The 72,089-nt window shown below is 35.1% G+C and overlaps 2 protein-coding genes and 1 long non-coding RNA gene across 15 annotated transcripts; 2 read left to right on the top strand and 1 right to left on the bottom strand.

Annotated features, from left to right (window-relative positions):
• The first annotated feature begins 14,626 nt into the window (after positions 1 to 14,626).
• LOC114409509 (protein LNK2-like) lies at positions 14,627 to 39,180 on the top strand. 13 transcript variants are annotated; one of them, XR_003666101.1, is made up of 9 exons: positions 14,627 to 14,927; positions 24,783 to 25,128; positions 25,314 to 25,443; positions 25,994 to 26,300; positions 30,496 to 31,179; positions 31,289 to 31,434; positions 37,735 to 38,094; positions 38,656 to 38,746; positions 38,907 to 39,180. XR_003666101.1 is itself a non-coding variant. In XM_028372993.1 (8 exons), the coding sequence occupies exons 1-7, from the start codon at positions 14,904 to 14,906 to the stop codon at positions 38,069 to 38,071; spliced, it is 1,974 nt and encodes a 657-aa protein (XP_028228794.1). In that variant the 5' UTR covers positions 14,627 to 14,903; the 3' UTR covers positions 38,072 to 38,094; positions 38,907 to 39,180. The 13 variants fall into 13 exon arrangements, 11 of the variants coding, with proteins under 11 accessions (XP_028228794.1, XP_028228791.1, XP_028228795.1 ...); XR_003666102.1 differs by having other exon boundaries at positions 37,735 to 38,098; XM_028372993.1 differs by lacking the exon at positions 38,656 to 38,746.
• LOC114409512 lies at positions 15,993 to 16,681 on the bottom strand. The gene is made up of 2 exons (XR_003666103.1): positions 16,601 to 16,681; positions 15,993 to 16,464 (listed from the first exon to the last, which is right to left on the bottom strand). It is a non-coding gene; the product is annotated as an uncharacterized LOC114409512 (long non-coding RNA).
• A 6,436-nt stretch (positions 39,181 to 45,616) lies between the features above and the next one.
• On the top strand, positions 45,617 to 47,030 carry LOC114410667. The gene is made up of 3 exons (XM_028374617.1): positions 45,617 to 45,871; positions 46,000 to 46,377; positions 46,761 to 47,030. The coding sequence occupies exons 1-3, from the start codon at positions 45,617 to 45,619 to the stop codon at positions 47,028 to 47,030; spliced, it is 903 nt and encodes a 300-aa protein (XP_028230418.1).
• Positions 47,031 to 72,089: the final 25,059 nt, after the last annotated feature.

The raw sequence follows: 72,089 nt of genomic DNA, 5'->3' as shown, positions 1-72,089 counted from the left end.
TTAAATTCAAAACCCTTTTCAACAGCTCTTTTTCATTCTTTCCTTCTAGTAATCAATTACACTTCCTAGTAATCGATTACCAGAGCCTTGCATGACTTTGAAACCCTTTGTTCTGAGGCAAAGCTTGATCTTTAGTGAATATTGAAACAAGGATTTGTTTGTTGAAGCAATATTGAATTAATCTTGAAGCAAATGCTTATCCTTTTAAGCGGCCTTGTTTGATTCTTCTTTGGCATCATCAAAATTCATGTATTCATACATTCACATTCTCCCCCTTTTTGATGATAACAATCAAGTGATTTCTTTTTGACATCTTCAAGATATGCATGATTCACATTCTCCCCCCTTTGTCAAGCAAATTCCTTTTTGACATCATCAAAATCTTCATGATTTACATTCTCTCCCTTTTTGATGATGACAACCACCTGTAGGTTAGGAGCAACAACAAAACAAAAAAAATATTTATTTGCATATAATTTACTCCCCTTTGGTTTTGCAATGATTGCTTATATGAGACAATTGAAGATTTCATATTTTTCATATATAAAAAGTTGTCTCATAAAGAATAGATAATTTTTCCTTATTATTTTAACTTTTATCTTTCTCTCCCCCTTTGTCAACATCAAAAACAAATCATGAATAGAGAGGAAAAAAAATGTTACCACTTGTTGCAATGTATGAGAATCAAGTGATATCAAAAGATATTAAAACAATCATTCAATATTAATCAAGCAAAACACAAGAACAATAACACATCAATTTCAAATTAATTTCAAATTCCAACTTCCAACTTCCAGTAACTTCCACTTCCAACTTCCATTTTCAACTTTCAACTTCCAATAACTTCTACTTCCAACTTCCAAATTTTAATTTCAAATTTCAAATTTCAATTTTCAAATTTAATTTTTCAAATTTCAATTTTCAAATTCAAATTTCAAATTTCAATTTCAAAATTTCCTTTTCTAAATTTGAAATAGTTTTCTTAAAATGTGAAACTAATTTGAAAAGTTTAATAGATTCTTTAAAGACAATCAAAAACTCAATTAGGAACAAACATCAAAGACAATCATCAAATACAATCAAACACACAATCAAAAGCAATCATCAAAACACAATCAAAAACAATTATCAAAGACAATCAAAACTCAATCAAAAACAATCATCAAACACAATTAATCAAATATAAAATATAATCAATCAATCAAACTAACAAACATTGAATATCAATCAAGCAAAAACAAACACATCAATCAAAAAACACAATCAATCAATCATCAAACACAGTCAATCAAATTCAATCACAATCATCAAGGACAATCTAAACTCAAGTAGAAAACAAGCATCAAAAGTAATCAATCAAAGACAAGTGACATGTTGGTATCATTTGATATCACTTGTTGGGCTTGTTGATCAAGTGGCCTTTGTTGTCTCCATAAATCATATATTCACTTTTCTTGAGATTCACTTTTCTTGGGGAGAAATGTGGTCTTTGTTTGTTGTCTTCATAAATCACATATCCACTTATCTTGGGGAGAAATATGAATAAACTTTGATGCATGCCATGTGTTTGGAGAAATTGCTATCAATGTATCGACTTTGCTCTTCTCTGTTTTCATAGTCTTTCATCATGATACCCAGACTTATGATTTTATTCTTTGAATCACTTGAAGAATTTATGACATTATCTTCCCAAGTGATGTAACCTTTCTTTTCTTTCTTCTCTTTGAAATTCCTCTTGTCAGATTTTTCATTCTTCTTTTGAAGACAAGACAATTGAATCTCATGTGCCCAGATTGCTCGCATTCCGCATTTTGGGACTAAGGAGGAATCTTCTTCTTTCTTCTTTCATCATCATATTCTTCTTCTCTAATTTTTTTTTATATAGTTGCATTTCTCTCTACCATTGTAGGAATAAATGAATCAAATTCAATGACTTCCCATATCTTTAAATCTATGACTTCTATAAAGATATGCATTTGGATTTTTCAATAATGATAACCCTCATCATTGAACATAAGAGGCCTATTAATAGAATTTCCCTCAGGAAATGGATAGTTAGATGAGGCCATATCCATTCTTGAAGTTTTTAAACTTTATATAAGAATCCTGCTCTGATACCACTTATTGGACCAGCGACCTCAATAACTTAAGAGGGATAGACTTAGAGTGCAGAAAAAGCAGCAATCAATTTAATAATGTTCTTTAAACATGCAAGACAAAATTGATTGCAACAAAATAAATGAGATAAGGGAAGAGAGAATGCAAACACAATTTTTATACTGGTTCAGTAAAGTCTGTGCCTACGTCCAGTACTCAAGCAACCCACTTGAGATTTTTCACTCCCTTTGTAAAAATCCGTTTACAAAGTCTGAACCACACAGGGACAACCCATCCCTTGTGTTCATAAATCTTTACAACTTAAGAGACCCTCAGTCTATTAATCAATCTCTTTGAATGAGAAGAAAGAAAGAAAAATTCTCTCTTGAAGAAAGAATATTACAATTGAAGTCCATGGAAAAACTCGTAATAGATTTGCAAGTGTTTGGCCAAGAGTTTCTTTTGAGAGAGCATTTGGTAATGAAGTTCTCTTGGAATCTCTCTCATTTCCTTTTGAGAGGATAAGACATTTTGAACAAAAAAAATCTCTCTACAAAATTTGTGCCCAAGTCACCTATTTATAGGCCTTTTGTGGCCATTCACAAATCCAATCAAAAAATGTGATTGTTGACAGATTTTCTGAAAACTCTCCACTGGTAATCGATTACAATGTTTATGTAATCGATTACATAGTTATAATTTGAAGGGTCATGACTTTTGAATTTGAATTTCCAGAGTTTCGTTGCTGGTAATCGATTAAAAACATATGGTAATCGATTGCATGTTCAAAATTCAAATTCAAAACCCTTTTCAACAGCTCTTTTTCATTCTTCCCTTCTAGTAATCAATTACACTTCCTAGTAATCGATTACCAGAGCCTTGCATGACTTTAAAACCCTTTGTTCTGAGGCAAGGCTTGATCTTTAGTGAATCTTGAAACAAGGATTTGTTTGTTGAAGCAATCTTGAATTAATCTTGAAGCAAATGCTTATCCTTTTAAGCGGCCTTGTTTGATTCTTCTTTGGCATCATCAAAATTCATGTATTCATACATTCATAATGGATGTAAAGATTATGTTTCTAAATGGAAACATTGATGAAACAATTTATACGACGCAACCAGAAAACCTTGTTTAAGATGATCTAAAGTTTATGGTATGCAAACTAAAGAAATCTATTTATGCTTTTAAACAAGTCTCTCATCTATGGTATTACAAAATTCATTAAGATTACAAATTTGGTCGATGATTGCGTGTGCTAAAAGTTCAGTGGGAGTAAATTTATTATTTTGGTATTATATGTTGATGACATCCTACTATCATCATACAGTTTATTGTTGCAAAACAATTATATTGTAATTTATCATGCATGCTTAAGTTTATTTTTTTATTGTCCTAAAATAATTTTTTGTGAGAGTCCTAAGGTGATATAAGAGTAATCTTGGTATGAAACACTAGAAAGTAGTAAAACGCATTATGCTGATGCAATCCTACCCCCCAAGGGCATTGGATAAAAGACTCCAGGAAGATTGGGCCAGAAATGCAAGAGAAGGCCCTAGGATTCTCATGAGCCTTAGGGTAGATTTCGGGTCCATGGACTAAGTATGAGCCCACTTATCTTTGTACATATTAGATTAAGGTTTCATTATTTTTGAGCCTTGTATTTAGGGCACCATAATGTAGGTAGGGTACCCTAGAAATGTATTATGAGAATTTCTTTTTAAAACAAGATGCCTTCAATTGCATTTGAATCGCTTGTAAAGCTTTTGGAAAATTTTCAAAATCAAAGAAAGGAAAAGCACATCCAGTGCGTGTGCTTATATTATATTGAAAGCGGAGAAAGAAAGAAAGCTAAAGCCGACATGTTCATATGTCGAAAGGAATTTTTTAGAATTTCTATTCCAACCCACTTTTTTCTATTCTCAATCCCACGTGCTCATTTTTTTCCAAATATTATTGTTGAATGTCATTAAAGGATGTAGAAGCAAACTTCATTGCTTCATGATGATGAATCAATATTGATTCAAGGTGTTTTGATGATAACAAAGAATGATGACAAAAAGCCCCAGAGAATTATTTCAAGATTGAGTCCAGAACAATGCAAGAATCAAGAGAAAGTTTCATCAAGAAGATTCAAGAATAATCAAGATCAAGATTCAAGACTCAAAGATTCAAGAATCAAGAGAAGACTCAATCAAGATAAGTATTAAAAAGTTTTTCAAAACATTGAGTAGCACAAGAAGTTTTTTACAAAATCATTACCAAAGAGTTTTACTCTCTGGTAATCGATTACCAGTGACTATTTTTGAAAAATTCATTTCCAAAAGTCACATTTCTTCAAGTGACTTGTTTCTGAAGATTCTTTCAAAAGTCATAACTTTTTAAGTGATTAGTTTTAAAGGAATTGCCAAGAGTTACAAGTTTTGACTTGAGTCATCAAGAAACTATAAATATGTGACCTTGGCATGAAACATTAAATTGATCTCCATCATCTCTTTCAATCATTCTATCTTTCAACATCTTCTTTCATTTCTTTCAGAACTTTCTGATTTCATCTTCTCTTCATCTTTCTAAAAGTTTTTGTTCAAAACTTTCTCTTCCAAGAAAAGTTCTTTGTTCAAAAACTTGTGTTATTCATCTTTTTAATTCCCTTCTCCCTTTTCCAAAAAGAATTCACTAAGGACTAACCGCCTGAATTCTTTTTGTGTCTCTCTTCTCCCTTTTCCAAAAGAACAAAAGACTAACCGTCTGAATTCTTTTGTGTCTCCCTTCTCCCTTTTCAAAGAATTCAAAACGACACAGTCTGAGAATTCTTTTAATTCTTCCCTTTCCCATAAACAAAAGATTTCAAAGGACTAACCACCTGAGAATTCTTTTGTTTCCCCATTCACAAAGTTTCGAAGGACTAACCATCTGAGAACTTTGTCTTAACACATTGGAGGATACATCCTTTGTGGTACAAGTAGAGGGTACATCTACTTGGGTTGTTGTGACTGAGAACAAGAGAGGGTACATCTCTTGTGGTTCAGTTCTAGTGGAGGGTACATCCACTAGGTTGTTCAAAGAGAACAAGGGAGGGTACATCCCTTGTGGATCTTTGCTTGTAACGGATTTTTACAAGGTTGAAAAGAAATCTCAAGGACCGCAGGTCGCTTGGGGACTGGATGTAGGCACGGGTTGTTGCCGAACCAGTATAAATCTCTTGTGTTTGTCTTCTTCTTCCCTACTCTTTTAATTTCCGCTGTGCACTTTAATTATTGTTTTTATTTTTGGTAATATTAAGAAGGATATATTTTTAATTAGTAAAGATTAGTTAATAATTAATTCAACCTCCCTTCTTAATTATTCCAAGGCCACTTGATCCAACAAAGGATTTTAAGTTTATGTACTACAATTAAATTAACGTGAATGCTTTAAAATTATCGGTAATAGTAAATGTGTATATGCTATACATTTGCTACAATGTGATTGAATTTCTATTATTTTATTGGTTATAATGTGAATGTATGGTATTTATTTGACCTGAAATATAATTAATAAAATAGTTATGAATTTTTAATAGCAATAAGTATGTGTAGGTCATGTATTTGATTGAAATTAAATGTATGATGGATTTGTTAGTCACTAGAGTGGTCAAATTTATAAGGTTATTTAATTCCAAATTAATGATTATTTCAATTACTCATAGAATAATGGATGCTAAATTATATGATTATTGGTTTATGGGTACATTGAAATTCATTGTTATAAGACATTTATGGATCACCCAAAGGTTGATTAGTTGTTCTTATAATTAATGAATATAATTGTAGGTGATTTGTGTGTATCATTAGTTTTATTTATATACCCAAAGGTAATAGGTACTACTAATTGGTGCATATTTAATTTTCAAATAATGTTAAGAGTTTTATTAGCATTATCATGTTTGTATGTTGTGTGTTGGTGTATCACCCAAATGAGAGCATCAACATACATTGACTGTTATCTGAATGAATCATATGTATGACATGTGTTTTATGTCTCAAAACATATGTGAATTTTATTATGAAGAGAAATTCCATTATGAAGCTTGGGAAAGATCTAACAAACTCAGTCTAATGTTCATGAGAATGATTGTTGCAGACAGTATTAAGACAGCTCTCCCTAAGACCGATAATGCTGAAGAGTTTATGGTGTTAGTGGGAGAGCGCTCTCAAACGACTGATAAGTCTGTTACTGGGACATTAATGAGTACATTAATCACCATGAAGTTTGATGGTTCGCGTACTATGCGCATGTCATTGAGATGACAAACATTACAACAAGACTTAAGACATTGGGAATGATTGTGAATGAGAACTTCCTTGTTCAATTTATTTTGAACTCATTACTGTCTGAGTATGGATCGTTCCAAATGAGTTATAATACCATGAAAAATAAATGGAATGTGCATGAATTGCACAGTATGTTAGTTCAGGATGAAATGAGACTTAAGAATTAAGGAAATCACTCAGTCCATTATGTAAGCCACCAAAGGAATCAAGGAGCTGAAAAGAAATTTATGAAGAAGCATGATAAAGGCAAAGGGTCATTAAAGATCAATGATGACTCTTTGCAAATCCAAAAGAAGGTATTAAAGGGCAATAATTGCCAATTTTGTGGGAAATTTGGACACTTCCAGAAGGATTGCCTAAAGTGTAAGCCTTGGTTTTAGAAAAAATGTGAGCTTAATGCTCTTGTATGTTTTGAATCAAACTTAACTGAAGTTCTCCATAATACATGGTGGATTGATTCTGGATGTACGACTCATGTTTCTAAAACTATGCAGGGATTCCCTACAATCCAAACCATAAGCCCAGATGAGAAGTTCGCTTTAATGGAGAATAAAGTGAAAGGTCCAATGGAAGCAGCCAAGACTTATCGTTTCAAACTTGACACTAACATCATTTAGATTTACTGGAAACTTTTTATGTATCTAGTTTATCTAGGGATTTAGTTTCATTATCTAAACTTGATATTACTGGATACTCTTTTAATTTAGGTAATGGATGTTTCAGTTTATTTAAGCATAATCATCTCATCGGTACTGGTGTTCTTTGTGATGGTTTATGTAAATTGAAATTTGATGGTTTGTATGCTAAAACCATTTTAACTCTGCATCATAATGTTGACACTAAACATAGTTTAGTGAATGAACAATTTGGTTTCTTGTGACATAAACGTTTAGGTCACATTTCTAGAGAAAAGATGGAAAGATTAATAAAGAATGAAATTCTTCCTGATCTAGATTTTACGAATCTAAATATTTGTGTGGATTGTATTAAGGGAAAACAAACAAAACATACAAAGAAAGGAGCTACAAGAAGCACTCAACTTCTTGAAATTGTGCATACTAAAATTTGTGGACCTTTTGATGTTAATTCTTTTGAAAAGGAAATATAATTTATCACCTTTATTGGTGACTATTCACGTTACGGTTATGTCTACTTACTGCATGAGAAATCTCAAGTAGTGGATGCCTTAGAAATTTACTTGAATGAAGTAAAAAGGAAATTAGACAAAAAACTAAAAGTTGTTAGGTCTGATAGAGGTGGTGAGTATTACGGAAGATAAGATGAAACTGGGCAACACCCTAGTCCATTTGCTATACTCCTTCAGAAATGTGACATTTGTGTTCAATACACAATACTTGATACACCACAACAAAATGGTGTATTGAAAAGGTGTAATAGAACTTTAATGGATATGGTTAGGAGTATGTTAAGTAATTCAACTTTACTTGTATCTTTATGGATATATGCCTTGAAAACTGTCATGTATTTGTTGAATAGGATTTCTAGTAAGACAGTTCCAAAGACACCTTTTGAACTGTAGATGAATAGGACACCTAATATAAGGTCCCTGCATGTTTGGGGTTGCCAAGCAGAAATAAGGATTTATAATCCACAAGAAAGAAAATTGGATGCAAGAACAATTAGTGGACATTTCATTGGTTATCCAAAAAAGTTAAAGGGGTATATGTTTTAATGTTTTATTGTCCTAATCATAGTATGAGAATTTCCAAAATTGGAAATGTAAGGTTCATTGAAAATGATGAAATCAGTGGGAATACAGTTCCACAAGAAATGAAAATTAAAGAAGTTAGAATGGAAGTCCCTTTATCTTGTGCCTCTAGCAGTAAGGTGATTGCTCCTTTAGTTGTTGTTACAAACAATAATGAAGAACCACAACACAATAATGAGCCCATGATACATAATGAACCTATTATGGAAGAATTGCAAGAAGTAGCATTAAGGATGTCTCAAAGAGAAAGGAGACCAGCTATTTCAAATGACTATGTGATATACCTACATGAAACAGAAACATACATAAGCATTAATGATAATGATCTAGTTTCATTTTCACAAGCTGTAAGTTGTGATAATTCTGAGAAGTGGTTAAATGCTATGAAAGAAGAGATAAATTCCATGAAACATAATTGTGTTTAGGACCTTGTAGAATTGCCAAATGGTTGTAAGAGAGTTGGTTGTAAGTGGGTCTTTAAGACTAAACGCGACTCTCATGACAACATTGAATGTTACGAGGCTAAACTTGTTGCTAAGGGATTTACTCAGAAAGATGACATTGATTATAAAGAGACTTTTTCACCGGTCTCATGAAAGGATTCTTTCAGGATTATCATGACATTAGTAGCCCATTATGACTTGGAGCTACATCAGATGAATGTGAAAATTGTCTTTCTTAATGGAGATTTAGAGGAGAGTGTTTATATGGACCAACCAATGGGGTTTTCAGTTGAAGGAAAGGAATACATAGTGTGCAAATTAAAGAAATCAATATACAGTCTCAAGCAAACTTCCTGCCAATGGTATTTGAGGTTTAATGATACCACTGCTTCCTTTAGATTTAAGAAAAATACTGTTGATCAGTGTATATATCTGAAGGTTAGTAGGAGTAATGTTATTTTTCTAATTCTGTATGTTGATGATATCTTGCTTGCAACAAATGATCTTGGTCTTCTTCATGATACTAAGAAGTTTCTCTCTATTAACTTTGAAATGAAAGATATGAGGGAGACAAGCTATGTGATATGGATAGAATCCATAATAGATCACAAGGATTGTTAGGCTTATCTCAGAAAGCATATATCAATAAAGTACTAGAGAGATTTAGGATAGAAACGTGTTTAGCATCACCTGTTCCAATTTAGAAAGGAGACAAATTTAGTCTCGCACAATGTCCTAAAAATGATATGGAACGAAAACAAATGGAAGCAATTTCGTATGCATCAGTTGTTGTTGCATCTATCATGGAAGTTGAATTTGTAGCATGTTTTGAGGCTACAATTCAGGCTAATTGGTTGCGAAACTTTATTTAAGGGCTTGAAATTGTCGACGGTATTGCTAGGCCGCTGAAAATATATTGTGATAACTCTGCAACAATATTTTTTCTAAAAACGACAAGTACTCTAAGGGTGCTAAGCATATGGAATTGAAGTACTTTGTCGTGAAGAAAGAAGTTCAGAAACAAAGAGTGTCAATAAAACATATTAGCACAAACCTTATGATGGTTGGTCCTTTGATAAAGGGATTACTGCCCAAAACATTTATAAAACATGTTGAAAGTATGTGCATTATTGTTATTGATGATCATTAAGTGTAATTTACCTTATGCATTTTAGTGATACCCTGAGCTCATTTATGATACGTTTCCGATTACCTATTCTCTATGTTTGCATGCATATTTGTATTAGAGTAATGTTAGCAGGTTTTGCCTTGAATAAAGACATTATGTTGGACATGTTGAAAGCATGGGCATTATTGTTATTGATGATCATTAAGTATAATTTACCTTATACATTTTAGTGATACTCTAAGCTCATTTATGATATGTTTCTGATTACTTGTTCTCTATGTTTGCATGCATATTTGTATTAGAGTAATGTTAGCAGGTTTTGTCTTGAATAAAGACACTATGTTGGACCAATTATGTACTCCTAACTAATGATCATATTAAGGAGAAGACTAATTTGTAGTACATGGAAGGGACTATGTTGATTAAGTGATGTACAACCGCCATGACTCAAATTGGTTCCTATTCTTAATTATGAAATTATGATGTATCCAATGTATACAACGGTTTAGTCATTTTAATACGCGTATGTTAGTTTAATCTATTTATTTATTTAGTCCATAATGTTTATTAATGTCACATGTGTTAAGTGAGAGAATGTTAGAATTAATATCTCATGTGAGAGACATGTGACTTATATAAGGACTAATAAATAATTAATAATTAAGAACTAAATTGTAATTGGATTAAATATGAGAAATTTCTAAAGGTAACTGCTACTTGATTGGAGTAGTGGTTATAAAAGGGGTTAATATCCACTAATGTGAAACAAGGTCCTTTTCATGGCAGAAAAATGTTCTCTCTAATATCTAACCATCACAAACGTAGAGAGACAGAAAAAATAGTTAAGGGAATGAAATCTTATTTTTTTTCCTCTTCCAAGAAATCAAAGTGCACTAGAGAGAATCCTCATTATGGAGAAAAATACGCATTGTTTATCTATTATTTGTGAGAATCATAGGTTTCAAGATCCTGTTGATTTTCTATAATTGTTAATCTAGGAAACCCTTAATTTTTTTTACACTTGTATGCTTTTAGTGGGAATATTATTAAAAATGGACCACATGGGTTGGTTGGAATTATTATCTCGTGCTCATTTTATATTTTCTCCCTAATTGATGCTATTAGGTTCAATTCAAATAATCTATGTAGCTTCAACATCTCTTGGTCAACCCAATTTAAACAAAAAGAATAGCTTATTCCTCGGTATCTCATATGGATTTCTTAATCTTAGGCATTGGTTCGATACGCAATATAGGTCTCAATGGGGTTATTTTACAAATAATCTAGATGTAGTGGCATGGCCGTGATAAAAGAGTGGAAAAGTGAAAAAATACCACGATGTAACAAAATACTAACTTCAGTCCTTACAATACTTGTAACAAGGAATCATATGCAGTATGTGATTTGTTTACTTTTTTAAATTATTTTTATTGTATTTAATTAAAATAATAAAAGTGTGATATATATTTCTTAATCTTAGGAATTGGTTCTATAGGCAATACAAGTCTAAATGAGACTATTTTACAAATAATCTAGATGTAGTGACACCACCTTTAGTGAAGGGTGGAAAAGGTGCAAAAGTACCACAATGCAATAAAATACTACCTTCGGTCCTTAAAATACTTGTGATAAAGACTAGAGGTAGTATGCGATTTGTTTACTTTTTTTTATATGATAATTTATAGAAATGTAATTGAGTATATTTATAAAGGTACTTTACCCTTATAAGGTACAATCATTTTTCTCTTTAAATTATTATTATTTAAAAAAATTTACTTCTTTCAACCTCTTAAACATATCCTAAAAAAGTGACACTTTTTATTTGAATGCCTGTATTTTTTTTAATTTCTTTAGCTCTATATACGTCGATAGGAGAATGAAAAAACAAATAGTACGGTGGGAGTATTGTCGTTAAATGACTTGAAACATTTTTTTTGTGTGTGTGTAAATTGTAATATCCGATTTTTATTATGTATAAGTATAAATAAATTAAAGGTTTAGTATTTCGTTTAATGATTTCATTTTCTAATTAAGTTTCAATAAACATATAAATTTAGAATAGATTAGACACCATTTTATGTTTCTGAAGAACATCTAATTCCATTTTGGCATAACAAACAAACAAGAACTATGACTTCCTTTCAAGGTCTTCTGTACAACCTGATAACTATGAATTCCTTACCCCCACGCATATCGTTTGTGCAAAATTTGTCTGATTCTCCAAAGCTTTCTAGCCTTCACTCCCTTTACATACAAGTGGCGTGTTAAAAAGCATTATCTACCTCATACTTTTGGCTTCATTTATTTGTTTTGTTTGTGTACCACCACAGCTTGCACGAGTTAATAGATATTAAAGAATGCATGACAATGAATCTATACTAATAGAACATGATTCCCACTCGGGATCAGGTTTATGCTATATATATATATATATATATATAACCGTTGGATCATATCAATGCATTTTCTTTTAGGACTCAGAGGATTCAATTCCTTTTTACTTGTAATTAATTTTGAAAAAATATTTTATTCTAATTAGTTGAGGAAGAATTATCGTGTCAAGTTGATCACAGAGGCTCACTTCATATATTTACAAAGGCTATATTAAAGAATTGTTTACACATTTAGAATGTCACAATGTCTCGGGACTTGCACCCAACTTATGTAAAAAAAATTTAAATATATTTTTATTCTTAATAAATATCTGATTTTTTTTATGTTTGTTTCTTAATAAATTTGTGTTTTGGATTAAATCTTTAATAAAATAACACTTTTAGTTTTTATTCCTTGATATTTTGTTTTAGTCCCTGATAAATTAAAAAAAAAATGTTTTGCTTTTTAATAAATTAACAAATTTTGCTTTAGTCTGTATTAATAACAAATGGAAAAATATTTATCATAGAACAAATATAAACTTTGCTGATTTATTATGGACTAAAAATAAGTGTCAAGGATCAAAAATAAAATTATTGTTTTATTAGAGACTCATCACTAAACAAAAATTTATTAGAGAATAAATGTAAAATTGAATATTTATTAGAGATAAAAAATATATTTAAGCCAAAAAAGATCTTACATAGAAAATTGTTCATATTAATGTATAATTTATGAATAATACAATAACTATAAATTAGTTTTTTGAAAAACAATCAATGTAGTGAAATTTTACTTTTATAAATTTAAGCTACAACTAAATTATTTTAGATTATTTAAATAAGTTTAATTTTTGTTTATCAAGTATCAACCAATAAAATACTTTCTCTCTATATTTTTTAAAATAATTATATAAAAATTAATAATCTTATCCTAGAATAATATTTTATGATTGATGATGAGTATTCTCTAATCAAATACTACAATACTCATTTTAACAATCAAAACATTGCTTCCTTGTTTATTTCCCTGATAAATATAATCCATAATCTTTGAAACATCTTGATCATATCCAAAAGTATACATTTGGTACAATTAACTATTGCCTTCCCTTTTTGTCCTATTTTTAAAGTACACACAAAAACATGCAAATTCAATTATATATATATATATATATATATATATATATATATATATATATATTAATTATTCTCCCCTTATCCTAAAAATAAAGAAGAAAATTATCCCCTTTCCTCTCATCAAGCATTTTATTTGTGAGAACAAAACAATGCATCACTGTCGATAAAAATAAGTATAATTTATATAAAAATAATAATTATTAATATTTTATTACATTTTATCCATATTTGGATTTTGAAAGCCCCAAAATCAATTGATCTATTCATGAAATCCTAAGGTGGATGTGTAAACTTAAAATGACAAGATGGAGACTCTCCTATATTATGAAATGTGATTGAGCCTAATGTTTGAGGTTCAATATTAGATGTCCAACTATTTTATTATGGTTGATTTGTTATTCTCGATTCATCTGAGTTAGCCTTGTTGAGGTGATATTAGTGGGACGGTTCACATCCCACTAAACATTGAATCTTTATATGCAAGAACTTAAGTATATATGTATGAATCGATCTTGGTGGAGCAATGTAGATTGATCATCCACAACCCTATAAGCACTAAACTTGTAAGGCATAAATGCTTAAATGTTATTGTAACAGGAATCCATCTCGAGACCTATCTTAGTCAGACGAACCATTTTTAATGCATATAATTTTAAAAATACAAGTCATTATTTTACTATAATTTAAAATTAATTTATTAAAATACTAAAATTTATTTTAAGAAGTACTATTTTTTATTATCCAATGAAGTTTTAAGGATTTGACATCTAATAAATATTATTCTCTACATCTATTTATTTATTTATTATTTTAAAAGTCATATTTTAAAATGACATGATTATCTATTATTTATAACACAACTTGTTGTAAAAAATGAAAACTTTGTTATGATGTTTACAATAGCCACATTCCTTTGATACACTTGCTGCCTCCAATTTCTTTTGTCAAAAAGCAGTTAAAAAACAAATTCCCCTAATTTTAGGTGGTACACAACTAAAGGAGAAAGCGTTTATGTTTTGAATTTCATTTCGATGAAAGTTTGACCATAGTTGGAAAAATTTGAACGTAAATCGCCAAGTCAAGTTGATTTTTCTTCATTGTTTCGCGCCCACTCCAGGCCCATCCGAAAGCGACCCCTGAAACGACCTAAGCCACCACACATGCCCATGGTGGGGGCCACACAGCTCACGAGGATCCCGACGAACCAAACCCCCAAAAACGACAGCACCGAAACCCGAAACGCAAAATCGAGAGAGAGAGAAAACGTAGCCCAATGAAGTTAGAGTATTTGATAGCGCAATTCCTGGCCACTACTTTAGATACGTTCTCATTCACACGTGTCGCACATGCGGGACCCACCCTCCGTTTCTAAGCCATTCGCCTACCCACGTGACGTCACGTGCACTCTGCCCCATACTCTTTCTTTCTCTGTCTCTCTTCTGTTTCTTCTCTTTCTCTCTCGAAACTCCGTTTTACCGTTTTGCATTGTTGAATTGAAGGTTTTTGCGACTGAGAGCTTCTTCGTGTTCTCTTTTTTTGCATGTTCGTTTTTCTCGACTAGATTTGATGGAGTGCGTTTCTCTGTGATCTCGAGGGGAATTCGGCGATGTGTGAGCTAATTCGGTGCCTGGTGTTTGATTCTGGTTTCGCTTTTGCGCATTTGTTTGCTAGAGTTATATGAAATGTTTGATTGGAACGACGAAGAGGTGCGTCAATTTTTTCAGCATTTTTACTTTTTTTTGGAATTTTTAGTTTAATTTTGGGGTCAGAGTCTTTGATCCAGATTTTTTTAGTGTCATTTTATTGGTGTTATTACTCGTGCTTAGGTTCTTGTTGTTGCAATGAATTTGATGATTTATTGTGTGTCTTTGTGTAGCTGTAAATTTTTTTTTTCTTTTTTTCTTTTCTTTTCCTTTTGGTTAAATGCTTTTGAGGAACTCAAAATTGCAAAACAAATATTTCGTGCAAATATTGGAACTGTAACAAATGTCTGTTATGTCTCGGCTTAACCCTCAGCTAGAGATAGATAGAGAGAAAGGAGAGAGAGAGAGAGAGATTGCTCTGTACTACTTAGTTTGTTTAGATGGTCATAGCATTCTTTGCACTGGTGATGCTGGATAACGTCAATGTTACGCCAGGAAAATCAGGGAGAATTGTAGTAAAGAACCCTTGCTATTTTTATTAAGCAGCGTTTTATGTAGCAGACGTGGGTTAGTGGATTGCTTAGCAGAATTGGGGATGAATAGTGATGTGTCACTTGAGTTTAGGATTAAGTTAGTAAGAAATGGATGTTAGTTGAGCCACTACCCATATGTTAGTTGCGCGTGTAGAGGTTAGGGAGGTTATCCTATTTCTTTTGTACTTAAATCTCTGAAGTGGGCTTATATAATGAAAAGGGTATCCTGAATCTGAATTTGGTTACTCTTGGTTAGGAATGTCTTTGAAAGGTTTTTTCAGTTGGGGGAAAATCATGTTGTTCTGTTTTACTTTGTAATGCTGCATTTGTTCCTCGTTTTTTTTAGTCATAATGTATGAGTTCAGAATTTCCCAATGTGAAATATGGATGATAATAGCTTATATGGTGCGGGAGAAATTTCTTTGATGGGCTGGAAGCGCATGCAGAGATGAGGAATGGACTATGGACTAGATCCAGGAAGTAGAAACTGATGTTCCAATCTCTAAATATTGCATGAAATGGAATTGTAAAGGCAAAACAGGAATTCCAATCTCTAAATATTGCATGAAATGGAATTGTAAAGGCAAAACAGGAATTGGTTTCAGTAGAATAAATACCAAATGAATGGTAATTCTTTTGGGCCTTAACCACAACGTGGAATGGTAAAGTAGATGGTCAATATACTATGACTATAGTCATTACTACTACCAGGTGCCTTAAATTAAGTTGTGCATTAGTGGGAAGATGGAAGGTTAACATTAGGGGTGTTCAACCGGTCGGGTTTGGTCGGATTCGGGTCTGAAAAGTCCCACTGCAGCAACCCATCGGTTCACGTAATTACACCCGTTTCTGACCAAACAAGACACAGGTTTAGGCGGGTCTGGGTTGAGCGGGTTTCGTCACAGGTCAAGTCGGTTGATGGGGTTCTTGGCTTAAATCAACTCCTTTGTTACTGACACGATCACCTCAATGTTGCCATTGCCATTGAGCCGCAAGCCACCATCACAATTGCTAACACCATTAATGATATATATAACCCACCATCAGAACTGCAAGCCACAGTGGAACTGCAAAATCATCACAAGCCACAGATCTCAAATCTGATTTTCTGATCCACACAAAAGCACATTCAGAATCACGATGAAGAGAGGCGAGATGAGAGATAGAGGGAGAGGAACGATGCTAGGGTAGTAGGGAACTTACATTGCGGTGTTGGCGCTACCCACTGCGCTAGGTTGTAACAAGAGACGGAGAGAGGAAGGGAAGGGAGATGCTTAGACGAATGAGTGGCACTAGGGTTGACTTTGTTGTATTATCTATTATGGTAATGGGCCTCTCATTTGCACGCACAAATGGGCCTAATGCTTAAACATTTTTAACTCTCTCATTTGCACATGCAAATGGGCCTAAACCTATGTCTACATAAAATTCTCGGTTGGGTTCAGTTATCGACAAGTTAGGAAATGACAACCGAACCTGACCAATGCAACCCGTACTAAACCAATTTTGTAACCCGTTAGCCTGATTAAACCCACCCAAATCACACTTTTTTTTGCAGTTTTGTCCGTTTCAGTTCTGGTCGGGTATGTTTGCACACCCCTGGTTAACATAATTATCAGACAATGATCCAGAGAAAGATACAAAAAATCAAAAGTATGTGATGATTTGTTGATATCTTTTGCAAATGGGCTTTTGCTCCAAAATTTTCATTGATTGCATAGTGTTATAGGTACATTGGGCATGTCATTGTCAGTGACAGTTGTATTTACTTATCCAACTGTAGTTAGTCATCTATAAATCGAGGCCTATAATTTTATGGTTTATTTTTCATCACTATTATTATTTATTTTATTATATTAATGTTATGGTTTATTTAGTTTTGTTGCTATTATCATTTAGTTTATATAGTATATTATATGTTATTTATTTCATTACTCATTTAAATATATATAAAAAAAGAGAAACTAATTTGGAATCAAATTGGATGAGAGATTATATAGGCTTATTGCAATAATTACAAATCAATGGAGGATATTTGGTTTTCTCTTAATCAGATATTATGTGCCTATAATTGTTAGAATCTGTTTTATTAGCTGTATTATTTCTGTCAGAATCTGTGTTTTATTAGTTGTATTGTTTCCTTATTTAGCAGATTACAATTATAGTATATGATGGGAATATCCCTGAATCATAGGGATTTGGTTGTCTAGGTGCTATTATTATACTTCCTAAAATAGCTTTCTAGCCTTGTATATATGACTTGTATTCTCAGCATAATTTAATATATCAATTATTCTACCCTAAATTGTGAGAATAATCTACATTTATTACATAATAATCCTATTGATTCTCAACTCTCCCCCTCGTTGGAGCATCTAAGTCATATATTCCCATCTTGCTACAAATAAAACTAACTCTAGGCCCCCTAAGAGACTTTGTGAAGATATCACCCAATTGGTCACAAGAGTTGATAAGACTTGTAATAATGTTCCCTGACTCGATCTTCTATTGAATGAAATGACAATCAACCTCAATATGTTTGGTTCTCCCATGAAATACTAGATTGGAGGCAATATGTAGTGCTGCTTGATTGTCACATATAAGGGTCATATGTGAAGTTTCTTTAAACTTGAACTCCTTGAGAAGCTGCTTCAGCCCTATGAGTTCACCAGCGACTAACGCCATGACCCTGTATTCTACTTCAGTGCTTGATCTTGATACAACTTTTTGCTTCTGACTAATACCATGGCCCTATCTTCATAAATGAGGCCTTTGCTTGGAGCACGCTTAATGTATTTCAGGATCCGCATAACTGCATCCCAATAATCCTGGCAGGAAGAGTTCATGAATTGGCTTTCGACACTTACTGCAAACTGGACGAGTTATTATGAGATAGTTCAACTTTTCAACCAACCTCCTATATCTCCCAGGATCCAATAAGGGCTCCCTAATTGGGTAGCAATTTGACACTAGGATCCATAGGAGTGTCCACTGGCTTAGCATTCAGTAGGCCAGCCTCTTCCAGGATGTCAAGACATACTTCCTTTGGGAGATAACTAGATCATCCTTGGATTGAGCAACTTCGATACCTAGAAAATACCAAAGTTTACCAAGGTCCTTGGTTTGAAACTGGCGTGAGAGATATTGTTTCAAGTTGGTAATGCCATGCTGATCACTACCTATAATGACAATGTCATCCACATAGACAATGAGATAGATGCATCCTTGTGGCGAATGTTGATAAAAGAGAGAGTGGTCGACTTCATTTTGAATCATGCCAAACTGCTGCACAATACTTCAGAAGCAGCCAAACCAGGCTCGAGAGGACTATTTAAGTCCATTTAAGGACCGGCAAAGCTGATAGACCATAGTAGAGGACTCCTCCTGAGCAACAAATCCTGGTTGTTGCTCCATGTACTCCTCTTCATCCAAATTGCCATGCAGGAAACATTTTTAATGTCTAGTTGGAAGAGAGTCCAGTGACGGATGGCAGCCATAGAGAATAGTAATTTGACAAACTTCTTTTGGCTACAGGGAAGAAAGTGTTAGTATAGTCTAGCCCATACACCTGTGTATATCCTTTTGCTACTAGATGGGCATTGAATTGATCAATGGTACCGTCAAGGCCGACCTTACGATAAACAACCAGCAGCATCCAACTATGGATTTCCGAGGGGGAAGAGATACCAAATCCCAAGTGCCACTACTTTGAAGTGCACACATCTCGTCAATCATTGCTTGCCTCCATTTTGGAAGTGATAATACTTCACCTGGAGAGTTAAGGATAGACACAGAGCACAAAGAAGAAAGGGATGTATAGTGCATAGTAGAAAGATGGTGATAGCTAAGGTTAATATAGTGGGGAGATGGGTTACGAGTAGAACTAATACCTTTTCGCAGAGCAATGAGCCAATCTTGGTTTGATGTAGGACATGGATCCGATAAAGAAGATGGTGACGGGAAAGAGTTGGGCATGGCATCTAGTATATCTTCACTAATCATCATAGGGGCTGGTGGAGGTATGTCCGTAAGTGTTTGTCGACGTTGGTGTATTTGAAAAGGTTGCACTTGTGAATATAGTTTTAGCACATGTTATTAGCATTTATTAGGGATATCCTTGTATAGTTATTGTTGTCAATATAAATATACATGTGTGTTCATCATTCTATACACAATTACCAAATGTAATAAATCTTAACTATTCCATACAAAATTCAGCCTTGTATAGTTAGGGAGTGATTCAATTTAGTTGCCAGCTGTACAGACTACCTGATTTAAAAGATAGAATAACTGCTTAACTAATTTATAACAGTAGAGTACTGAAGTGATCTAGCGATCACTCTAATATCCATTAGTCATAATCAGTTTACAAATTTTTGACGTGATACCAAATTAGTCGGGTATTTCACTGAAATAAACAATTAAATGGACATATCCTTCGTTAGTTTCAAATGCTGAGTGATAGTTGGTAGTGAAGTTTTTGTAAATTTTGTTATGTCTTGTCCTCTTTCTCTGTACATTTCTGTTCTTCCCGGTGTCTATTTGTTGAATATTTTTGTATTTTACCTATGTTTGGTAGCTTAATCTGTAAGCCTTATTCAGAAGGCAAAAGTGAGATGTCATTGTCATAGCTCTTCTCCCTCTTCTCTTTCTTTTGTATTCTATATATATGTAACATTTTGAATCTAATAAAAGCTGTGAGAGAAAGTGAGGTTTTGATTTTCTCCTCACCTTCATTTCAAGTTGGCATCAGAGCAGGTGTCATCCGCCGCCGCCATTTTTCGGCGGCCATTTCTCCGGCGAAGCCAGGGTTAGGCTTGCCTTGGGAAGCGCGAGCCAGCAGTCCAACTCGCGTCGTCAACGGAGTTGCGACGCGCCGCCACAGTCCCGCACGTCTTCCGGCGCGTGCAGTCCACGCGCCGCGCCTCCGCCGTTCCCTCCGTCGGCTCCCCCTGAGTCCGTTCCAGCCCTCAGTTTCCAGTTTCGTCACCTGGAACGCTACAACCCTTCTCTCCTCCTTTTTGCTCCCTTAGGGTTTCATCTTGTGGGTCAAAATGACTTCCCCTGGACCTGTTTTCTCCTTCTCCGGGACTCCCACCATCACAGCTGCTAAACTAAACTAGAAAAATTACCCCTCATGGTCTGCTTCCGTAGAACTTTGGTTTCTCGGTCAAGGACACCATGACCACTTGGAGAAAGCTTCCGATTCTGTTTCAAGTGACAAAAGAGCCAAATGGGAGAAGCTTGACTATCAACTGTGTGCTGTGCTATGGCAATCAGTGGAGCCGGATATTTTGGATATCCTTAGATCATTTAAAACGTGTCGTTCTTTTTGGAAGAAGGCTCAAGAAATTTTTGCCGATGATGTCCAAAGCTTATTTGATGCAACCATGAAGGTTACAGCCCTCAAGCAAACCAGCCATGACATGATTGCTCATGTGGGTAAGGCTCGGGCTGCCGTGGAAGAGCTGAGAAAGTTTCTTGTGGCTGATTCATTGGAAGAAGTGAACAGGAAACTGGACAAGTTTTACATGGTCCTTATCTTGAGAAGCTTACACTCAGACTTTGATCATGTTCGTGATCAAGTACTCGCTGGGGATCAGGTTCCATCCATGGATTCTCTCATCACTAGGCTTCTCCGTGTGCCTCACGTATCGAAGGATGAAAATCCTACTGATAGTGTGGAGACGTCAGCAATGGTTGCATCTCGTGGTAGAGGAGGCGGCCGCAACAGTAGAGGAGGCCGTAGTGGAAGGGGTGAACGTCCTCATTGCACGTACTGCAAGAGGATGGGTCACACCCAAGAGTTTTGCTATTCATTGCATGGGTTTCCTAACAAGGTTGCACAGGTTTCTAGATCAGAGAAAGCAGAGTCTAAGTTCTCTGATGAGGAGTATCAGGAGTATTTGAAGCTCAAATTCGAGAGACCCAGCAACCAAGCTCAATCCTCATCTGTACCATGTTTTTCAACAGCTTGTATCTCTCAATCAATTGAAGGTCCTAGTCCTTGGATACTTGACTCAGGTGCCTCTGACCATATTTCCGGTAATAAGTCTTCTTTTACATCCTTTTCCTTACAAAAAATTCCTCACCTCGTCACTATAGCTAATGGCTCCAAGGTTGCGTCTCAAGGAAGTGATCAAGTTTCATTGTCTCCTTCCTTGAAATTAAACTCTGTTTTATTCCTTCCTCAGTGTCCCTATAATTTAATCTCACTAAGTCAGTTAACTCGTTCGTTAAATTGTTCAGTAACCTTTATTGCTAATTCTTTTGTTATTCAGGAACATGGGACGGGGCGACTGATTGGAGAAGGACATGAATCACGAGAACTTTACTATTTGGTATCCAGTCCACCTGGGCCTTGTTTTGCAATCTCCAAATCCAAACTTTTGCATGATCGTCTAGGTCACCCAAGTTTATCAAAATTGAAGATGATGGTCCCTAGTCTTAAGAATCTTCGAGTCTTAGATTGTGAGTCTTGTCAACTAGGAAAACATGTCAGGTCGTCATTTCCTCAAACTGTACAAAGATGTAACTCGGCTTTCTTTACCATTCATTCTGATATTTGGGGACCAAGTCGTGTTACATCTTTTGATTTTCGATATTTTGTAACCTTCATTGATGAATTCTCCAGATGTACTTGGGTTTATTTAATGAAAGACAGATCTGAACTTTTGTCTATATTTGTGTCATTCTACAATGAGATTGAGAATCAATTTGAAAAAACAATTAAAATTTTCAGAAGTGATAATGCTAAAGAGTATTTCTCTCATGATCTTTCTTCTTTTTTGTCTTCCAAAGGTATCCTACATCAGTCCACATGTCCTCACACGCCACAACAAAATGGTATTGTAAAAAGAAAGAATCGTCATCTTCTTGAAACTGCACGCTCCCTAATGCTAAATTTGAATGTTCAAATACATCATTGGGGAGATGCGGTGCTTACGGCTTGTTTCCTAATCAATCGGATGTCTTCTTCTCTTGAAAACCAAATTCCTCACTCAATTGTCTTTCCTCATGATCCTTTATTTCATGTCTCTCCTAAAGTGTTTGGTTGTACTTGTTTTGTTCATGATTTGTCTCCTGGTTTAGACAAACTCTCTGCTAGGTCAGTCAAATGTGTCTTCCTGGGTTATTCTCGTCTTCAAAAGGGTTACAAATGTTACTCTCCAACCATGAGACGATACTACATGTCTGCAGATGTAACCTTCTTTGAAGACACACCTTTCTTTTCACCCTCCGTAGACCATTCTTCGTCTCTCCAGGAAGTTCTTCCTATTCCTTCTCCTTATCCCCTAGATAACTCAGGCCAAAATGTCAGTATTGTTCCATCTTCCTCACCAAATTCACTTGAAGTCGTCTCACCACCTCTGACTACAGATCAACACAGGACAAGACAGATTGGATCTCCAGTACCTGAAGCCTCTCCTCGTGATTCTCGTCCTTCTTCGACCAGTCCTCCACTCATGGATCCGTCCTCTCCTTCCACTTCTTCTCCTCCTTCTGATTCACATTGGCCCATTGCCATCAGAAAAGGTACTCATTCTACCCGTAATCCTCATCCTATTTATAATTTCTTAAGCTACCACCGTTTGTCTCCTTCATACAGTTCCTTTGTTTGTTCATTGTCTTCCCTTGCCATTCCTTCCACTGTCCGTGAGGCACTTGATCATCCTAGCTGGAGACAGGCTATGATTGATGAAATGCAGGCTCTTGAAAATAATGGTACTTGGGAGCTTGTTTCTCTTCCTCCTGGTAAGACACCTGTGGGTTGTAGGTGGGTCTACACTGTTAACTGTTCGTCTGTTTCTTGTTATGGCTGCCATCCGTCACTGGCCCCTCCATCAGCTTGATATTAAGATGCCTTCCTCCACGGTGATCTTGAAGAGGATATTTATATGGAGCAACCTCCTGGGTTTGTTGCTCAGGGGGAGTATGGCCTTGTGTGTAAGCTTCACCGATCTCTCTATGGGTTGAAGCAGTCTTCTCGCGCTTGGTTTGGTAAATTTAGTCATGTTGTTCAAATGTTTGGACTGAAACGAAGTGAAGCTGATCAATTTGTATTTTATTGTCATACATCTCCTGAAAAATGTGTTTATCTAATGGTCTATGTTGATGATATAATGATTACAGGGAATGATGCTACTAAGATCACCCAGCTAAAAGAGCATTTATTCAGTCATTTCCAGACCAAAGATCTGGGGTCTTTGAAGTATTTCCTTGGTATTGAAGTGACTCAATCAGGAGATGGTGTTGTGATCTCTCAAAGGAAGTATGCTCTTGATATTTTAGAAGAAACAGGTATGCAAAATTGTAGACCTGTTGAAAGCCCTATAGATCCTAATCTGAAGCTCATGGCAGATCAAAGTGAAGTTTATCTTGACCCCGAGAGATATAGGAGGCTTGTGGAAAAACTCATTTACCTTACCATCACTAGACCTGATATCTCCTTTGCTGTGGGAGTGGTTAGCCAATTTATGCAGAATCCTCATTTGGGCCATTGGAATGCTGTCATGCGTATTTTGAGGTATATTAAGAGAGCTCCTGGACAAGGGTTGTTATATGAAGACAAGAGTAATACGCAATTATCAGGATATTGTGATGCTGATTGGGCTGGTTGTCCCATGGATAGGAGGTCTACATCAGGCTATTGTGTCTTCATTGGAGGAAATCTTATCTCTTGGAAAAGCAAGAAACAGACGGTTGTAGCTCGGTCCAGTGCAGAAGCTGAATATCGATCAATGGCTATGGTTACTTGTGAACTCATGTGGATTAAACAATTTTTGCAAGAATTGAGGTTTTGTGAAGAGTTGCAAATGAAGTTGTATTGTGATAATCAGGCTGCTCTTCATATTGCCTCAAACCCAGTCTTTCATGAAAGGACTAAGCATATAGAGATTGATTGTCATTTCATTCGAGAGAAGCTTCCGTCCAAGGAGATTGTCACTGAGTTCATTGGTTCTAATGACCAGCCAGCGGATATTTTGACTAAGTCCTTAAAAGGACCCAAAATTCAGACTATATGTTTCAAGCTTGGTGCATATGATTTATATGCTCCAGCTTGAGGGGGAGTATTGAATATTTTTGTATTTTACCTATGTTTGGTAGCTTAATCTGTAAGCCTTATTCAGAAGGCAGCAGTGAGATGTCACTGTCATAGCTCTTCTCCCTCTTCTCTCTCTTTTGTATTCTATATATATGTAACATTTTGAATCTAATAAAAGCTATGAGAGAAAGTGAGATTTTGATTTTCTCCTCACCTTCATTTCAAGTCTATTAATGTTACTACTGTCAACATCTAGAGTGTACTTCTATTATTGTTGACTTCAATCTCGTCAATAATCAATAATAATACTAATAATGTTTAATGATGGATTGTTTTCAGCTAGCTAACATAATATGGGGTGAAGGAGGTGAGAGTGATGATCATATTGTGCCTTATCCAGAGGTAAATGAAGATGTTAGCAACAAAAAAGAATGGAATCAAGAAGCTGCTGCGACTAAGCTCACTGAGCTGAAGAGACCGGAGGCTAAAACTGATTTTCATGAAAGAAAGCTAGGAAGCAGTTCCAACCTTGATAATAGTGGAGAACTACCTACCTCAGGATATGGAACAAATGCATGGCCTGACTTGGCTTTATCCAGTTCAGCTAAAATTGATCATGGTTCCCTGGGTACTGAAGTATCTAATAATTTAAGTGAACTTAGCAAATTGAGTTCATCAAGAGGTGGTAAAATTGGCAATTTGCTGGAATAATAACTAGATAACATGTCTGTCTATTCATTTTTGTGTTTGTACAGGCCTCTGTCTGTTGATGTCTTTTCTGCTTGTCTCACTATCATTTTATGAAAAATAATAAACATGCATGATATGTAGTTATATTTTGCCATTTCTAATTGTATTAATGTTTCACAGAAGAAATTACACAACATGAAAAGCATGCTGAAATTTTCCAAAATGCTCATGAAGGTAAAGAGCAAGGTCATTTTGTTGATTATGGATGGGCCAACATAGGAAGTTTTGATGACCTTGATCGGATTTTTAGGTAAAGTAGATTATCTCTGTCGCATTATATAATGCATGCGTATCAGATAGCATTATGATCACCAACGTATTTAATATCATGTCATTCTTTTTACTGAATTACTGAAGTCTAAAAATGGTCTAAACTTCTCTCCGCTGTTCTCCTATTTATGAGAACTATTGTATTCATCATTTTTCACAACTGCTTACACTTTACTGAATCTTAGTTTGAGTTCCTTCTATAAAACTTCAATGGAAAAATATGTGCAGCTGGGCACATTCGTCGTTCAATGATAAAGTAACATCATTAAAAGTGAAAAAAATGGGAATGATTACAATATTTGAAGACTTCATCTTACCAAAGTTTGAACTTAGAAAGATTGTCAATTGGTAGTTTACGCCCGTTGGTTTTCATTATATGGTGCATGTAATGGATAACATTGGAAAGACGATGTGAAGTCCTGATTAACAGTGAATGCTCGTAGATTTAAGTCTATACTTATAGTTATTAGTCATGTATTTTACAATGGCATCGGTCTGACTGAATATTCTCACAAGTGATGGTTTTGCAGCAATGATGACCCTATATTTGGCCATGCAAGTCTTGATAGTTCTAATGAGCTTTGGTCGTCTAAAGATGTGAGTAACAATGCAGCACCTTTACCATTGGATACACCAAGTTCATCTGGTGCTTTAAGGAACAGAACTGAGTCTTTGGAAATCAAAGAAGAATATGTTCAATGTAATGATAAATCATTGGACCTCAGCAATGAGAAGATTGGGGGTCCTGGATCCCAAGTTATAGAAAATTCATGCACAACCACAGCTAATGTGGGAAATGGTGGAGTTAGAAGTAAGCCTACTGGAAAGGAACAGCAGGTATGCCAATTTTCACAATGATCCAGTATCTTTGTTATTTATCTCTCTATTTGTACAGTGGACATTGTTTTACTTTTGTCCTTTAGACTTTGTTAGATAGCTGTTCTGTTATAATATCTGTTAGTGTTTATAAAGAGTTAGTTAATTGTTGATATCTGCTAAGTTTTTGAGCTGACATAGAGAAGAATTACAGAAGATTTGCCTATAAATAAGGAGAGGTTGAGAGGAAGGAGTAGTGTGTCGTTTATGAGAGAATTGGGCATTGGGAGGTGCAGACCCTTGAAGTTCTGCAGTGTTCTATCCTGTAACAGGGGTTTATCCCTTTTTCTTCTTAAAGAAATGCTAGTAACAACTCTTAAACACAGTCTCCATTATTGGCTGAATTTTGTTGGAAATCACAAATTTTTGTGGGACCACTTCTCACTTAACGAGTCTCTCATGATTTTGTAATTTCCAATAAAATTCAACCTAATAAAGAATTTATTAGAAAGTATGTTGCTAATACTCCCCTCTTCTTAATATGATTATGGGTTCTTATCACTATGTAAACATTGCAACAAGGAATGAACAAACTAAAAAGAAATCCAAAATTATTTTAGAAGCATAAAAATGTGATTTTTGGGACTATTTGATAATGACTGTCGAATCGTTCAAAAACAAATAAAATTAGGAAATTCTGTAGCACAGGATTAACCTAGGTCAAACTCAGAAATATGATCCAATATGGTTCCTACGTTCATTCACTTATAAACAACAAGGGGAAAATTTTATCGAATGGTTTCTAAGCGACGATAAAGGAATGTGAAAACACAAAAACAGAGATGAAGAAATAGAACAAAACAAAAACATAACACAAATCAAGTTTGATAGCATCAATCCAATTCACCAAACCAATGCAAATCAAATTATCACAGTTACTACGAATAATGTTCAGTGTGAAAGTTTAGTCAAATGCATTAGAGAAAGTTCAATTGAATCAATCTCTAAATTGTTTGAGATCACAAATTAGGTTGGAAAATCATCTAAATAATCTGTGATTAAATTTTAAAATTAGGAAATGAATCCATAACCTAATCCGTTTTCAATCCTAAGCATAATCATAATCATGAAAATCGAAAATAGGATTGAAGAGAAGGATGAACATTCACAAAGATTAAAAATACTAAACCAGAACTCAAATTTAGCATTGCTTGGAGTGGATCCTTGGATTGATGAAGTGTTTAGCCTTCCATGATCATCACCAATGGAAAATTCACGAAATTGTGTACAAGAAATGGAAGAACAAAAGTGAACAAAAGAAGAATGAAGAACAATTGAGAGAAAATAGTTTGATCCTAAAGCTTGCACAACAAGTAACTAATTCTGTTTTTTACAAAATGAAGTAACTAACTCACTAACTAACTAACACTAATATATACAGTGACTACTCAGAAGGAATGGATGATCCTTGATTAGGCCCATCCAATCTACTTAATTAAACTAATTGCACAAAATAATGCCCAAACTCGCAGTCTAATTATTTAAGTGCAGAGGTTCTGACTTCCAAGCTCAATTTGACCCCCGAAATGATAGAATTGACCAAAGCTTATTTGTAACAAAATTGAAAATCTTTTTCTCAGCTTTCCAGAGACTATTCACACGTTCCATTTGGAGTTCTGTAGTGTCATCTAGGCCCTGCACAAGACAGATAGGTTAAGTAAGCACAAAATTTGAAAATTAGCTCCAATTCTCAATTAAGCCCAATCATTTGCCTTAAGATCAAAACTGAGTTAAGGTGAGAAAATAAAGGTCAAAGAGATGTCAATTGATCTAAGAAGAATAGAAAAATATTAAACTATAAATACTCAATCACTAGGTAGAAAAAACAATAGGAGAGGAAAAATACTTTCGTGTATATTCATTCAGAAATAAAAGAGATACATATGTAGGTTGGGCTGCCTAATTACATGACAAATGTAGAGTGGAAAGCAAATAGAGGGGGATCAGATCAAATCAGAGGGATTTGATTCTGATTCTGACCCAAAATAACAATCAAATAGGATCAAATCAGAATATGATCTTTATCCTAATTATTCAATCTTCTAGAAAATTAATTCCAAAAATAAACATATAACTGTCTAAGTAATTCCTAAAAAAACATACAACTGTTTAATTAATACCTAAAATAAAAAGGAGTAATTAATATAAGACTTAATTATGTTTTTTGTCCCTCAAATTAGGTCTGTTTTTTTAGTCCCATAAATAAATATTTGCATTTTTACTCCTGCAAATTCGAAAAATGCTCTTTTTAGTCCCTTCCCTTAAATAAAAATTTGCATTTTGTAGTTCCTCAAACTCTGGCAGAGGGACTAAAAAGAGCATTTGTTGAATTTAAGGGATTAAAAAATGTAAATTTTTATTTGGGGGACTAGAAAAAATAATCCCTGTAATTTTAGGGACTAAAAACTTAATTAAGCCTAATAATTATGTGATGAATTATTTCTTATTTTATCATAAAATAAAAAATATTTAAATCAAAATTGAGTTTAGTTTTTAATTGAGCCAAATGGTATCTTGTGATACATTTAGCCGACCTCACCTAGTGTGACCGGCTTTGTTACTCTTGTAGATTCAAGACTTTCATATACTATAGTTTTAGATTCAAGACTTGCATGTGTACGAGTGTAACAACAAAGGCACTGGCCCACTGTCTAAGTGTGCAATCTGTTAATCAATAAGAAGCACAGTGGCGGTGTAACTCTCCTCATGTGAAAAAGATATTGTGGGATGACCGACAATATGCCCGAACCCCCTAAATAAATCAAACGTGTGGGCTGGGGATGAAAATAACTCACATTAGGGGGCTAAAATGTTAGTGGGTTATGGAGGGGGTTGAGTGGGGTGGTGTTAGGAATCTCATGCTGAGTAGAATAAAAGACATGATGCCTAATTAAGCCATGAAGCTCTCTTATCTAATGGACTATATTGGGTTGGGCTCTCCTCATGTGCTTAAGTCCTAATAATTTGTGCTTTCATTGTGAATTAGGCTACGAAAAGAGCTACCTATAGACTGAATTAAGGTGTAATACTGAATATTAATAGGTGAATGAACCTGTCAAAGGGAAATGTGATACCACCAAGTCAGTGTTGATAGAGTGAAAACCGTCAAGGATGTCAACTCTTAAAGGAGGTGACAATGTTAGGAGTCCGCATTAAGTAGAATAAAAGACTTGATGTGATACTTAAGCTGTGAGGATCTCCCACCTAATGGACTAGTCTTTTTGGTTGGGCACTCTTCATGTGCTTAAGTCACAACAGGTGGGCTATGGGATATAACCCATTTTGACATCTCTAGTTTAATGATGATATTAAATTGATTTGTCAGCTTCATTATGTGTCATATCAAACAGCTGAACCAACATGGTTAATCTGCCAAACTCTACCCTCAGTGGTTATTTAAGACTAGACAGGAATTTCTAAAGACTGACAGACAAGCCGTAAAGACTCCTCCTGAGCAATAAATCTAGGAGGCTGCTCCATATGCACCTTTTCTACAAGACTAAGTAAGGACATGGAACTACTGCACTTGTTAAAATTGAGAATAAATTGTAGACATCTTTATGAAGGTATAAATTGTAGACACCTTTACCATATGTACTAGGGTTTAGTGATAGTGACAATGTTCCTATTGGAATGGACAACTAGTCGTTGTAAAAATGTAAATAAATGATACATGGTCAATTCAGACACAGTTCTATATTATTGATTTCATCCATAATTGCACTCTACCAACATTTGTTATTTGGTTACTTTACCTCCTCATTTTGGAAGTTTAAATCTGAAGCTCCAGCCCTTTTAGCAATATAAGGCTTTTTTATTTTTTATGTTCTTTAGGAGTTTAGAGACTTAGGTTATATTTCCCTTAGTTTCTAGGTTGAGGAAAATTTGAAATATGCTATTTAGCATCTTTAGAAAGCACAAGTTCTTTTCTATGATGAATATCTTTCTTTGTTTGAACTTTATTTGTGTTTAGAATTGCTCTTATATTGTGTCCTTTGGTTTATGTTTTATTCTGATTAGATGTGCATGTCTTTCATACATGGCTGAACACCCTTGGCATAATTATGTGCTACAGATCTAGCAGAAGATTTATTTCACCTGTTTCCTTCTCAAAGTCAAGTAAGTATTTGAACTTTGTCATTTCATATATGTGCAGGTTTTTAGGCAAAAGAATCTTTTGAAAACTCGGAAAAAATCACTGGTAAAACAAGAGGAGAATACCTTGCAGGATTTCTATGATAATTGGTCTCCTTCAGCAGCACCGGCAAAACAATTTCAGAATCAATTGGCACCTTCTGTTATACAATCTTCTCCCTCTTCAATTCTGGGGCAGCCAAAGCAGATCCAAGGAGCTGAAACCCTATATCAGAATATCATAAATCCATATGCGGCTTCTTCTGTGTATGGGAACCTTACTAATACATATCCTGCTATGCCAATGCTATCACAGACTCACCCAGCACTTTCTGGGTACGAAGTGTCTCCTGGTATTGTGAATCCTGTGAATAATTTAGTGGACTCAGTCAAGCCTCAAATCATGACCCCTCAGGAGAAAATTGAAAAATTGAGGAGGCGGCAGCAAATGCAGGCAATGATTGCTATTCAGAAACAACAACAACAATTGGGCCATCAAGTTCCTAGTACTAGTAAATCAAGCACTCAAAAATGTCCTCCAGAAATTCAAAGTCATCTTAGTGATGGGACTGATGACGATCTAAGAACTCTTCCTGCTCTAGATCCACCAATTGAACAAGATGATTCTAATACAATGTCAGTGGCAGTTGGTAATGATTTCGTTGAAGATACCGTATTGTACAGACTTCAGGATATTATATCAAAGGTATTTGAATCGATACTTGCTAAAATTATATAGTATATGTGTAGTATAACTGTTTCCTTGTATACTAATCCGGACATGGCTACAATCCCGAGGCAAACTTTTTCTACAGTTAGACATCAAAATAAGACTCTGCATCAGAGATAGTTTGTTCCGGTTGGCACAAAGGCATTATACTAGTGATACTAGCAGTACAAACAAAAGTAGCAGAGAAGAACTTGAAGTTGCTGCAAGAGAAGAAAGCATTAGCCAAAACAGGTAGGAACGCTACTATCATGCACTACAACTTTAAATGCTATTACTTATTGCTTTTTTGTTTTTGCATCATGATTAAGATCAAAACCAGAATAGGAGGAAACAGCTAAAGGTTTATGCCAAAATATCTGGTGCTAGTGAGTTCTATGTATTTCTTTTTACGTTACTGATGGACAAGTTTAAACACAGAAAAAGTCGGAATACATTATGGTTTATATGCATCTTCTGGCACCACTTTATGAGTAAAATATCTGGTGCTTGAGTTTCTTGTATTATATTCTTGGAAGTCCAAATTTTACTCTAAGGTTAAGTCCATTGTTGAACATAAGTTCTGAATATTACTAATACCAATGACATGTTGCAGATTTGTAGGCCACATAAATCTATTTCCCTTGAGATGTGTGGTCGAAGTCCAAAATCAGCTCATTGTCTGTTCTTAATTTGTTCTGTAGCTGGTTCTTTATGATATTTTTTGAATGTTGGGTGTGCCCTAGGCCATTGAACCAGTTTTTCTTGACTTACTTCAGTGGTTTTGGTAGAAGTAAAAAAGTATAAGAGAATACTTTCCTCGAGTATCTCTTTGTAATCTTTCTTGTTTTCTATCTTTGTACATTCACTGTACTTTTCTTTCTTTGTAACTGTTCCTGTCAGTTATAATTGTCACTGTCAGACAGTTATAACTGACTCTTTTCTTACCGGAGTCTCTTAAGTATATATAGGCTTCTAACTAAGAGACTCACTCACCTTTAACAATGGGTTACAAATCAACTTAACCCATCATAAGTTACTCAGGGAATAGGATTTGCCAATTTATGTCTATTCCCATTTAATTTCATTAGGTTACAGTTTATTGGAAAAAGCCCAAGTCTTACATTAGCTACAGATAGTACCAAAAATAGAGTATATAAGTGGAAGACAACCCTTACCCTATGAGCTCATGGTAGTTAAAATCGCGATCTGACGCGTAAGGTTGTACGAGTTTATGATCTTCTTTGCCATCTCCAAGTTTGTGTGTGTTGAGAATCACAATTTTTCCGGATCATTCAGGATCATCATTGAAGATCACTATTGGACAGGGCATGGCGCTTGTGTGTGACTTTGTGTTTGGCTTTTCGCAGTTTGGGTTTATGACTTGGTATACAAACCCTTGGCCCAAAAAACCCTAGCCCACACCTTTCTCCTTCTTTCAATTGTAAAATATATGATATGATATGTTTTAATTACAGCAGTTTACTATGGGATTATTTTCCTTTTCTTATTTTGTAAACCTCTATTATAAATAAGAGTATTTTGTGTGGTCTGATATGACAACACACAATAGTTAAACACTATTACATGGTATCAGAGCTTATGCTAGATCCATTAAATGGGTCACCCACCATATTATCCACGTTTTGAGTCCCCAAAAGTTCTGGGTGTGAGGGGGTGTGTTGGGGCATATAATATATTCTAACACTCCCCTTTAAGCTGAAGCATATAAATCATATGCACTGAGCTCATTACATATATAGTAATCAATCCTAGGACCCCTGAAGGACTTAGTGAAAACATCAACTTACTGATCATTGGAATTGGACTTAGTGAAAACATCAACTTACTGATCATTGGAATTTACCAAACGGGTCTTAATGTCACCAAATAAGATCTTCTTTCGAATGAATGACAATCTACTTCAATGTGTTTGGTCCTCTTATGAAACACCACATTGGAGTCAATGTGCAAAGTAGCCTGGTTTTCACAAATAAGGGTCATAGGTGAGACATTTGTAACCTTGAGCTATTTCAGTAGTTGTTTTAGCCACTCACAAGTTCACAAGTAGCTGAAGCCATGGCTCAATATTTTGCTTCAACACTAAATCTTCCAACAATAGTTTGCTTCTTACTCTTCCAGGAAACTAAATTGCCACCCATGAAGATACAATACCCAGAAGTGGACCTCTTATCAATAGGAGTGCTAGCCCAATCTACATTTGAATATCCCACAACTTGTGTGTGACCTTTGTCCTCATACAAGAGACCTTTTCCCAATCCTCCTTTTATATATTTCTAATTGTTAACAACATCTCAATTTCTTCACATGGAGAGTTAAGAAATTGGCTCACCACGCTGACTGCAAAAGAAATGCTTGGACAAGTAACAATGATATAATTCAGTTTCCCAACCATCCTTCTTTACCTCTTAGGGTCTGAAAAGGGATCCCCCTGTTTTTTGCATGAGTTTGGTGTTAGGATCCATAGGAGTATCTATAAGCTTAGCATTCATCAGGTCACTATCCTCTAAGATGTCCATCACATACTTTCTCTGAGAAGTCACAATGCCATTATTGGATTGTGCCACTTCTATCCCCAAGAAATAATGAAGAAAACCAAGGTCCTTGGTCTAAAAATGATGGCAAAGATGTTGCTTTATTTGAGAGATTCCATGGTGATCACCACCTGTAATGACAATGTCATCAGCTTATACAATAAGGTAGATATTCCATTTGTTTAAGTGGCAATAGAAGACTGAGTGGTTAGTCAAGACCATAGATCTGTGTATATAGCCTTTAGCAACTAATCGAGCTTTGAGGCGATCTACTTGACCATCTAGGCCAACTTTGACTGCGAAAATCCAATGACAACCTACAACTGTCTTGCCAAGTGGAAGGGGGGTGAAGTCCCTAGTACCACTGCTCTGAAGGGCACACATCTCCTCAAGCATAGCTTGTCGCCAACCAGGGTGAGAAAGGGCATCACCTACATGCTTAGGAATAGAAACAGAAGATAGAGAAGAAAGACAAGCATAATGCAAAGGAGATAAACAATGAAAGCTCATGTTAACATAATGAAGATAAGGATTCCTATTGGAGCGGATAACTTTCTAAAGAGTAATAGGAAAATTCAACTCAAAAGGTAGGTCCAGATAAGTTGGACCAACTAGAGTTAGAGAGTCATTGGCAACACTAGGCAAAGCTGGGGAAAATGGACGAGGGCAATGATGATACACCTGTAGGGAGGAGGAGGAAGTGTGGGAAAACCAGGAGAAGACGTTGCAAGACAATAATCGAAGGAGATATGAGGAAGAGAATCAAGAGATATAGAGAAGTCGGGTATAGGGGTGGGGGGATTATTCCCAAAGAAAGTAATATCCGCTGAAATTAGATAATGACAAAGAGAATGAGAGTAGCACTTATAACCTTTTTGAGACCAAGGATAGCCCAAAAAATACATTTGTGAGACGAAGGAAAGTTTATCAAGACAAGGAGAGAAATTGTGAACAAAACCGATAGACCCAAAGACACGTGTTAGACTATTGGCAAGCATACCAATGTCGTCGCATGTTACAGATTTATAAAAAGAGATCATCTCCACAGGGACTTGAATTACTCAATTCCTTCGAATAAAGGTTATCAGTATAATAATTATGTACAAGTTTAATTGAAATATCATGGGTTTGTTTAACTAATGAAAAATAATTGAAGTAACAAAATAACAAAAATAATGAAATTTAGTGCGTCAGAAATACTTAAAATTACGGAAACAATAATAACAAATTTGATTAATTCAAGAAAACGTAAGATTGAATTTCATCGTTTATACCCTCAGTATCCTAATAAGATTAATATATATGAATCATTTTCTAACATTACCGATGCACACATTAAGTTATCCTGAATCTATCCCTCGTACTCAAGAATCTTAAGAATATTTACCGAATATCGATCCCTCGCATATGAAGTAAATATCCCAGCATTACAATCACAATCTCGTACTTTTTGCAATCAAAACGTTATGCTCTATTCCTAGCAACATAATGTAAAGAGTAAATTCATTCAGTTCAAATTTTAAGAGTACTTCCCAGTCAAACTTAAAATCCAATTTCATGAAACTAATGATCAAATAGAATCAAACATTACGAACAAAATGAAATCACCAATAATGAGTAGAAAAGACACACACACACACACACACACATATGTATAATATCAAAAGAGATACATAAGGGTACGAAGACTACATCCAATCCTTTGAAGAAACTAACCGATCTTTGTGTAGAGCACAAGATCAACAAGAGAAATGATGAAGGATGCGATCCGAGGTTATAATTGTGCAGTGCCCAGGCTTCACTTTCCCCTTTCTTCTTCCTTTTGGTGTTTCTTATGTTTTCTCTTTACATTCTGGTGTTCCTTTCTCCACCATTTGCATGACTATTTATAGAAAATAGCCCAGAGGTGTGGACAAATTCGCCTAGACGAGCTGTAGCTCGCCCAGACAAATTTCTTACTTAGTGTCGAAGGCACTCACTCGCCTAGGCGAGCTGTAGCTCACCCAGGCAAGTTGATTACTTATGCCTGAAGAAACTTGATTAGCCCAGGCGAGCTGGTTGCTAGCTTGGGCAAATGAATGTCTGAAATCTTGGGAAAATGACCATTTTATCCTTTTTTTTAACTTGGTTTTTGGATCCAACAAACAACCATCAAAACCTATAGAATCATGGATGAATCTTCCATATTTAAAAAAAATAGTAAATGTACAATATATAAAACAACTAGAAAGAAGGGAAGTTTATAAGAAAACTATTACAATCAAAAGATAAGTGCTAATATTTTAATCCTAAAAACAACTAAATTATGACACTTATCAACACGCGGAGGTAAAGAGTGAAGATCTTGATGAGGAAATAAAATGGAGTGAAGTATTTGGTTGTTAAGAATGGAGGAAGGCATGCGATTAACAAGGTAGCATGTGGTGAGAACGACATCGCCCCAAAAACGATGAAGGATATTCTATGGAAAAGAAGTGTTCGAGTGGTATCCATGAGGTGCTGATTCTTATGTTCAACAATCCCATTTTGTTGAGGGGTATAAGCATAAGACGTACAATGAAGAATGCTATGAGAAGCCATAAACTGTTGAAACTCATGTGAGAGGTACTCACGGGTATTATCACTTTGTAATGTGCAAATTGGTATACCAAATTGATTTTTAATTTGTTGGTAGTATGATGGAAAGATAGTAAACAATTCAGATCTATTTTCCATTTAAAACAACCAAGTACGTCGAGAGTAATCATCAATAAAGGTGACAAAATATCTAGATCCCAGGGTAGATACAGTACAATTAGGACCCCGAACAACAAAATGAACTATTAGGGTGTAGTTTGACAGCGATAGTGACATCTCTAACAATTTCCTAAGATTTTCTCAAGCTTTTCCTTTGGTTGTTCTATTAGGGTTTCCAAGCGTTAGAGAGAATGAGAATAGATTGTAGTCTTAATATCACTGTCTTCGTGCGAGGGGAATTTCTCTCTCTACAGACATTATTTTGCAAATCCCAACAGTGAGAATCTGCGAAAATGAGTTTCGAAGGTGGTACCCAAATTTTAGGACAATCTAACGGTTAATGAGTTTGAGATCGTAATTTTACTGGGATAAATTTGGGTGTATGCGAGAAAAAGGGAGGGTTTTGGGAGAGGATAGAGAGAATGAATTTGGGAGGAAGGAGGAGTGTAAAGACATATCGTAATTGTAAAAATTGACCTAATCTGTCTCTATTTATAGCTAGGGTACTCTGAGACGATTATTTTTTTTTTTTTTATAAAAATGAACTCTATTTTACTCTTTCATAAAATAAATAACCAATTAAAACATTTTCTATTTTATAAAACATCATTTTACTCTATTTATTTTCTAATACTATGAAAATATTATTTTAATTAACAAAAACTCTTTTCTTTCATTTATTTAATTTCTAAAACTTCTATTAATTTTTAAATAATTTTTTTTATTTATTTTATGAAAAAATGGGGTGTTACTTGCTGGACTTGGAGTGGTTAGGGGATGAGTGACTTTTTGGAAAGTTTATCAGAAAGCGTGAGTGAGGACAAAACACATTAAAAAAGTCTTATATTGATTTCTGGGGACAATCAATGATCTTCAGAGCAGTCAAGCGGTATCAGAGTTGATTGTCGAGATCTTGAAAAGGACTAACTACGAAAGATTCTGATAGGCGAAAGGTTTTGATCAACAAGGATGTTGAGTGAAGTGTCACCGTGTAAATTGTTATAGTGTGAAAGCTGTTGAGAAGTTGACAATCAAGGACATTACTAGTATTATCTTCAAACTCCAATAGAACTATAAGCATGCTTATTTTGCAAAAGCAATGATGGATCTAACATTTTGGTAAGTGTTAGATCCATCATTGTTTTTACTATATGAACCATAGATATGTTGATTGCCATGTAAATATGGTACGTATTATCACTTTGATTGCATTGTAAAGTAGTATGCTGCTAACTATTTTCACTTATGAACCATGTTATCACAGATATGCCAGGATGCCTGATGTTGAAACAGAGACGAATCCCATTGATAGAACTGTGGCTCATTTACTTTTTCATAGGCCTATGGAGTTGACCCAAAACTATTCTGACAAGCTGGAGTCACCTATTTCTACCAAATGTGAAAGCAAAGCAGCTAACCCCTTGAACTTTCCAGTGAGTTGCTTACCAGATGAGGACTCGAAAAACAATCAACAACTTTCTCACCTTGGGTTTAAGAATCCTTGGGTTGATGCCCAGTCCATGGATCAAATTAAAAACAGTCCCTGCATAGACACGTCAGAGAATGCTTCAAACACACAGGAACTTGAAGCCTCTCAATGAAGAAAGAGGTTGTCCGGAAATCTGTGGGTAAATCCTTCCTTAATACATCCATGTTTATTGATATTCTTCCCTCTTTCAATTATATATGGATTTACTGGTAATGCAAATGTTTTATTTTATTGTCAGCCATTCGGATCATAAGCAAGCGCAACTATCACTGTAGAATCCTGGGAACCAGTTTTATGCATGCATGTTATCAGTATTATTAGTGTTTCTGCTGTTTTAAAACATGACAGAGTATGTATATCAGTATCTGACCATACTTAAGGTTGTGAGTGCTATGTTGTTTTAATCATAACTACAACAAAAGTGTCTCGCAAAGCCAGTTATCAGATGTCAAATTTTAAGTCTTTGCCTGACTGACTTAGACCAGGCTTTAAAGTTGGTGTTGTATTTCTATATGTACCACTTGCCATACCTACCTACCCCTCATCATAATTCATGTTATGTCTATCATTATTTGAGATTCAGACATAAACTAGCGATTTTTAATTTGAATTTAAGTATGTTCTGGGTTTCTGCGGAAAATTTAACAAAGATATATAACAAGTATTTGTCTTCATCTATATATTTTGAATTTTCAGGTTGAAGTCAAGTCGATGCTTATTTTTTGCCATGCTTTTGAAGGCAAAATAGATTGTTAGTGGCATTCTGATAATGCAGTGAATACCTGCTGTAAGATTAATTGCCTAATTTGTGTAAAAATATTATGGTCCTTGCCCACAGCTTGAGTGCTTGATAGGCAATGAGCTAAGAAATCATGTCTTTAACTCGAGTCTCAGATTTTGGAGGAAGTTGATGAAATGATGCCGCTTTTTCTGTTGCCTGATGACAGGGATGACTGATGAGGACACATGCCTAGGATAGCGAAACGAAGCAAATTAACATAGCAGTGAAATGAACTCCTCGTGGTTTTCAATGTGGCTGTGGGCAGTCATTGTTTCAACGCAATGATGTAGTGGCAAATGGATTCAGCAATAAAATAGTACCCCATTAAGTTTACGAAATATGCAAAAGATGTTAGTTTTTGCAGGTTGCCTTTGAAGTGTTTATCAAATACACTTGGAAGTTTAATTTCAGAATATATAAATAGATTTGCAAAAGTTTAATCAATTCTGAAATAGGTAACAATTAGACTTCCAAAAATTTAACACTGAAGAATACAAGTAGATTTTCAAAAGTTCAATTGCGAAAGCCAAAATTTACTGTACCAAAATTAAATTTCAAAAACTTGTAGAGGAAAAAAATGTCCGTTTAAATGTGTAACGATAGGGTTATCATTGGAAAATAATTTTTCAAAAATAGAGGTGTGTGAAGAAGAACATTATTTTAGTAGAACATGTTCAGAAACATATTATTAATTACCTGCTTCTCTACCAAGTTGAACTTGGTGAGTGGTGCTTCCTCGTCATCAATGAGTACCTCAGTCTCTGGCTGCTGCAGTACATGCTTTCTAATATTGATCTAGAGCAAAGGAATGTTGCCTTAATTACAGAACAAAAACCTCCTTCCATATAACATCAAAATTAAAAGGGCCCAAATACTTCATGCATGAAAGTAATACTATCAACCATATGCACTATGATTTATCATTTTCTGAAATCTCCAAAATCAATCTCCTAACCTCAGAATTTATTCCATCATTTTTGTATGAGTTAGAACATAATTAGAAATGGATTTGACTCCTCTAAAGTGAGGAGGTGCACGTCGAGAATAGAGTGCACTTACAATCGTTGATTAGAAAATCAACATTGATAAAAAATCCTTTAGAAACATATATTACCTGCTTCTCTTCCCTCTTTAACTCGGTGAGCAGTGCTCTCTTCTCATCATCAGTCAGTACTTCATACTTTTGCTGCTTCCCATGCTTTGTAACATTGAACAACAGTTCGTCAACCTAGAGGCAAATTAAAGGAATATTATGGTGAGTTTTGCGGTTGCAATGTAAGAAGTTCGAGTTTTAAAAGGTAAATTAGTCAAAGACTCCAAAGGAGGAGAAATTTTAAAAATCAATGTGACACATTGTGGGTTAAAATAGCAATTTAAGTGCGCAAAGCAAAATAAAGGCTCAGATATTTTAAGGCTGATGCTAGGTGCACCTAGCATTATTGCTGGTGCACCCAACACTTAATGGTAAAAGTCTAAAATACCCTTCTCCTTTTTTAAAAAACTTTTGTGCACCCAGCCTCTTCTTCTTCTGTGACTGTGAGTGCCCCTTCTTTCGCGACTACGAGTGCCCCTTCTTCTTGAGTCCCTTCTTCTTCTTCAGCCCGCGCCCGATTTATCTTCTTCTTCCGTTCTTTTTCAACATTATTGACGGCGTGTTCATGGTGCTTTGGAAGTTCTTCTCTTGCGGTAGGACGTGCATTGCGCTGCTCCACCGTCGATTGTCGCGGTAAGCCTCTTCTCCCTTTTGTTGTGTCTTTTGCGTTTATGCTTCCATTTTTGCTGGTGTAGTGTAGTTTGTAGGGATTTAGTTGATCCGCATAGGGATTTAGGTTATCTGCAGTAGAGATAGGTTAGGATTTAGATGATCCGTAATAGGATTTAGATGATCCGTAATGTGTTTTGATCCGCAACAAGCATATGGATCAAGTTGATCTGTAAGAGGCATACAGATCAAGTTGATCCGCAAGAACCCTATTTTAATTTTAAAAAAAATGCCAAATAGGTTTTATTTTGTGAAAAATGTTTGTTATTAAGGTTTAGGGTTAGTTTGTATTACTTTTGACTTCAGTGGAAAACCTTAAGCCAAGAATAGAAATGGAATGTTGTTTAACAGATAAGTCAAACTTGCTAAGCTCAAATCAGTAAAGGCACTAGAACAAAAAATTCATTTGAAAGAAAAGTGACCATAAAACTTGAAGTGAATCTTGTTTAACATATAAGTCAAGCTTGCTTAACAACACTCATAACTTACTTGATTTACTTAAGCTCATATGTTGCCTGTTTGGGCTTTGTTTATGGGCTAGCCAAACTTAGTTAGAACTTAGAAGGGTAACTTGCCCATATAATATAAAAAATCTCTTGCATATGTGGTTTGGGCAAAAGTGCAAAATTTTAAACCTGGCCCTAGATAAAATACTTAATGAAAACTTCATAATAAGTGTAAACCTGTTCTTTTCCAGTACAATTAGGAAGCTAGCTTCAGCTAGGGCTGCCAAGAGGCTTCTTGTCCCAGCATCTTTTCCAGTCACGACATACGAGGATTAAGTCAAATGACTTCCTATCCCAACATCTTTTCCATTTCTATTCTTGGTTCCTAGCAGTATGAAATCTGAGTTAAACCAAATGACTTTAATTAAGTGCATACCTGAAGCCAAACCATGGGTTAAGTGAAAACCTTAAGGGCATAAGTTGATTTTAGGGGATAGGAGGAACTCAATCTTCTTACCTTTTTAATTACTTATCCTATAAGTAGTTATGGAGAATTTCAATGGCATACCCAACCACATATTTTAGATAAGTATTTAGGCTATTAATTATATTGTGATGAATTTGCTAAACATATACAATTTGTATATGTTTAGGATGGAAACTTGCTAACAAAATGGTATATGGTGTCGTCCAAGCGTTGATGAGTATGACAAGTTAATACAGTCTCTCTGCTTGAAGGCTTTGGATTGGGAAATGGCAGAAAAGCTACAAGAGGAAATGAAAGGGAGTGGTTTGTGTCTGAAGGGCATCACAAGGGGTTTGATTAGAGCTGTCAAGGAGATGGACAAGGAGGTTTTGGTACGCCACTGCAACAATGCTCTCAGCCTCCACAACCTCCTTGTCCATCTCCTTGACAACTCTAATCAAACCCCTCATGATGCCTTTCAGACGCAAACCACTCCCTTTCATTTTCTCTTGTAGCTTTTCTGCCATTTCCCAATCCAAAGCCTTCAAACAGAGAGACTGTATTAACTTGTCATACTCATCAACGCTTGGACGACACCATAATCTTGCACCAGCAGATAACTTCAAAGCCTCATGAAATTGTTCCAACTTGCAATATCCATGAATCAGAGTGTGAAACATCACATGCCTCAACTTAACATGCTTTTTTTTAGCTTCTGCCAAGATCTTGTGAGGCTCTTCCATATCCCCACCATTTGAATAAGTGCTAGCAAGAACAGTGAAAAGCCTCAAATTTATCAAACACCTCCAATGCAACCTTCCCTTTACGCAACTTGGAGAAGGAAATAATAAACTGATTTAGAATCCTGACATTGAGGAGTCCACTCTCCTTCTTTTCTCCAATGTCGTTAACTAACTCCCACAATGAGTACACACTATAGAGTTTATGAGCACCTAAAAATCAAATTACTTTTTGAAGGGTATAGGTTGTTGGATTTTGTTTTGTTTGAACAAGTTAATATTGTGATGAATTTATGTGGTTTAGTGATGAAATTTGTGATAGACATTTGCAGATCATGGTTAGAACTAGAGGCTTAGGTCGTGCCTTAGGTAGGGTGTTCACTTCCCCACACAATTCCTTTTCCTTAAATTTACAAACACTTATATCAAAGGGGAAGTGATATACCGGTAAGCGCACCGGGTTGCCAAGTATTTGTAGAAGCAAAGCTTCATGGTGAATCAAAGGTGAATCAAAGGTGTTTTGATGATAACAATGATGATAACAAAAGATGATGACAAAGGTGATGACAAAAGCTCAAAGATCAATCAAAGAACAACTCAAGTGAATCAAGAACAATTCAAGAGTTCAAGATAGAATCAAGAAGAATTCAAGACTCAAGAAGAAAGTTAAGAGTCAAGAATCAAGATTCAAGGTTCAAGATCTCAAGAATCAAGATCAAGATTCAAGACTCAAGATTCAAGAATCAAGAGAAGGCTTAATCAAGATAAGTGTGAAAAGTTTTTCTCAAAAATTGAGTAGCACATGATTTTTCTCAAAACATGTTTACCAAAGAGTTTTTACTCTCTGGTAATCGATTACCAGATTGGTGTAATCGATTATCAGTAGCAAAATTGTTTTGAAAAAGTTTTCAAATTGAATTTACAACGTTCCAATTAATTTCAAAAAGCTGTAATCGATTACAATGTTTTGGTAATCGATTACCAGTGCCTTTGAACGTTGAAATTCAAATTCAAAAGTGAAGAGTCACATCCTTTCACATAAAAGCTTTGTGTAATCGATTACACTAATTTGGTAATCGATTACCAGTGATTGTTTCTGAATAAAATCAAAAGATGTAACTCTTCAAATAGTTTTTGACTTTTTCAAATTGGTTTTTAAGTTTTTCTAAAAGTCATAACTCTTCTCATGGTTGTCTTGATCAGACATGAAGAGTCTATAAAAGCAAGGCTTTGTTTTGAATTTCGACAATCTTGAATACTTTTCCAATCAATTTCTTACAATCCTTTACAAGCCTTGAATCTCTTTAAACTTCTTCTTCTTCTTTGTAGCAAAAGCTTTCTGAAGTTTTCTGGTTTTCCAAACCTTGAAAACTTGTGCTATTTATCTTTTCATTCTCTTCTCCCTTTGCCAAAAATAATTCGCCAAGGACTAACCGCCTGAATTCTTTTTGTGTCTTTCTTCTCCATTTTCCAAAAGAACAAAGGTCTAACCGCCTGAATTCTTTTGTGTCTCCCTTCTCCCTTGTCAAAGAATTCAAAATGACACAGTCTGAGAATTCTTTTGATTCTTCCCATTCCCTTAAACAAAAGTGTTCAAAGGACTAACCGCCTGAGAATTCTTTTGTATCCCCATTCACAAAGTATCAAAGGTTTAACCGCCTGAGATCTTTGTCTTAACACATTAGAGGGTAAATCCTTTGTGGTACAAGTAGAGGGTACATCTACTTGGGTTTGACTGAGAACAAGAGAGGGTACATCTCTTGTGGATCTGTTCTAGTGGAGGGTACATCGACTAGGGTTTCAAAGAGAACAAGGGAGGGTACATCCCTTGTGAATCTTTGCTTGTAAAAGGATTTTTACAAGGTTGAAAGAAATCTCAAGGACCGCAGGTCGCTTGGGGACTGGATGTAGGCACGGGTTGTTGTCGAACCAGTATAAAAACTCTTGTGTGTTTGTCTTCTTCTTCCCTACTCTTTTACTTTCCGCTGTGCATTTAATTCTCGCTTTTACTTTCTGTTAAGTTTCTCTTCTACTCCTCATTCTCTTAACAATTTAGTAAAAGCCTTAGAAGAGTAATTTTTTAATTAGTAAAGGTTTAGGAATAATTAATTCAACCCCCCCTTCTTAATTATTCTGAGGCCACTCGATCCAACAATATTTAAAATTAAAATGGAATGATCCGAGTATCGGACACAGGGAACTTGTTTATTAGACAGATTTTTATTCAAAAATAGGGCATTGTGTGAACAAAATTGATAATTGAGAATATAAACAAAAGTAAACTAGATTCTATGTTAAAAAGCAGTAAATGCAAGTAATTAAAAGTTGCCAATAATAGGTAAAAAGCATTGGGTCTTTCTAACAAACGAGTTGATGCATATGATGATATTTCTCTAATTGATCATGTTCTTGTGTTCTATGCTGAAGCCTAAAGTACTAAACTTCAATCCCTTGTAAGTTTAGACTAATTTAACCCAAGCTTCATCCTCAGATCCCTCTTGTTGGACTAGGCTTAACTTAAACAACATTATCATCACAGCATAATAAGAAAACTAAAACCCCGCAATCCATCCCTGGTAATGTAGTTATTTAGCCCTACTTCTATCAAGTTCTAAAGCAACAATACATTTCCCAATGCTAAAGTCACCTAACAATACACACAAGTGGGTGATCAGACCAAGAACATGTAGTAATTAAGCATTGAAAGAAGCATTGAACACACAAAACACAATTAATTAGATATGAAAAGTACTAACATCAACTATTCATTAGAAATCCCTAACTTGGGTTTTTTGCCAGCCATACAAGGAACCCTAATACAAGTGAGGTAGAAAGTACAGAGCGATTGTTGCTTACACAGGAAGGGGGATCCCTCCTCATCTTCTTGGCACCTCACAATCACTTAAACACTCTCTAATCTCTCAAAGTGATGAACCCTAGCTTCCTTGCTTAGCTGCTGCCTCTCTGCTGCCTCCGGAGCACTCTTCTCGAATTCTGTGCAAAAGTATGCAGCTCTGGTAAAAATGTTCTCTCCCTAATTCAGACAAATCAGGCTTTAAATAGGCTCTGAAATCGCGACGTCTCGCTTAGCGCGAGTAAGTGGATTTGGGCTTGGCGCCAGTCGTGCGCTGAGCCTGGCAAGAGACGAATGTCTCGCTTAGCGAGCTGATCTCGTGCTTAGCGCGCAACCTCGATTCTTGTGCTATTTCAGATTCTCTCATCATGCTAAGCGCACTGTAGCTGCGCTTAGCGGTAGATGCACACTGAGCCCACAGGTTCCACTTAGCGCGATTGTTCCTTTTAGCACTTCAAGACTTTATCATTATTTCCAATTAAGGATACTCTAATGACAGGTATCTAAACATATCAAGATTTATTTACAAATTCCTACAAAAGAACTATAAATTTGGGAAACTATACATGTTTTGAAAATGTTTTCTATACAAAAGTTAGTCGTATAAGATGACTAACAGGATTATTGGCAGAGCTCTGGGGAGAGAGGATCATCATGATTCAGATTATGCTCCCCAGCGGCGAAGGCCTACAACATCAACACGTAGGCAACGGGAACCTGCCCCTATTGCCGAGGATGAGCCGGTGGTAGCTGCAGACGTACATGCACCTGATGCTGATGGTGGTCATGATGCTGAGGGATTTCCAGGTGGGCGGTGTGATCCATCAGTGCTTACTGAGTATGCTGACCATGTTGCAATCAACGTATGGAACGGAGAGGTGTTTATAATTTTGAAGTTAACTTATTTGTTAAGTATCTGTTATCATTGAAATTTGTGTTCCTTTAAATTATTATGTTAATAAAGTGTCTGTTCTTTTATTCTTCAATTCAGGAACATCCTGAATTGAAGTTATCCTCCCATGGGAGGAAGGTGCAGAAATTTGGTAGGCTTGCTCCTGAAATTAAGGGCTTAGTTGTTGCCACAGGACTAAGTCCTTTGATTGCATGTTCAGTAGACAGTGGCGATCGGGGACTTATATCTGCGTTCATGAAGAGGTGGCACAGGGAAACTAGCAGTTTCCATCTTCTTGTGGGGGAGGTTAGCATCACCCTGGATGATGTGGCGTCTCTCCTTCATCTTCCTATTGTTGGCGCCTTCCATACCTTCGAGCCTCTGCATGTCGACGAGGCCATGTTGATGTTGGTGGAGTTACTAGAGGTCTCCGGAGAGGAAGCCAGGGCAGAGACAACACAGTATCATGGACCATACGTATGCCTATCTTGGCTACGAGATATATATTAGGGTAGATGTCAGGTCGGACATTGGATTGCTGCAGCTCGTGCATATGTTCTGCATCTTTTAGGTTGCACTCTTTTTGCTAACAAGAGTGTAACCCATGTTCATGTTGTTTTCTTAGACGCTCTACGTGACTTGAGTCAAAGTGGAGGCTATGCATGGGGAGCTACCACCCTAGTGCATATGTACGATCATTTGAGTGATGCTTGTAGGAGCAGTAGCCGACAACTTGCTGGTTACATCACTCTCTTATAGGTAATTAATATGTTTTTCATAAGTTAATTACAACAATTTTTTAAATAGGGTATTTAAGATGTTCATTTGAAATTTGTATGATTTTCTTTTAATCTTTGTAGTGTTGGATATATGAGCACTTTCCGTCAGTTGCGGGGTATATGGCTGATCCGGACTATGATGAGGTGTCACCACGTGCATGTCGGTGGAATGCTACGAAGGCGACTTTGAAGTCCATATCTATAGCGACGTATAGGCAACGTCTAGATCGACTCAGGATTCCTGATGTTTGCTGGATGCCTTATGGGGAGCATCGACCTGTTCGAGAGTTTGATTTGATTTCATGTTTTTTCGGTCAGCTACGATGGGGGCCCGTTGCTGTCAGACACTGACCAGAGAGGGCCATGCGCCAATTCGGATACGTCCAGAGTATTCCTGTAGAGGCTGTAGATTCATGGGTGTCATTTGAAAAAATAGATGATAGGTGGATGCACTACTCAGACCATCTTGCACCAGTAGGTGAGATATGTCTTGTGCTAGGTCAGTGTGCGCCCGAGTACATGGACTAGTTCTTCGTCATTTCTCATCCATTCATGACCGCGACACAACAATTAGATCTGCTGCGACATCCACCTGCGACGCATGATGCCTCATTTGTGGAGCCACATATCCCTCAAGTCCCAAAGCCACCAGCAGCAACACCGACACATGCCCGTTCTGATGTGGACCAACCTAGACATGAAGTGGTAAGTGTTACTATTTGCTTAGTTGTATCAAATATCATTTATGTCAATTATTTTAATACTAATCTGTCTAATTTTTTTGTTTTCTATTTAATAGGATGCTTGCCATGCGATCGCTGAAAGGTTGGAGTGTTTGCTCAACCTAAGGATAGTCATGGCAGGCATAGAGACACACAAGGTCATGGAAGAATGCATCAAGATTGCCAGGGGTGTCATAGAAGACGACAATGTGTATGTGAGGTCTTGACGTAGGTGACACATGGATCAACCATAGTTTCTTTAGACATTTTATATTATCATATTTGGACGATGTATATAATTTTCTTGTATTTGAAAACATTTTGTTTTTGACTGAACATTTTGTATATTTTAAGTTATTTTGGTTTATAATTTTAATTTAACATTAATTCATTGAAATATTAGTGTTAATGTTAAAATCTTATTTTTAAATTACTTGATTCCAAATTCGTGAAAATAGTATGAATGTGATTCTAAATTGAAGCAAACAACTAAAAACTAGGTTCATATAAAATTACAAAAATGATAACATTGGGAGGATAAAATATACCCACTTATATATAGAGAGAAAATATGAGTTCAATTTTTTTTGCAAAACACGTCATTACTTAGGAACGAAAAATTGTGAATATGACTAAACCTCAATCTAAAACTAAAGATTAGTTCTATAATTAATTCAAAGGATTGAAATATACTTTCAAATTTCACTAGATACTTAAATATCATAATTATGATATTACCAATAAAACAAAAGATATATATATATATATATATATATATATATATATATTTGTCATTCTCTCTTTAGATTAAACTGCAAGATCAAAAAATCCTAACTAATATTATAAGTGAGTTGAAAATGAAGAATATGAAAAAAAAGTGAAAATGTAATAAGTTGATAGATGGGGAGTTATTTATTTATTTTTTATTTACTCTCTTTGTTTTTTATCTTTCTATACTTTTTTATTTACCAACAAATTTATTTTCTCCTCCCACTATTATCATTTTAATTTAATGATTTTCTTGATTTAGGTAAACCATGAACATAAAATAATAATCATACAGTTTCATTCCATAATGGACACGAATTCAAACATTACATTAACTTCAACATAGTGGGAAGAAATAAAATTTACGTGAAATACTACAACTAAGTAATGCTAATTTTGCAACAAGGACATGTCGTCTTCCATTTCCATTACATGTTTACTAAAAACAGCTAAAAATTTCTATTGGGCTAAATTGTTTCCAGTAGTTAGACTGTACTAAGACCTTTAGCACATCATCGTTAGTTTTTAGTTCAATAATTTCGAATTTGATAATTTTATCTGAATACTCATGGTGGCTTGGTTGTCGAAAAAACAATCGCCTTACTGTTTGTGTTTCATGAATACCATAAGGGGGAATCCCATGAGGTGCAACTTGCTTGATTAAATCCTTCAGTTCATCCATGGTACATCCGGAAGGAATGTCAAACTTTTTGGGATTTTTTCCTATGAACGAGTAACCAAAAAACTCATGTTGGCGTGGCATGTTCCACCTCCCGTTGTAATATAGTAGGGCATCATGAGTAGGGGTTATAGTTGCTTGAAGTAAGTTTAATATACCATCTGGCGTTCTACCAATGGTGCATAATAACTCAGTCGGACCAACACATGAAAATTGATGATTACACATTAACATTGTGTTAACATCATCCTCATTTTTCCGTTGCATACATTGAAAGTGAAATTGGTTACCTGTATCTGTGAATGGCTGTTGGTAGTAAATTTCATCCAAATATTGTTTGTCGGTTAGCTGAAGGGTATTGTGTATTCTGGTTTTCAACGTTTGAAAATCACAAGTACTCAAATGTGTATTGGAGTGGAAGTTTGAAAATAAACACCACTGTCCTTGTGAACAATCGATCCATTTGGAAAAATAAAACCTAATGTCGAGTTCACAATTGTGTGACTGCTTGTTTCTCCCAAGAATGACATACTTTGTTCTAAGAATTGGGTTGGGAGAGATTGTGTGATTTTTTATAGTGTTCGGGTTTGTCATATATATAGATGATTTTCACTATCATTGCTTCAATTTTTTTAAAAAAAATAGAGACGAGGGCAAATGATTTCTGTTTGTGTTGTCAACTACAACAATGTCGTGTCATGCTTTATCTTGCATCAGAATGTGTTGTCAAGTCTTACAATGTCCTGTCACGCTTTATGTTAATACACATGCATTTCACAATGTGTTGTCAACTCAGACAATGATTTATCATACATGCGTACATTACAAAATTAAGAAACCAAGTTAAATCTTAAAATATAATTAAGGGACTAATTCTCAAATTTTAAGTAATAATTTATTATAAAATAAGTCAAAATTAATTAAACAAACATAACAACGTATATAACTTGGTGTGAACTACGTGTTAAAAATTAATGTGTTCAAACTTAATTCAACAAATATACAAAGACAGATAATTTAATTCAACAAATTTAGCCATTAAAAGGTACATGTTCAGTCTTCATTTCTGTCTACATAGTCTCTTTTGAACATCATGAAGCTTCTGTAATGTTGCATTCTACTAATATATGGAGTTGGCCACTGCTTTTCCTGAGGATGACAATTGCTAGACCATAACAATGCTACAGGCGGTAAAGGACAACGATCTTTTAAATAAATATGTTGTACATGCAAAAACAATATTAACTCTACCATAGACATCTGATTGCATAAATTTAAAAATAACGCTATATATCTAGAATGTACCTGATCAAAATGATTGCCATAGATGTGACCGATACAAATTATGCGATACACTGAAGAATCTATTGGTGGTTGACTTCTAAGAGGAAAGAACATCATGCTTTGTTGTTGAGACAACGATACAAGGATTACATTATACCTTGATGCAATGACATATCCCATGTCGGTTATATCCATCCACTTATCCACAGTCACCTAAATGAAACAAATATACACGTCAAAGTTAATTTTAAATTTAACTCTTAAAAAGCATAACATAAATTACATGCCTTGGTTAACCCATCAACAAGTGGTGACATCCTTAATTCCTCAAAATGGTCTGTGCCACCGAAGAACTTGATATAGTCATCTGAGAATTTGCCAAGTTCTTTAAGCAGATGGTTGCGAACCAGCGACCAAGAGTCTTCACCTATACCCAATAAACCGGAAACCGACCGATATCCATAGTTTCCGTCAGCTTTGACATCCACAATGTTGTCAATAAAATTGTGGATAAATGGCTGAAATTGATCCAACATCGGCATGATCCTTCTTGGATTGGGCTAGTCAGAAGATGATGCACTACACTTCACTGAAGAATTGCTATTTTGCATAAAATGTAAAGCATCTACATACTCCTAGTACGATGGATCACGCTTTATTGACCTTGTGTTAACCTTTGTTAGAGGAGGACACATAGAATTTTGATCAGGGTATGTAATTTCCCGAAGTTTACTCTTCAGAGTAAACTTACCACAAACATCAAGTTCTTCAAATCTTTTAGACATGGTTTCCATTTCTTCCTTGATGCTTACTTCGGGCTCAGATAACCTTTGGTCTGAAAAACTGAGTCTCCTCCAGAACATATGAACTGAATCTAGTGGGATGCAACCAACAACATATTTAGATAGCTCACATGCACAAGGAAGACCATGCGTGGTTCTCATGACACAACCACAAGTGGAAGGATTCTTGCCAGCATAATGTACACGCTCAAACTCACCAGCAATATGATTTAAAGCATACCTTGAAACTATTCCAAGAAGCCTCTTGTATAAGGTTTTTCTTAAAGACATGTCCAACGACATGTGTACTTGTTTCAAAGGATGCTTTAATTTCAGTGTGCTGCAGCGTCATCATGTTGTTCATGGCATCCTAGACACTGCATAAGTCTCCAAGGCTATTATGTAACACTCTTTTTAAAGCCTAATGAGCAGATTCAACCCTACATTTCAAATACACAAATAACAATAAACATATACAACAATAAAATTCCATCAATTCATCAACGTTAATAGAAATAATTGAACATTTTCATACCTATTTGTTGTTGTGTTTCCTAAGTGCATCACCTTATTCGTCCAAGTAGTAACAAATTTTTCCTTGTGCGGGATTATCCATGTTTCGTTGACATAGTCAACAAACATTGGCCAAGGTGAACAAGTCATTTCAAACTTCTTCAGGCATTCATCGAACTGCTACTCTGAAGGACAATCAACCAAACTTTCCCAGGCATCCATGACATACTCCCAAGCATTTTTTTGACCAATTAATGATTTACATTTGGCCTTGACATTCTTGTTTATGTGAAAGCTGCACAACAAATTTGTACACTCAGGAAATACAGTTTTCAATGCATTCATCAATGCTAGGTCTCTGTCAGTCACAATAACTCCAGGGAGGGCATCACGTCTTAAAAATATATCTTGGAACCGTTCTAAATGTAGAAGCAAGCTTCATTGCTTCATGATGATTAATCAAGATTGATTCAAGGTGTTTTGATGATAACAAAGATGATGACAAAAAGCCCATGAGAATGATTTCAAGATTGAGTCAAGAACAATTCAAGAATCAAGAGAAAGATTCAAGAGAAGTTTCAAGTTTCAAGTTTTCAAGAATTAAGAATCAAGAACAATCAAGATCAAGATTCAAGACTCAAGATTCAAGAATCAAGAATCAAGAAAAGGCTCAATCAAGATAAGTACAAAAAAGTTTTTCAAAACATTGAGTAGCACATGAAGTTTTCACAAAAGCTTTTACCAAAGAGTTTTTACTCTCTGGTAATCGATTACCAGTTTACTGTAATCGATTACCAATGACAAGTTTTATTTTCAAAAAGCTTTCAACTGAATTTACAATGTTCCAATCAATTTCAAAATGGTGTAATCGATTACAATATATTGGTAATCGATTACAGTGTGTTTGAACGTCGAAATTCAAATTCAAATGTGAAGAGTCACATCCTTTCACAAAAATGCTTTGTGTAATCGATTACCAGTGATAAGTTTTGAACAAAAATCAAAAGATGTAACTCTTCCAATGGTTTTCAAGTTTTTTTAAAGGTTATAACTCTTCTAATGGTTTTCTTGACCAGGCATGAAGAGTCTATAAAAGCAAGTCCTTAACTTGCATTTTCAAGAACAATTATTACAATCTTTTACACCCTTTGTATCTCTTTGAACATCTTCTTGATTTTCTTCTTCTTCTTCCTTTGTCAAAAGCTTTCTAAATTTTTCTGTTTTCTAAACCTTGAAAACAAAAGTGTGCTATTCATCCTTTTCATTCTCTTCTCCCTTTGCCAAAAAGAATTCGCCAAGGACTAACCACCGAAATTCTTTTTGTGTCTCTTTTCTCCCTTTTCCAAAAGAACAAAGGACTAACCGCCTGAATTCTTTTGTGTCTCCCTTCTCCCTTGTCATAGAATTCAAAATGACACAGTCTGAGAATTCTTTTGATTCTTCCCTTTCCCATAAACAAAAGATTTCAAAGGACTAACCGCCTGAGAATTCTTTTGTTTCCCCATTCACAAAGTTTCAAAGGACTAACTGCCTGAGAACTTTGTCTTAACACATTGGAGGGTACATCCTTTGTGGTACAAGTAGAGGGTACATCTACTTGGGTTGTTGTGACTGAGAACAAGAGAGGGTACATCTCTTGTGGATCAATTATAGTGGAGAATACATCCACTAGGTTGTTCAAAGAGAACAAGGGAGGGTACATCCCTTGTGGATCTTTGCTTGTAAAGGAATTTACAAGGTTGAAAAGAAATCTCAAGGACTGCAGGTTGCTTGGGGACTGGATGTAGGCACGGATTGTTGCCGAACCAGTATAAAACTCTTGTATGTTTGTCTTCTTCTTCCCTACTCTTTTAATTTTCGTTGTGCACTTTAATTACCGCTTTTACTTTTGGTTAAGTTTATATTTCTGTTCTTTACTTTCTTAACAACATAGTAAAAGCCTAAGAAGGGTAGATTTTTAATTAGTAAAGTTTCAATAATAATTAATTCAACCCCCCCCCCTTCTTAATTATTCCGAGGCCACTTGATCCAACACTAAAGCCCATACCACATTATTAAGACGTTCACTCTCTAGATATGCAAAACCAGTAGAGAATGTCATCCTTGTTGGTGTCACCCCAACAAAATCAAGTAGTGGGAGTCTGTACTTGTTTGTTTTGTAGGTACTGTCTACGAAAAACACCAAATTACATGCATTGACTAACTTCACTGCATCAGGGTGACACCAAAAGATATCACGTACCACATCTTCATCCTTTAATCTATGCCAATGAATATATTGATCCCGTTCAAGAAGCTTTATTAGATGTTGCGTTTCAGTATCACTTCCTCTAATGGAAGAATGGTATGCACTTCTTGCATTGTATATTTGTTTGATGGTTGTACAACTATTGGCATTGTGCTCCTTCAAAGTTAGCAGAATGTTTCTTGGTTTCACCATTGACTTGGTCATATAAGCAATAAGGATCTTTTTCAGCTTTAGTCAATCGCCCAGTGTATGGATGTCCAACTAATGACTTGGCCAATTCATGATTATGAATCCTAGACATCAACTTCACCATCCAACCTTGCCCTCTAACCACTGGTTTGCCACGAAGCTTGAAGGGACACCCACATTTCCTAGTCCCAGTATCTCTTCTAACAAATTCATTCTTCCTACACCTATACTCACCACTCCTTTCACAGCCAATTAACACAAACGAAGTCCTTCCTCTACTACCAGTGTTTGTGTCAAACCTTATAATGACCGCCATAAATCTGTTTTCATGAGCAACGGATCGAGCCCACTGCAAAACATCATCTCGGCTGCCAAACACCTACAACGTAGCCCAAAAAAATTTAGTTTTGTACAACACATTCATTTTATTAAATCACTCACAATAATGAACATTATTACCTGAGAAGTATTGAACGCATCCGAACAATCAACTTGTGGTTCATTCACACCACATTCTTGTTCATTTTGATCATCCATATCAACTTCTTCAGACATTATAGTGTCATACATCCATTGATCTTCATCCATCTTAACAATAAATCATAAATTTCAACATAGACATACAACACCTAACCGCACTATACATATAATACAAAACTCTACATAATCTTTTATTGTCAGTCACAATAACTCATGATTAGTAAAATGCAAAAACCCTATATCATTCTACATACGATTTTAATCAATTACACGTATAAACAATTAAATTATTTTTTAAAATGACAATACAAACAAAGTAATAATTAAAAAAATTTAAACTTAAATAAATGTTACAAATTCAAAATCCGTATAAGCCTTACGGATCAACTTGATCCGTAAGACTTATACGGATCAAGTTGATCCGTATGTTTAATATCAACATACTTGATCCGTATCAGCCTTTACCGATGAAGTTGATCCGTATGATTTACGGACCACCCCACTCACACACACCCAGTAGAAATGCGTACCTCGATTGCCGCCGCCGACGAACCAACCACCGCAACAATGAACACCGGTCCCTTCACCTTCACCGAAGCTCACCTATCGCAAGAAAAAATCACACAGAAGAGAGGAACGGAAGAAAAAAAAGCTTCACATTGAAAAGCACTGCACACCCACCTTTTTAACGAAGAAGATAGAAGAAGGGCATTTTTGGCATTTTTATAAAATTTTGGGTGCACCAGCAATAATGCTGGGTGCACCTAGCATGTGTCTTGGTTTAATTTATACTCGTCCTAAAAAGATACCCTGAACGAATGTCTTCTTTTATTTAGTGCAAAAGCAATGACTTAGCCTTACAAATGCTAACCAAATAAAAAAAAAATAACATAAAGATAAAACTAACAGAATCCTAAAACAAATAAAAGCAATCATAAGCAAGACAATTATCATTATCAGAACATAATGGAAAGAACTAACCAGATATCCTTATCATAACATAACATAACATAACATAAAGAACTAAAACAAAACAGAAAATCTAAACTAAGATATCTCTTCCACATATTTTCTTGGTTAATTCTTGAACACATGAGGCACGGGATCACAAGAAAAAAAATTAATTAAAATGTAAAAACAGATAAAAAGAAAATTAATCATTGACTCACTTTGAAAATCTCAACCTTAAATGACCATCTGTTGAATCCTCTATGTGCACCTGAAGTCATTTTACCCTTTCAAATTTTCCCTATCCACAATCTGCTCATTATATATTTTAGTCATTGTTTCTTTTCCTATTGTATCACATGTTTTTTCAAACACAACTTGTACTTGTACACCAAAACATCATACTTCAACACTCTTGCAAATTAAACTCATATCTCTAAATTAAACACATTACTTTATATTTTTTCTAGTCCTACATATTTAATCCTTTAGGATAAGAAAATATTACACCGACACTCCTATAAGGGAAGTTGTTGTTAACCCAAAATTTTAAGGTTCAAGTTTATGGATCTTCTCCTCACTTATATGATGCTCAATTTTTTCACTTCTACTCGATGTGAGACTTCACCTCACACTTGTACTCCAACAATCTCCCTCTCAAGTGTGAGTCTCTTCCACATGATAGTCTCCTTCTCGAGTGGAAGTCATTATCATCCACGAGTATAACCATTAGAGCCCACATGCTCTAGGTACTTGTGGTACTTGCACTACTGCTCCACCCATGGGACATGTCGCCTGAACCCATCACCAAGAAGACTTTCGATACAAGGGATCCCCAAGGATAAGGATCCATCGCCGCCATCTTACCCGTTTGAGCCACTCACCAAGTCGAACCATCGGCTCTGATACCAGTCTGATGGGGGAAAACATGCCAACACAATAACAAACTAAATAACATAGCAATAGGTAGTGGAAATAAATTCCCCAAAACTTGCAAGAACCTGTGAGGAGCACTAACAATAATATAGAACACAAAATAGAAATCAAGAGCACACAAGAGACACTATTTGTTTAACGTTGAAAACCCCTCAATGCAAGGATAAAAATCACGGGTCGTCCAAACCAAAGAAATAACTCCAATATAAGCAATAAAGATACAAGAGAGTATCCAAAACATGCTACAAATAGCCAAATCAAAATAGATCCCCAATTGGTACAATAGAGACAACAAGATTAAACCCCAAAATATAGAGCAGATAATGAAAAACACTTATATCTCTCTTTAGATATCTTTTTGACGATCCAACCAGAAAATTTGAAGTATCAAGTGTGTAGAACTTGATTTCCAAAAATCAGCCCGATCCAACGGTGAATGAATCTGTAGTTATAATCTGAAAAATGATATCTAGTGGGTGTGCGAAAATCACAATGATTTTCCCTCTCCTTTCTCTCTCAATGTTTTGTAACATTTTTTCCCTCTCAAATGAATCTCTCTCTCACACCATAATCTGAGCCCTCTCCACTTAAATAGCTGAGACAAAATGAGCCTTCTCATCTGGGCCTTTACTCCACATAGGAAGAGAGCCAAACAAACCCAACAAATCTCCCCCCTCACAACTATGTGGAGGTGATCGCCAAACCGGCGATCTCAAAACAAGCTTCAAACTTCTTAGCATCTAGCCACTTTCTCTTTTCTTTACTTTCCATGGCCTCTCTAAAGCAGTCAGGTTCTCCATCATATGTTAGGATCACATACTCATTAGTAGAATACCTCCTAGAAGGTTGTCTCTCCCTGTTGGACCTCTTGAGTTGAACTTGAGGTGGTTCAGTAGCATCACCAAGATTTTCATCTTGTGACATGTCATGCTCCTCTTCATCATCAGCAGCAGGAACATCTACCCCATCTCTAGGTTGTTGGACACCGACATCATTTTGAACATTTGTATTTAGATTCTGAATAGGCGGCTGAACTGGTTCAAAATCAGCCACACCATTGTCTTCCTTGGGTGTAGACTTCTCGACCTTGTCAATGTCTTCAATGGTTTGGTCTTCCATGTATTTCACATCACAACTTCTAACAAGCTTCTTTTCAACAAGATCATAGAACCTGTAACCAAATTCATTCTCACTATAACCAATGAAGATACACTGCCTTAACTTTGCATCCAACTTGGATCTCTCATCCTTTGGAACATGCACAAAAGCCTTGTAGCCAAAAACTCTTAAGTGATCATACTTCACATTCTTGCCATACCAAATTTTGTTCGGCACCTAACTATTCAAAGCGACAACAAGACTAAGATTGATAACATGCACCGCCGTGTATAGTGCCTCACCCCAGAAGTGCTTGGGTAACTTTGCTTTAGAGAGCATACATCTCACTCTCACAATCAATGTCCTGTTCATCCTCTCTGCGAAACCATTCAGTTGAGGAGTTTTCTCATGAGAAATACCATGTTGCTCTTAGTAGACATCAAATGGTCCACAATACTCACCACCATTGTCAGTACGAATGTGTTTCAGCTTCTTGCCTGATTGCCTCTCAACTAAGACATGAAACTTCTTGAACTTCTCAAGAACTTGTTCTTTTGTCTTCAAAGCATAGACCCAAAGTTTCCTGGAACAATCATCAATTAAGGTAACAAAATAAAGTGCACCACTAAAGGATTTCACCTTTAAAGGGTCACAAACATTTGAATGCACCAATTCAAGAAACTCAGATTTTCTGGAGGGAGGATACTTCTTGAAGGATACTCTGGTTTGCTTACCAACCATGCAATGAGAATATTTCTCTAAATCTTCATTCTTCAATCCTGGAAGCATGTCCTTCTTGGCTAAACAATTTGGCCCCTTCTCATTGATATGGCTAAGCCTTCGGTGCCACAAAGATGCCTCCATATCCATAGCATTCACACTGTCTCTAGCAACCAAAGCTTTCATCTAATATAACTTTGAAATTTTCTCCCCCTTGGTCACAACCAAGTTACCCTTGGTGAGTTTCCACTTTCTAGAACCAAGGTGGTTATCATAACCAACATCATCAAGTACCTGCATAGAGATCAAATTGAAGCAAACATCTGGAGCATGTTTCACTCCTCTAAGTAGCAACTGCATTCCCATGTTGGTTTGCAAACAAACATCACCAACACCAATCACCTTGGATGCGCCATCATTATCCATCTTCAAGACTCCAATATCACCTGGAGTGTAAGATATGAAGAACTCCTTCCTAGCTGTAACATGCAGTGTAGCACCACTATCAATTATGATGCAATCCTACCCGCCAAGGGCATTGGATAGAAGACTCCAAGAAGATTGGGCCAAAGATGCAAGAGAAGGCCCTAAGGTTCTCATGAGCCTTAGGATAGATTTTGGGCCCATGGGCTAAGTATGAGCCCACTTATCTTTGTACATATTAGATTATGATTTCACTATTTTTGGGCCTTGTATTTAGGGCTCCATAATGTAGGTATGGTACCCTAGAAATGTAGGATTTTTCAACCCTTGTATTTTAGGGCACCTAGACTAGTTTTTGTATTAGGGGTAGTTTTGTAATTTCACATGAATTAAGTGAATATTTAATGTGTGTGTTGAGAAATAAATTTAATTGAATTGGGAGAAGCCCAATCCAATTAAATTTTAGAGGGGGAGGTGAGCATTTGCTTGCTACACCCCATTGCCACATCATATAGTTACACTTTGTGCATGTCCTTCATGCTTTACATGTTTCATGACACCTAAGCACACTTAGTGGTGAATCTTGAACTTGATCTTGGATTAGTGGGCTGAATCATAGCTAAAATTCACTAATTAGTGAAATTTTGGCTCCACAAATTCAATTTCAAATTCAAGTGAAATTTGAATAGAAATTCAAATTTCCCTCCAATTTTGTGTGACACTTAGGCTATAAATAGAGGTCATGTGTGTGAATTTTCTCAAATTTGATCATTTGAAAATTAAACTTCAGATTTCAGAGCTCTCTTAGAGCACAAAATTTTGTGCTCTTCTCTTCCTCTCCCTTCATTCATCTCCTTCTTCCTCCAAGCTCTTATCCATGGCCTCCATGGTGGTGAGCTTCTTCTAGACTCATCTTCTCCTTGAAGTGGCGTCTCCTCTCTCTCTTCCTTCTCCATTCTACTGCCATTCATCTTCCAAGAAGCAAAGGAATCCATTGATGAAGAAGATCCTAGGCCTACTAGCTCCAATGGAGCTTACATCATGTGATATCAAGAGCATCTTCATCTAGGTGATGTTCTTTTGCTTCCTCTATCTTTTTGTTCGGTGAATTCTCTTTAATTCTTTATTCTTCATCTTATTCTCCATGTATATCCTCCATTTTCTTGTGGTTTGGTGTTGTTTAGAGTAGATTCAAAAAAAATAAACCGATTAAATCTTAGATCTACACTTGTTCTTGCATTTCTATGGTTCAAATTTTGTAGATTTACTCTTGAATCATGTTTTTGTGTTGATTTTAGGTTCTATAATTTTTTATTCATAATATTCTTGTGCTGAACCTTGGATCTAAATTTTCTTCCAAAATATTGATTAGAAAAAAAAACACAAAAATCTAAGTGTAAATCACTTAATCCATGTTGTCTTAGAGTCATGTTTAGTCATAGTAATTGTCACATTATGTTCTAAGTTTGTGTTGAATTTTGTTGATTGAATTCTAGATACATTTGTTCATGTATTCTTGTCATTCTTAGCCTATCTTTTGAATTTTGAATCTAATTCATGCATGTTTATTTAGTTCATAACATGTTCTAAATTAATTCCTAGAAGTAGTCTTGTTGTTGAACTTTTTTTTTTCCTAAGTTTCCTACATGATGCCTATGATGAAGTTGAGTTGTGGTGCTGCATTGTGGCTGGATTTGTGAATCAAAATAAGTCTTAAGCTCTTTTGAATTGTGTTATTCAAGATAATTGAGCATAAGCAAACACAAATTGTAACTATCCAAGCCTTAAGCAACATAAACACTACTCTTGATTTCTAGGTTGAAATCGCTGGTGCTGGCAGCTTGAACATACAAACTTGTATAAATTACTGGGAATTGGTCGCTACATGTTTTGAGCGGAAATTTTTACTTAATTTTCTGGACATCCGGACCAAAATTATGAAAAAAGAACCAAGCGATTTGGATTAAAGGAAAAAAATAATAAAAATCACACAAGTTGGCAGAAAAATCAGTGTCCAAGAAAAAAAAAAGTGAAAGGGAAGTGTGCTTGTTGTTTTGGCTCCAAATTTGTTCTATAATTGGTGCCTATTTTATACCAATCCTTGTTCTGAAATTTAAATTGAAAATTACTGTGAATACAAGTTCCAAAACTAGAGTTTTCTTGAGTCTTTTCTTTTTATTTTTTATTTACTCTACTCTAGAGTCATTCTAAGTTTCTCTTTGAGTCCTAGCTTGCTTTTATGTGCTTTTCATTGCTTTAATTGTTGAATAATCCTTGAAAATTTGTCTTGTTAAAACTCTATTGGTTTAGCTTTCATTTCATTTTTGTGGCCTTTGATTATTGCTTGTCTCTTTGTCTCCTTATTTGTGAGTTGCCATATAGGGAATTGGAAAGGAGGATTGGTGTCATCCCTTGAAGAATGAGTCAAGAAGCAAGGGAAAAACCACCTTAAGAGCTATTGGACTAAGAAGCACTCCAAATTGAGTGAATCACCAAAGAGAGAACAAAGCACCCTATTCTGTGACAATAATGACACTTAACATTCTTGTATCGAGACCTAGACTTGCTCCTGCTCTTGTCTTTATCACCTTTCATCGTCTTCTTTTGGCTTCTCCCCCTATTTTCAGTAACAAGCACCTCTGACTGAGAAGAAGTACCTTGCGCCTTCCTTCTCATCTCTTCATTAGGAGCACTAGTCTTTGTCATTTGCAAAGGAACAATACCATTGGGGGCAATACTAATCATGGAAACCCGGAATGTCTCCCACGAATCAGGTAGAGTTATTAATATGAACAATTCCAACTGATGTGCCATCATTTTCTTCTATTTTCTAAACCCTTTTTGCACCATTTTAATTATTGATTGGTCTTAATTGTCAATTAATTAGGCAGTTTTATTATTTGGGCTCATTTAGCTAATTTGATGTTTTTAATCTAATTTCAGGAATTAATGAAACATTGGGCTTAATCCGGATTTTGGTTGTGGACTTGAAGAGGGCAAATAAAGCAGCGCTTACCTTAGTTAATTTCTAATTAGGAAATTTCGCAATTTTATTTTATGTTGTTCAGTGTTTATTTTGTTTTGGGCCAGAGTATTGTAATAGGGCCCAGTGACTTTGAGTGACTCTTTTTAAATAGCTGCCTTGGGATTCGTGCAGGGCATTCTATTCTGCTATGCTATTTTCATTATTCAGAGCTTTGGTTTTAGGTTTTCACGTTTTTCTGTGCCCTTGTTACAGTTTTCGTTCTTAATGCAAATTTCCGTTTTCTGCTTCTAATTACGAGTTCATTCTTGCTTCTTCTTCTACTTTCATTTACGTTTCTGTTCATTTACATTTCTGTTCATTTACGTTCTTGTTCATTTACGTTTCTGTTCATTTACGTTCTTGTTCATTTACGTTTCTGCTTCATGTTTCAATTGCGTTTTCTGTTTGAATCCATGGAAGGCTAGATTTTCTGGTGTTGTTTCCTTTTGAGGACGAAGCCCAACTCTCTTTGAGGTTTCGTTTGTAATGTGGTTTCTTGGCAGTTTTCCCTTCACCAGTTATCCCAATTTCGTGAATATTAATCAGTGCACGCTTCGTGTTCGATTAATTGCCTCTGAGCCTAACTTGCGTTCATGCTTAATGGACGAAGGGCTAACTGGTGTATGTGGTGCCTAATCACGTATTGAATACCCTAAGTTGATTTTCACTAAGTAAATTGAAATAGGGTTGGATTAAGTGGTTGACTGTTAGGGACGAATTTTCCATAACCCAGGATAAGAGGGTGGCTTCTGAATCAGAGGAAACAACCCGTTTTTAATATTAGTAGTTTCGTATTCCATTTTATTTGTTCTGCTCTTTAATTACCAAACAACCAACCCCCCCCCCCCCCCATCGTTACTGTTACTGCAAGTATATTATGAACATTTGGCTTGTCACTGCTCGTTGGGAAACGACCTAGGATCACTTCCTAGTTACTGCATTTTCATGTTTATTTGATTCGGGTACGGCCTCGATCAGGAATACTAATCATGGAAACCCGGAATGTCTCCCACGAATCAGGTAGAGTTATTAATATGAACAATTCCAACACACCATCATCAAAGCTGATACTTGTGGCTGACAACTGATCATAGCGTCCTTGAAATTCATGCAAGTGCTCAATAAATGGAGTTTCATACTTGTACTTTAATTCAACAAAGTTCTTCAATAGGTACAATTTGCTGCTCCCTAATTTAGAAGCATACAAGGACCCAAGTGTTTGCCACATAGTTCTTGCATGTGTCTCATGAGAAATAAGATTATAAATGGGTTCATCTCACTACTGCAAAAGGGAGATTTTACGACACTAAAACAAGGACGGTTTTATAAAACCGCCTTGGTAAAAAATGCGGTAAGCTTTCAATGCCGGTTTTCTAAAAACCGCCCTTGAAAACAACCTTTCAAATACGGTTTTTAAAAACCGTCTTTGTCTTTATAGATATTTTCCCATTTTATATTAAGCTAAAAACGTGAAACCTCATCCATGTCTTCTCACCCCAACCCTCACGCAGTCCGTCTCCTCCTCCAACCGCCTCGTCCTCCTTGCCGCCCCCGCCCACAACCTATCTCCGGCCCCTTATCTTCCACCCTTCACCAAAACCTGGTCCGCCCCACACTCTCCACCCGCGCCGCTGGTGCGCCCTCGACTCCCTGGGCCCCACCGTCTATGTCACCAGCGGCATCGGCTCCCACTTCTCCATCCACGTCACGCTCCCCCTCTTGTGCATAAACCTCAACAACCCACTCTTCAATTTTCTAGGGTTTGAGTTTTGCTCCCTTCTTCTTCGCCTTCTCCAATGGTTGCTTTCTCGCTCCTCAGATCCGCGCTTCTCGCTCCTTCCTCCTGCGATCGCCCCAAGGTCTCTTTCCGCATCGCTGATTCTCTCACCATTTTCCCTTTTCATTTTCACTTTTATCTTTCTCCATTTTGTGGTAAAATATCTCGAAAGACTGTGAACTGCACTATGCTGTGATATGCTGATGATGTGTTTCGATTGGTTCTATGAATTTGTACTTGGTTTTGGATTTGTTGAGCTCTGTTCGGTTACTCAGAGAAGCAACACGAAGATAAAAAAAATTGACATTCTATCGATGAACTTTTACTTTTTTAAACCGATTCTCTAACGTGCTTCAGCTTTTGATATTTGTTTTTTCTTGGAAAATCTGGTGGAAACTTGTTTACAAACTTTTTTTTTATGAGGTGTTAAAAAATGGTCTGACTGAAAAAAAAAATTGAAGAACATTAGAGAATCGACCTTTTTTTTTATGGATTGTTTGCAATTTTAAGGATCATGATGAGCTGCAATTTAAAACCTTGGACTGTTCGCTTGTTTTTTTTGTTTATTTATTTATTGGTACTTTTTTTGTTGTCTTGATTAGTTCTCAAATTTGGTTTTGGGCTTGGTTGAAAACTGTGTTTGGTTGCTCAGAAAATAGGGTTGGTGGGAATAAGCTGTAGAATTTTCTGAAGAAAATAGAGTTTGTGAGAGTTGATAAGGAGTTTTTTTTTATTGTTCAGAAGAGTTTCGTTCTCCTAGTTAGTGTATTGGTGTATTATTTTGATGTGACATTCTTCTAATTTATGTGTGATTTATGATTCAGGTATATACCAATGCTCTTCTTCTTTTACTGTTTGGGTTCCTTTAATAGTATGTGGTTTTATGCATAGAAATTGCAATGGTTGTGGGATCCAGCCTATTAAAGCCACAATAATGGAAATCCCTCCCCCCACCCAGCATAAGAATAACATCACTATTATGTTAAGATTAGGGTGATTTGCATGCAATTTCTTGATTCTTACTTGTGGTTGGTCTGGTCTGTTCAGTATCAAGGAGCACTGGAAGACAAGAGTTGGAATAAATGGTAACTTTCTTGTTATCAGAGTTTCCTTTGTGTGTCCATGTGATTTGGCTAATTAAAGCTTGTTGTGACATATTTAGGATTACTTCAAAAAAAAGTAACTAACCAAGTATGTGTTATATATTACTCACCAAAAGAAGTACTTCATAAGGAGGCTAGCTCCTCTGTTGTTTTTTTCGATGTTTGTGAAACATTAGGAAGCTGTAACACCATACAAAATAGCGTTGATATGTAATGGTCTTCAAGATTGATCTTGTTGAGATTTCTGGCTCATTGACTAACAACATTGGCAACTTTGGTTTGTCGGAAAGCATTGACTTGTCCAGCAACAATTTATCAGAAGAAATTCCTGAAGTTGTTAGCTCATTGCTGCGTCTAAGAGTTCTCAAACTTGACCAAAACAGGTTTGCACACAACATACCTTCTGGGATTCTTAAGTGCCAGTCCTTGATTTGTGCAACTTCATACTTTAACTGAGCATTATTGTGACAAGAAGCTTCTTTTATGATTAGATTCCATTGCAAGCATAAATTTTTTCTTGAAGAAACAACTTAGTATCCTGAGAAGTATTTAAATAGATGTATCCCCATCCTCAACTATATACATTAGATTCAGAAGAAACAACTTACTATCCTGAGAAGTACTTTTTGAGTGATAATAAAAGTACATTACACTATTACTATTACGTATCTAACATCAATTTTCTTCAATGTGATTTTTCCTTTTTTCTTTGGTTTTATACCTCTTTCACTAATTTATGACATCTTTTGTTACAACAGGTAGTGGAATCCCTGCTTAGCAAAGTCATGGAGGAATTTGAGCATCACATGAAAATTCGACATGAAATGGTTTGTGTCTCTCTTTTAGCAATGTTCAATTTCATACCTAGAGACAGAATAATTCATATTACTTAACCTTAGTGAGTTTAATGTCAAAATTTTAACAATGGCAGTGGAAAATAACTCAAGAAGATAAGACACCATCTGAAACAGAATGTTCAATTTCAGAAGCTGCTTCTATTAATGAAAGGGTACAATTCAAATTCCAGAAATACTTCCGTAATGAAAGTGTAAATGAATGTGTTTAGATTGATCATAATCACAATCTCAACTGCTTGACTTTTTTTGTCTGAGGGATTATTTAGTTGGAAGAAAAGGAAGATGAACATGATGAGCAAAACATACATGATAACCAAGAAGAAAGTTATGAAGAAAAGTACATTGAGCATGAAGACTCAAGCCGCTAGATTTTGATTTTGAAGCAACAAAATATAGTCGAAAAATAGAATCGAAGCATTCAGGTAATTTTCAACATATACCAAAATCTGATTTTGACATTGTTCAGGCATTAACGAGGTATACTAACTAATTTGATGTTAACATTTCTCCAGGAATTGAAAAGCATCGTCCAGCAAACAAAATTAGGAATGCAATTCATGCAAAATGAACATCAGAAAGAGATCATTAATCTAAGTAAGTTTAATAACCAAAGAAAAAAATCCTCCAAGTCAATATTTGACAAAAAAAATCAGTTATCTAATCTACTTGCGTTGCAACCATAATAGGTAAGCACCTGCATTGCCTAGCTTCTGCTGCTTCAGGATATCATAAAGTTCTTGACGAAAACTGCAAGCTATACAATATAGTGCAGGATTTGAAAGGTGAATTCTAATGCTGAAGGGTTTTATGTTTAAATCTATAGTTTTGCTCCTTGGTTGTTCATGCTCTAAATGAGTGAATGACCAAATTTTTTGCATGTTGGTAGGAAATTATTAGACTATCCAAATCATATATAATTAATCTTATTAAATAAATAAAATAATAATAATAACAATATTAAATTCAAAATTCAAAATAATATTTATTAAGAATAATAATAAAAATAATCAATATTACATTAAAAAAAATTAAATATTGTATTTATTTTAAAATATTTTTTTTCTCAAATATAACATTTATTTTAAGATGTCAGTAATAAGATATTTTAATTGATCCAAAATCTTCTGAATCATGGACATTAATTAAAAGATATTTTTTTGGTTCAACAAAGCATATTCATTAAGTAAAGGATTTTATGTGCGTCTATTAACCTTATCAAATCTTTTACTGTACTTATTTCAAATAAATTTTCAAATTTAAATATTAGGATTTTTTTTGTCTAGATCACGTATAAAATTATTATGAGAAATAAATTTAAGTCAAATTCTTATTCATATGTTGGATGGTTTTCGAATTTAATTATATATAAACAATCCATCCTTTATGTGAAAAAAAGATCGTAAAAACGTGTGTTCCTTCGCATTAAGATATTTGGTTTATTGTATATATAATTTCTTTTTCATTCGTATTTTTCTTAGTTTTTTTTTTTTTTTTGCTTTTAGCCTCTTTTTTTTTTTTTTTTTTACTTTGATATATTTGGTTATTCAATTCATTTTTTTTAAGAAACCATGTTTTTAATTTCTTTTATCAAGTGATCAAATTATTAGACTATCCAAATCATATGATCTCAATCAATCTCTACCTAACTTGTAACCGATTTTTCAATTTACAAAAAAGAATTAATAAGATGTTAGGTGAAGATTGTTTAAGTGGTCCTGTATCACATAACAATTTCTCGGTCAAAGTAATTTGAAAATACACTAGACATGCGTAATGTATGATGTATAATACATTACAATATTAGAAGTCATCCCCTTGTAAGTTAACACTTTGCAGAATTGTCGTGAATTTAGTTACATTCATTGAGTCTAAGCTGTTCACTTCTTTTTTTTTTTTTTCCACTGGAATTAAGAATTTTAGTGCATTGGTACACTATGTATACTGTGCAATATCTAGTGCATGGGTTAGTGACTTTAACTTGACGTTTTTTTCTGATAGCTCTCCTTGATGACGAAGAATTTGCGAAGGCTGCACAGTCCATAACTTGGCCTTTTGGTGAGTAAATTGACATTTAAGAAATTAAACTTATCAATTCAACTTCTTTTAATTATTATAAGTGTTTTGAACAAATTGTTGGTAGATGAAATCAAATTATATTTGTCTTTTTAAATGTATTTTTTTACCTGGGAAATACAAAATGAAGGAACGTAATAGTAGCTATTTCTTTATTTAAATAAGTATTGTATTTTAATAATTTTTTTATTCATTGCAAAGCATTTACGTAGAAATATGAGTCAATAAAAAGTACCTGGAAAGGGTGGTGAGTTTTCTACACTACTAGAAAAATATCTTTTCACGTCGTCATATCTACATCGGTTATAAAAAACCGATGTAGTAAATCATACGATGACATTTTTAAAAATAAATCAAACTTTTTTAACCCAGCTACGACGATTTTGTAAAACCGCCTTCGATATCAGCGTACTAAGTACTAACAATGAAGTGTGTACTACGGAAAGAGGTCGTGCGATTTAAACAAGCAATATATTATTGTATTCTGTCTCTTCTCTTTCTCTCCTTCCTTTGACAGCTTCGTGTAAGCTACTCACATGTCTCAATTTTGTTAAGAAAAATCCTGTTAACTAGTGTTTGAAGACTATTGGTGATTTGGTAGTTTGATTTATTATGTGAAGATGCTGGATTTTTAGATTAATAAATTTATTCATACAATAGTTTGGTTTGAAAGTTAGATAACGTACGTGGCTATTATTTCCTAGTATAGAATTTTAATTTTTAAATCAGCACTGAGTTGAAAAGTTGAAATATTAGGAAGAATGCACAATATATATATATATATATATATATATATATATATATAGTAGTTAAATACTAATACAATTTAAGACAGTAATTAGCTCTAGTAAGCAATTTGGTTTGCATTAGATAGAAGGAACCAAAAAATGCCAAGATGTCAACTGCAGGTTATGGTTAAACCAGTTAAGAACTTCAGAAACGGCTAAAATTTCATCATTAGTTGTTTTGTTAGGAGTTAAGACCTATAAAACATTACAAAAGAACCCATCCGTAGCATGGGAATCTTGGGATTTGTTATTTGGGTTGGGTCAATTGATATTGAGCAATATAATGGATATTGCTATAAAAAAAAATTAAAGCTGCTAAACCTTTTTTTTAACTTGTTGAATATAGTAGAAGCAAAATACTAAAAATAATAACTTTATTGTCCTATACATTCTTTGGCTTTGTCACTAGTGGACTCTTTTAGTATTTAATTATGATAAATTTTGTTTAGTGGGGTTATTTACTTTAGTGCCTTGGTTAAGGGCTAGGCAATTTGATATCAATAGGTTTTGTTGTCTGATATTCTCAAGCGTGCATGAGCTTAAAGCAGATACAGATGTACCAAGTTTATGGCACTTCTTATATTTACTCAGAAGTGACAAAGTTGGTGCACAATATTAATGTCAGCTAGGTTGCAGGGTGTAAGTTATGCTTTTATGATTCCTGTAGAGCTTAATAAATTAGCTCAGTCTCTACATGGGTTGTACTAACTTGTAAGCTTGTTTTCTGAGCATTCTTTAACACTGTTTAATTGCCTAAAAGGATTATAAAATTGTATTATGTATACACATAGTTAATAGTAATAGAGTTTCCAGTTTTTTTTCATGACTTTCTTAAGAGCAGGACCCAGCCAGCTACTAACTATGGGAGTAAATGAGGGGAAACAAAAGAAGGATTATCTTATCTGGACCATTTATCTGTTTGTTAATCATGAAACAGGAAAATGTATTGTCATGCTTTATTCCTATCTTTTGCAATATTAATTATTCAAACCTTGTTTTTGTCTATCAGCTGGTTGATGGGTCGATAGTGCATTATAACTTGGGCTTTTCACACCATCTATTGCAGATTAATGCTTCTACAGTAGGTACTTTCCTTGACCCTGCAAAATCTTTATAGAAGTTGTTAAATAACATTTCAATAAAACTGTTTCTTGATGTTCTTGATTTTTCACATTAGTCTTACACGTAGTTTGTCATTTTTCTATTACTGGCTCAAATATGTGTATTTTTACATTTAGTAAACCACAATCATGCACTTTAACATCACATCAATATTTGAAGGGGAAATTATAAATTTCGCAAAAATAATAATAAAAAAAATTCATTATTCTATATCGGTTGAGTGATAAACGATGTAGAAACCCTTCAAATTCTACATCGGTTGACTTATAACCGATGTAGAAACCTTGTCATTCCTATCCATTCTACATCGGTTCAGTAATAAACGATGTAGAAATCCTTCAAATTCTACATCGGTTGACTGATAATCGATGTAGAAACCCTACCATTCAACATCGGTTTCAACCTTAGAATCGATGTAGAAAGCTCACATTCTACATCGGTTGAGCTACACAACCGATGTAGAAAGGTCGCCCTTCAAAGACGATCCTCCAACCGATGTCGGTATTCAACGACACTGTGTTACCACCACGCGTCGTAACCGATGTAGAAAGGCCATTAGAACCGATGTAGAAGGCCTTTTTTTTAGTAGTGTCTACAAAGTGTATAATAAAACCACATACATGTTCATGTTCAAAGCCCCACTCTTCATCAGACACAGAATTTGACTTCTATGTGCCAAAGATCGGAAGATGCATATTCTTCACTAATAGCAAGTCCTTCATCTTGCCCTTCCAAAAGTGATAGTTTGCTCCACTCAAGGATACCATCTTCATATGTGCCTCCATCGTTCAAGCAAGTAGAAAAAAACCCCTTAACCAAAGAGCTTTGATACCAATTGTTGGGGAATTCGAGGGGAGTAAACACTAGGAATATTTACACCAATGAGCCATGAGCAACCACATAAGGAAACTTGACACCACACTTTAACCCAAAACCTTAAGGCTCAGGTTTATGGGTTTTCTTCTCACTTATATGATGCTCAACTTTTCTACTTCTACTCGATGTGGGACTTCACCTCACACTTTTACTCCAATAATCGCCCCCTCAAGTGTGAGTCTCTTCCACATGGTAGCCTTCCCCTTGAGTGGAAGTCATTATCATCCACGATTATTCCATGGTAGCCATTAGAGCCCACATGCTCTAGGTACTTGTGGTACTTGCACCACCGCTAATACCAATTGTTGGGGAATCGAGGAGAGTAAACACCGTGGAAATTTACACTAATGAGCCATGAGCAACCACATAAGGGAATTTGACACCACACTTTAACTCAAAACCTTAAGACTCAAGTTTATGGGTCTTCTCCTCACTTATATGGTGCTCAACTTTTCCACTTCTACTCGATATGAGACTTCACCTCACACTTGTACTCCAACAAGACACTCCTATAAGGGAAGTTGTTGTTAACATTATATGTAATTCAAAAAAATATAAGAGTTGTTAATATAATTCGCTCTAATAAATAAAATTTTAATTTTTGTGACTAGTTGGAGGGATAAGAGAGATGCGAAATGCGAAAACCATGAGGTTTGGGACAGTAGCCAAAGTGGCAACGCTGTTCTCACCTGAGGGGATGAGGTTCGTCTACTGAATGACGTTGTAGCCTTTATCATGGAGCATCTCCAACACTGTTCGACAACACGAGAAGTAGCGAAGGTATTCCATTCTCTTTGTCTATATGCAAGATGTAAATGTTGTGTTCTTTCTGTTTCTGACTCCTCTTCTGTGAAGGAAGCAAAGACTAAAGAAGTTCTGCTTCTTCTGACTTGTCTATTACGCAAGCGAGTGAAAGAAGCAAGACCAAAGAAGAAATATAAAGGATTTGGTTCCTCTCGGATGAGGAGCACACTTTATTAAAAGATAATATAAAGTATAATAATGAGTGCTAATTTAAAAATTCTGAGATTTGTGATAAAATAAAATATATATAAATTAAAATCTAAAATTAATTATAATATTAGTAATTGATTTTCAAATTCACGATTATTATTGGACTTTGATGATATTCACAAGATCTTTCAGTCAATTTTTAATATTAATTTTTAACTTCTATCTTTTTATATTTTTTTTCTTAGTCCTTCAATATTTATTATATTTTTTTTTTCTCTTCTTCTACTCATAAGATGGAATTTTATTATTTTATCTTCTTTTTTCTTACATAAGATTTGGTTTTTTCATTTTTATTTTTTTGATTATATAAGATATTAATAATGATAGATAATAAGTTTACACTATTTTAATTAATTTTTTAATTATTATACTATTTATCTATTTTAAATCTTATCTTAATATATAAAATAACAATCGTTTTTTTTACAGGATAAAAATAACAAACTTAATGTAACTAATGCAACAATTGATTAAATAGAAGGCCAAAAAAATAAAAATAATGAGGCATGTAAATAAAAATTGAAACAATTAAAGAAAATAAAATTATAATAACCCAGTCAAGTAAAATTTCCAATAATTAACAAAACTTACTTAATAGTCAGTAATTGTTAAATATTAATAATTGTGTTTGTAGCTAAAACATTAAAAACTACAGTTCATTTTACAAAGACAAAAGTGTATGGGAAAGTATATTAATATTAATGACATATATGATGAAAAGTTTAAATTAAAACTAATTGTTATCAAAATCTCACGAATAGAAATTTACATTACACATAGATGAAAATTATGTATAGAAGCATATTATTAGTATTCATAATTATTATTTTTCAACCACAAAAATAAATAATTGATTATTTTAAATTTTAATCATTTTTTAACCACAAGAGGATGAAAAATTAACATGAAAAAATAATAATATAAATATAAAATATAAAATAAATGTTTACATTATTAATGTTTAGCAGTATTTCTTTAACTCGGA

This window comes from Glycine soja, chromosome 4, assembly GCF_004193775.1.
Source record: "Glycine soja cultivar W05 chromosome 4, ASM419377v2, whole genome shotgun sequence".
Classification (NCBI taxonomy): domain Eukaryota; kingdom Viridiplantae; phylum Streptophyta; class Magnoliopsida; order Fabales; family Fabaceae; genus Glycine; species Glycine soja.
This window is presented reverse-complemented; position numbering and strand designations above follow the sequence as displayed.

Bases quoted from the DNA above. Each gene is read 5' to 3' on its own strand.
- LOC114409509 (XM_028372993.1), top strand. From the start codon at position 14,904: ATGTTTGATTGGAACGACGAAGAG. The intron at 31,180-31,288 runs GTATTTGAATCG...CTTTTTCTACAG, and splicing joins TTCAGGATATTATATCAAAG to TTAGACATCAAAATAAGACT. The intron at 31,435-37,734 runs GTAGGAACGCTA...ATGTTATCACAG, and splicing joins GAAAGCATTAGCCAAAACAG to ATATGCCAGGATGCCTGATG.
- LOC114410667 (XM_028374617.1), top strand. From the start codon at position 45,617: ATGACTAACAGGATTATTGGCAGAGCTCTGGGGAGAGAGGATCATCAT. The intron at 45,872-45,999 runs GTATGGAACGGA...TCTTCAATTCAG, and splicing joins CTGACCATGTTGCAATCAAC to GAACATCCTGAATTGAAGTT. The intron at 46,378-46,760 runs GTATGCCTATCT...TAATCTTTGTAG, and splicing joins CACAGTATCATGGACCATAC to TGTTGGATATATGAGCACTT.